The following is a 60,948-nucleotide window of genomic DNA, read 5'->3' on the forward strand; positions in this document are numbered from 1 at the left end:
TAATTTTTTAAATTTTGTTTATGGTGAATTGTTCACTTCTGTATGTATGTTTGAAAATGGATTAATAAAAGCTATTTGATGATTTTAAAAAAAGGTCTTCCCAAAATGCATTCATCTCCACAACAATTTTGTCTATCCACCTTCCTGCTATGCATCCTCTTCTTCTCCTTATTTCATCTTTCCCGGAACAATAGACTTCCCCAGAGAGCTAGGCCTTCACATAATATGTCCAAAGTATGATAATCTGAGTTTAACAGTGAATGAGACCTGAATGAAAATTTTGGGGTGGTTGGTTTGATTATCTATTTGTTTTCTCAGTTATATCATTATACCAATAGCACTTAAGACTCACATACTATCCCACAGTGCTTTACAGCATTCTGGGCAGTTTACAGAGTCAGCATATTGCCCCCAACCATCTGGGTCCTCATTTTACCAATCTCAGAAGGATGGAAGGCTGAATCAACCTTGAGCTGGTCAGGATCGAACTCCTGGCAGTGGACAGAATCAACCACTGCATGAATGTAATACTGCATTCTAACCACTGTACCACCAGGGCTCCTTTTCTCAAGAATTGATATTTTTTTTCTATCTTGTTCCTTCAAAGTCCAACTTTCACTTCTATAGAGAAAACTAATTGCCTGCATGATTCTGATCTTTGTAAGTATAACAACGTCCTAGCATCTCAGTACATTTTCCAAGGCATTCATTGTTATCAAGTGCTAGTTTGCAGTATATTTGTTATTGGTGATGGTTGATCCTAAAAGCCAGAAGCTGTCCAACACTTCAATATTTTAATTCTCAATTTTAAGGCTGGTTGCTGTGCCTGGTCCATCCATGTGGTTTTCTTGATAAGAAAATAGTTCACCATTACCCTTCCTATGCAGTATGAAACAATGTCTTGCTGTTTACACACAAAAAAGTAGATGCTTCTATCTCCAGCAACTTGCTCAGTGTAGGTCCTTCTTGTTTTATCTAGGCAACTTCAATGACCTACAATGACCCTGGGTGAATTCTGGTAGTTTACTCATGGCATATACTCCTGGTATTCTTCATCCATCCCAGAATCACACATCTTGCCACAATAAGGTTGCATAGCAGGGCTTAGAAGAGTATTGACCAATAGACATTCTTACTGATCTTTGACAAGTAGTCATACTTCACAGAAAGGCCATAAAATTTCATATGTGCGGGTGGAAAATATGAATTACATCATACATATGTGGAAAAAAACTAGAAGGGGGAAGTAATTTTATGGAGATTTGTCCAAATCTTTCAATTAATCATTTTAAAGGAATTAGTGTTAACAGCCTAAAACCAGATCAGAAAATTAGATTGAAACAGAGCTCATGTTAGATAACTATTTGGCCTCTTTGACAACACACAAAGAATAATTAGTACCAGGTGTTTACAGCATGTGCTTCGTTCCTCAGTGCAAACTTTCCTATTTTATAATTTTACCAAAGTATTTCTTTTTATACTACATGTCAGATATATTTTTATGGTGGGATTATTCTTTTTATTTGCTTAATCTCAAATATTGGTATAAAGATCTGAATCATTGTTTCATAAGATCCCATTTGTTCTTTCTCTTCCAGCATAAGAACTTTCAATGCTGTATTTTGACTGTGCGTTGGAATCAATATGTGTGGGTGGAAAATAATTTAATTTAATTTAATTTATTAATATTTCTATACCGCCCTTCTCCCGAAGGACTCAGGGCGGTGTACAGGGCAAGAATAAACACAAAGCTACAAAAATTAAAAAGTAATTAAATACATGCCCATAAAAAACAATAAATACATTAATAAAACCCCAATAAAATGATAGTAAAAACCCCACCAATCCCCCCTCAGGCCAGGCCGGCTTGTTCGAACAGGTATGTTTTCAGATCGCAGCGAAAGGAGCGAAGATCGGGCGCCGTCCGGAGCTCAACCGGTAACTGGTTCCATAGCTCCGGGGCGCCCACAGAGAAAGACCTCCCCCTGGGGGCCACCAATCTACATTCTCTGACCGGTGGCACCCTGAGGAGGCCCTCTCTGTGGGAACGCACAGGGCGGAGGGAAGTTGACGCCGGCAGCAGGTGTTCCCTGAGGTACTCCGGACCCCTGCCATGTAGGGCTTTAAACACCATGACTAGTACCTTGAATCTCACCCGGAAGACAACTGGCAACCAATGCAGCTCACGGAGCAGAGGTGTGACATGGGAGTATCGGGAAACTCCCAACACAACTCTCGCGGCTGCATTCTGTGCCAGTTGGAGCTTCCGGGTGGTCCTCAAGGGCAGCCCCATGTAGAGAGCGTTGCAGTAGTCTAGTCAAGAGGTCACGAGCGCGTGAGTGACTGTGCATAGATCATCCTGGCTTAGATAGGGCCGCAACTGGCGCACCAGGCGAACCTGGGCGAAAGCCCCCCTAGTCACAGCTCCTATGTGGTCTTCCAGGGTGAGCCGTGAATCTAGGAGGACTCCCAAGTTGCGAGCCCTATCTACGGGGGGTAATAATTCGCCCCCCATAGCAAGAGGTGGAATGTCCGAATAAACCCGGGATGAAGGTATGCAAAGCCACTCGGTCTTGTCGGGGTTGAGTTGAAGTCTGTTCCTCCCCATCCAGACCCGAACCGCCTCCAGGCAACGGGACATCACGGTGAGGGCATCACTGGGGTGGTTTGGGGTCGAAAAGAAAAGCTGGGTATCATCAGCATACTGATGATACCCAACTCCAAAACCACGAATGATCTCACCCAGCGGTTTCATATAGATGTTGAACAGGAGAGGCGAGAGGACCGACCCCTGAGGAACTCCACAAATGAGAGACCTCGCGGTCGACCTCTGCCCTCCTGCCAACACCGACTGCGAGCGTCCCTGGAGATAGGAGGAGAACCACTGTAAAACCGTGCCTCCCACTCCCAATCCCCCAAGACGCTGCAGCAAGATACCATGGTCAATGGTATCGAAAGCCGCTGAGAGGTCTAATAGGACCAGAACAGAGGAATGCCCCCTGTCCCGGGCCCTCCAGAGATCATTCACCAGCGCGACCAATGCCGTCTCCGTGCTGTACCCGGGCCTGAAACCCGATTGGTACGGGTCTAGATAATCCGCTTCATCCAGGACCAGAGGGAGCTGATGTGCCACCACACTCTCAACAACCTTCGCAAGAAAGCGAAGGTTGGAGACAGGACGAAAGTTGTTCAATACAGCTGGGTCCAAGGCAGGCTTCTTGAGGAGAGGCCTCACCACCGCCTCTTTCAAGACGGCGGGGAAGCTACCCTCACTCAAAGAAGCCGATATAACTGCCTGGAACCAGCTGCGTGTCCTCTCCCGGGCTGCATAGACCAGCCAGGAAGGGCACGGGTCCAATAAACATAGGAAGAAAGGAAGGAAGGAAGGAAGGAAGGAAGGAAGGAAGGAAGGAAGGAAGGAAGGAAGGAAGGAAGGAAGGAAGGAAGGAAGGAAGGAAGGAAGGGAGGGAGGGAGGGAGGCTTCTCAACATTTACACTACAGTATGTTCACAAATACATGAATGGCATGTGTACTCTAGCTAGCTAGCTAGCTATCATATATCTAAAAAGCCATGGTGACACAGCTGTGGTTAGAATGCAATATTGCAGGCTAATTCTGCCATCTGCAAGCATTTCCATTCTGACTGGCTCACAGTTGACTTCCATCCTTCCAGGGTCAGTAAAATGAGGGCCCAGATTGTTGGGGGCAATATGCTGACTCTGTAAACTGCTTAGAGAGGGCTATAAAGCACTGTGAAGCAGTATATAAGTCTTAAGTGCTATTGCTATCTATCTACCACTTTCTTTCACTGGCAGCAGGTTGATCATTCATATGCCTTCCATATATTGCATTCTTAGGTGCAGGGCTTTTTTTGTAATAGAACGCTCAGAACAGAGTTCCGGCACCTTTTTTGGATGGAACCTTGTAGGATAGGCAAGGCAGGTTGTATGACATGTGTGAGTTCCGGCACCTTTTTCTTTTACAAAAAAAGCACGGCTTAGTTGGAAAGGAAACAGATGACATCTCCTAATTCCCCATCAATAAACAAAACCCGAAAAGTCCACTGCAATGATACATTTAACAGTGAGTCCAACACATAAAAACATGAAATGAAATGCTAAAATGCTCAGAGTCTTGGTGTCTCCAACTATTCCTCATAAGTCTTTTTTTCCCTTCAAGGAAATTTAGTATCTTAATTGTTCTCCTCTGAATTTCATCATTCTGGTTTCAGCTCACCATTCTAGACTGTCAAGATTCTCCTGAATTTTGATATTGTCATCTCAGGTATTTGTGATCCCTTAAATTGTGTTATTTACATACTTTGGAATGGTATTTTTTAATCCCTTATCCAAATGTATAAGTACAGGTAGTCCTTGACTTATGATCACAATTGAGCCCAAAATTTATCTTGCTAGGTGAGACATTTGTTAATGAAATTTGCCCCATTTTATGACTTTTCTTGCCATAGTTGTTAAGTGAATCACTGCAGTTGTTAAGTTAGTGACACAGTTATTAGGTGAATATGGCTTCCCCACTGACTTTGCTTGTCAGAAGGACACAAAAGATGACCACATGTCCCTGGGACACTGCAACCATCATTAAATATGAACCAGTTGCCAAGCATCTGAATCTTGATGAGGACGCTGCAACGGTCATCAGTATGAAAAATGGTCTGAAACCTTTAAGAGAATTGTTTAAGACAATTCAAATGGGAGGAGGGGTGCCCCCATCCTGGAAGACTGCTTTTATTTCCTTGATTCCGAAGGAAGATCAGGATACCACTCAAGCAAAAAATTACAGGCCAATATCACTTTTGAATACTGATTGCAGTGTATGCCATTCAGCATACACAATGAACAGCACAGCAGGAGGCTGGACAGCTCCGGGCTATAACCGTTTACGCGGGAAAAGCCTGAATGGCTCAAGCAGTTGACAGCCCCAGGCATGGTCAGCCCTGGCGGGAAGCCAGGGTTTAAAGCTATTGGCCACCTGCACTGGCGGGAAGCCCAGGTTTGAATCAATTGGTTGCAATTCACCTGGGCAGGTATAAATAGATGCCAGGTATCCCCTTTGCCCCAGTTCCATCCTGTTCCTGAATAAACGCATCGTTACCCAGCTCATGTGTCCGTCTCTCTGTGAAGCACGCGACTTTGCACTGATTATAAGATATTTGCAAAAATTCTAGCTAATAGATTAATGAGGGTAATACAACAAGTGATTCATGGTGATCAAACTGGATTTATAAGTGGTAGAAAAAATGAAGAATAATGTGAGACATATTGTAGATTTATTGGAATTTTTGGAAAGAAACAACCAGATCCCTGCAGCGTTGATCTTTTTGGATGCTGAAAAAGCCTTTGATCAATTGGATTGGCAATTTTTGATGAAAGTACTAGAGAAAATGGAATTTGGGGACAAATTTTTACAACCAATTAGGGCGATATATCAAAAGCAAACAGCCTGTATAATAGTTAACAATATCTTGACTGAACCATGTAATATTGAAAAGGGCACAAGGCAGGGGTGCCCATTGTCACCTCTGTTATTTGTTTTAACATTGGAAATATTACTGATTAAAATACGTGATTCGGAAAAAATTAGGGGAGTTCAAATAAGAGATCAGGACTATAAACTGAGGGCATTTGCAGATGATCTGGTTGTTACAGTAACCCAGCCGGATGGAGATAATAATGCAATATGGGAAAGTTTCTGGATTTAAGATCAATATACAAAAAACTAAAATATTGTCTAAAAATATGACAGCATCACAAAAGGCTGTTTTAGAAGAGTTAATGGGATTAACTAATTAAATAGTTAAAAGGATTAAATATCTGGGGATATATTTGTCAGCCTCAAATGTGAAGTTATATCAAAATAATTATGAAATGTTATGGGGACAAATACAAAAAGAATTAGATAGTTGGAAAAACTACAATTGTCTTTTTTTTTTTATTGAAAAGTTTTAAAAATACAGTTTTCCTTTAAAAAAACCCCTTCCCCCTCCCTCCTCCCCTCCCTACCTCCCCCCTTCCCCCCCTCCCCCCCTCCCCCCCTCCCTCCTCCCCCCCCACCTCCCCCCAACCCCCCTCCCCCCCCCCGGACTTCCCAGAGCTAAATACAAGGTATATATATATAAAAAAGCAATCATAAACAACCATATACTAACAACTATAAATTCTAAAATCCATCACTCTCTAACTTATATAGGATCAAACAAAACTTAGCATTATTAAATATATATAGAAGACAAAATAAAAAAAGAAAAAAGAAAACGAAAGAAGACTTATTCAAATGCTAGATAAAACTTCTTAACCCTCAATCAATTGAACTGGCAATTTTTGTTGAAAGTTTTAGACAAAATGGATTTTGGGGAAAATTTTTTACAACCGATTAGGGCATTATACCAAAAACAAACTGCCCGAATTATAGTTAACAATAGTTTGACAACAGTATGTAATATTGAGAAGGGCACAAGGCAAGGGTGTCCGCTATCGCCCTTGTTATTTATATTAACATTAGAGATATTATTGGTTAAGATTCGGAATTCGGAAAAAATTAAGGGGATACAAGTTGGAGATCAGGATTACAGATTGAGAGCATTTGCAGATGATCTGGTTGTTACAGTGACCCAGCCAGAGAACTCTGTTGTGGACCTGATGGAGATAATAACACAATATGGGAAGGTTTCTGGATTTAAAGTAAATATACAGAAAACTAAAATTTTGGCTAGAAATATGACAGTTTCGCAGAAGGCTCTCCTAGAAGGATTAACTGGATTTGAGATTGTTAAAAGGGTTAAATATTTGGGGGTGATTTTGTCGCCCTCTAATACAAAGCTATATAAAAATAATTATGAAAAGTTATGGGGGAAAATTCAAAAAGAACTGGAGAGTTGGGAAAAATTGCAATTGTCTTTGTTGGGACGGATTGCAGCAGTGAAAATGAATGTCCTGCCCAAATTTTTATTCTTATTTCAAATGATACCGATTCTTAAGAAAGACTCTAACTTGGAGGAATGGCAGTGTGGTATCAATAAATTTGTGTGGGCAGGGAAAAAGCCACGAGTTAAACTTAAGATTATGCAGGATACTCGTGAGAGAGGTGGCCTTAAAATGCCTAATTTTAAATTATATTATGAAGCTGCTGCACTAGTAGGAATAAGTGATTGGATTAATTTGACACAATCGAGGTTATTAAATCTTGAGGGCCATGATTTGTTGTTTGGCTGGCATGCATATTTGTTGTATGATAAGAAGGTAGATACTGTGTTTAGGATGCATATTTTAAGACAGGCATTGCTGAGAGTTTGGAAGAAGTATAGACATAAGTTAAGCAGCAAGATACCATTGTGGGCAATCCCAAAACACGCAATAGAAAATATACATGCTGGTTTCAAACATGATGAGACTACTTACAAGGAAATTTTAAGTTTGGAAAGGAATATTTGGTGCTTGAAATCATATAGTTTCTTGCGAGAAGAGAAGGTTGTTCAGACTTGGTTTCAATATATTCAGTTACAGGCCAGGTGGAAAGAAGACCAAAAAAATGGATTTGCAACGACTGATGAAAATTTGATAAAGCAAATTAGAAATCAAGGACCAGCACATATTAAACGGATATATCTTGCATTGATAGAGATCGATTCAGAAACAGAGCTTGTTAAGGATTGTATGATAAAATGGGCCCAAAACATTCAGGAAGTTATTACAATGGACACGTGGGAAAAGATCTGGGTGAGGAATGTAAAATTCACTCAAGCTCAAAGTTTAAGAGAGAACTTTTACAAAATGTTTTATAGATGGCATCTAGATCCTAAAAAGCTTGCAAGTATGTATCCGAATTATCAGCCTAAATGTTGGAGGTGTGGTGATGAAGAGGCAACATATTTTCACATATGGTGGACATGTAAAAAGGTCAAGGCTTTTTGGATAAAAGTCTGGTGGAATATGCAGAAGATTTTTAAACGGAGGATAAAGTTTTGTCCGCAATTTTTTTTGTTGGGAACAATTGTTGACGCTACAGTTGTGGACTCTAAGTTGATGTTGAATTTAGTTACGGCAGCAAGACTTTTGATAGGTCAATATTGGAAGAAAGAGGAACTGCCGACTATACAAGAGTGGATTTTAAAGGTTTCCGACTTGGCAGAGATGGCGAAGATTTCGGCCTATTTGAAAGATTACTCGCAAGAACATTATATTATGGAATGGAGAAAATGGATTGAGTTTATCCAGAATAAGTATAGGGTTAAAACTACAATTGTCTTTATTGGGGAGAATAGTGGCAGTGAAAATGAATGTTTTGCCAAAAAATTTATTTTTATTTCAAATGATACCTATACTTAAAAAGGATTTAAATTTGGAGGAATGGCAAAAAGGGATTAATAAATTTGTTTGGGCAGGAAAAAAACCACGAGTTAAGTTTAAGATAATGCAAGATACGCGTGAAAGAGGTGGTCTTAAAATGCCGAATTTCAAATTATATTATGAGGCTGCTGCTTTGTCAGCGATAAGTGACTGGTTTAATTTAACACAAGGGAGATTATTAAATCTTGAGGGTCATGATTTGTTATTTGGTTGGCATGCATATTTATTGTATGATAAGAAGGTGGATAGTGTGTTTAAGACACATATTTTAAGGTGTGCTCTGTTGCGAGTTTGGAAAAAGTATAGACATAAAGTTAAGTTACAAGATACCCATTTGGGCAATACCTAAACACGCAATAGAAAATATAAATGTGGGATTTAAACATGATGAGACTACATATAAGGAAATTCTAAGTTTAGAAAGGAATGCATGGCAATTAAAGCCATATAACATTTTAAAAGAAGAAAAGATTGTACAAACTTGGTTCCAGTATGGGCAATTACAGGCTAGATGGAAAGAGGACCAGAAAACTGGTTTTTCGATGACTGACGAGAACTTGGTAAAGCAAATTAGAGATCAAGGACAAGCACATATAAAAAGGATATATAATGCATTGATAGAAATTGATTCAGAAACGGAACTCGTTAAAGACTGTATGATAAAGTGGGCTCAAAATTTTCAAGAAGTTATAACAATGGATACTTGGGAAAAGATCTGGGTTAGAAATGTAAAATTTACACAGGCCCAAAACTTAAGAGAGAATTTTTATAAAATGTTTTATAGATGGCATTTAGATCCTAAAAAATTAGCAAGTATGTATCCGAATTGTCAGCCCAAATGTTGGAGGTGTGGTTGTGAGGACGCAACGTATTTTCATATATGGTGGACATGTAAAAAGGTTAAAGCTTTTTGGATTAAAATTTGGTGGAATATGCAAAAGATATTTAAGAAAAGGATAAAGTTCTCTCCGCAATTGTTTCTATTGGGTATTATTACAGATACTACTGTTATAGATATTAAGTTGATGTTGAATTTAATTACAGCAGCGAGACTTTTAGTAGCGCAATATTGGAAGAAGGAAGAACTGCCGACTATAGAAGAGTGGACTTTAAAAGTTTCTAATTTGGCAGAAATGGCGAAGATCTCAGCGTATTTGAAAGACCAATCGCAACAGAGATATATTGTGGAATGGAAGAGATGGATTGATTATATCCAGAACAAATATGGGACCAAAAAGTTTCATTTAGCATTCGAATAAGTAGTGGAGTTATATGATGTATAATTAGCTAGTAGTTATTTTGTTATTATTTTGACGATGGAGAGTTAAAATGCGATAGACTTTAATGTTTTATTGTTGTTAGCATATTTTAGATTATGTTTGTTCGTATTTTTATACCCTGTATTCAGCTCTGGGAAGTCGGGGAAGGGGAGGGGAGGGGAGGGTTGGGGAGAGGGGGGGAGGGTTTTTTTTCTTTTTTGTTTTTCCTTTTTTTGTATTCTAAAATGTATTTCAAAACTTTTCAATAAAAAAATGGTCATAAATCACTTTTTTCAGTGCTGCTGTAACTTTCAACGATCACTAAAAGAATTATTGTAAGTCGAGGATTACCTGTATCCTGGACAGTACAGAGGCCTACAAGAGAGCCCTGTATAACATTCAATGCTTCCTTGCAGTTTGATTCAACCTACTCTTTGTCCATCTAATGGTCCAAACACTATTTTGTAATCTTCTCTACTAGAAACTCATGGCAGACTGTAACATTCTTTGCTGAAGCTAAGCTACCCTATGACACTGCATTGCCATGATCAACCAGACTGACCCTGACACAGTATGAGATCAGATTGGCTTGGCCTGATCCAACCATCTTGGCTTCCTCCAAACAACACATTATTTTCTCAATGCTCACAAACTGACTGCTAGAGTTTTGCCTGATACTGACCTCAAACATTATATTTTGGATCTTTTCTTTTATCTGGGTTCTTTCTTTTCCTATGCTGAAGATAGGAACAACCGTCCTGTAGTCCTCTGGTTCTATATACTCAAAAGATAAACTTCAAGGCTTTGAAATGTAACTGATCCGCTGCTGGACTCTTAATCCCATTCAGTTAGTTAACTCTGTAATTGTTCATTCTGTAACGATTTTTACTTATTTTACTTACTCCCTCTTTATGTCAATTGTTATGGTTAGATCCAAATTCTAAATTCTTAGGGAGAAGATGGAAGCAAAGAACCAGTTGAGGAAAATGCCTTGTCTCCATCATATGTTAGCAAGCAATGGATTTCTTCCCCTCCTTTTTTTTCTTTTTTATACTTTCCCTTCCATTCCTAAATCCCTTTTGTCCTTTAGTGTTTCTGATTTTTTTTCTGCAGATATTACCTGCTTCCTTGATGATTACATCTATTTTATTTTCTGTTCAGGTCTTATTTAAGTCTTAAATTACTCAGAAGCTGCATATGAATCCACAACCATTTCTTAAACCACCCTAGTCCCTATCCCATCAGCATGAGAACTGGAAGAAGAATATACCACTGTACATTCAGTATCTTATTTTGAGATTCTCAACTCTATTGTGAATCCCTTTGACATATTTCTGTCCATGAAATCCCAACTAATACTTTTCTAAGCCTGTTTAAATGGAGCCTCTTGAAATCTAGTTTGCATGTAACCTATTGGGAGATATGCAGAAAATCAAACACAGTTTTGGACTTCAGATTTAAACTCATAAAACATATTAAAATACTTCTGTCTTCCTTGAGCCATGCACCATTTAGGCATGGATATGTCGGGATTCAACCACTGTTGTAGAAATATGAAGAAAAATAAATTCAGACCTGTATCCATCACTGTATCCATTCCTATGCTGACACTTGTTTGTGATGCTTAGAGCCTAGGGTAGCAAAAGGTTGAAAACTGTCAGTGCAAAGGATACAACAGCTGACAACATCCCAGGCCAAAGACAAAGAAAAACCTTTCAAGAACTCTTCTCTTCATAGCTTTGTTATAGAACTGTGATGGATTATCCATTGCTGGTGTTGCTAAGTGACCAATGAAATTCATTCTTCTCAGGCTGCAGTGGTGTCACAGAGGGGGTTATGATGTCATGAATTTGTCTCCATGTAGTGCTCTCCTATATGGTCCAGAGTACATATAGCTTTTTATATGACTGGAAATTTTGAGTTGAATCATTATCTGGGCAACTTTGTTTACCAAGATGGTAACAACATTTGTGAATTAAATTCTTCCCCTGTTTCTAAAGCAAAAGGTTTTAGTAATTATTAGGACAAGCAGGGGAGGGAAATGGAAGGGAGAAAACTGGACACTGAGAGATTTATTCATGTATTCATTCATTTATTTACACCACCCAATTCCCAATGATTTGGGGCAGTTCACAGATAAAACATGCCAAACAGTAAAATGATACAATAATAAAAACAAAGAACAGAAGATGGCAAAAGATGTAATAGATAGCAAAAACCAGGCAACAGAAGAAGCAAACATACACTGCCCAGAAGCTGGAGCACAAGCCACATTAGTTTGTGTTGTGCATTATTTATAATCTGACAAAGACAATTAAGAAAAATATAAATAAATCTATGAAAATAACAATTCATATAATATAAATCAAATACAAACCTTTCATAGGCAGGTTTTAATTCAGGAGACTTTCTCAATTGTTTAAGTTGTGGGAAAATATTTATTTGATCTATTCATATGCAGCAGTCCCTCAAATCTCCCCAGATCTATGACAATAGATTGGAAGATATTCTAGATCACCTTAAGGTAGATATGTGGACTGTTTTACACTAGCAGGTACAGAGCAGAAAATGTAGGCAAAAAATATAGACTGCCACACAGACAGGAATAAAGCACAAATAATATCCTTACAAAATTAACCTCAGACATTTCCATTTTTCTTCATATTCAGATTATTACTATTTCAGTTGCACCTCCCACACACCCCTTCTTTTCTCTCTCATAGTCCTTCTAGCCTTCTGCCTATCTTTTTTGATTTAGATCAGTAACAACTGAGCAAACAACGTCTTAGTCATGAGGGTCACTGACCTTGTCTCATCTCTGTTTTTTTTTTCCTGGATTATGTTGCTCTGTTGTTTTGCAAATGTGGAAGACAAAAATGAAAGCATGCATCAAAATAAGCTAGACAGAGTGGACCTTGTAGATCGTACACATATACTAGAAATAAATCTAAGAAACTTAAAGTTACATCATCTCCCAATAGGTTACGTTGTAAATAGAGCGTGGAGAACAATTTTGGAAACAGCAAGAATTTACTGTGATTGAACTGTGGGTGAATGATCCACCTTTCAAAATATTGCTACAAATGTGTGAGGTAAGAACAATAAATATATTTAAACACTACTCCGCACTGCATGTGTTTTCTAAGAATTTCCATGTGTATGATTAACAAAAGTAATGCTGGATAAAAAAACACTTTGCTGGTGGAAGAATAACAGTATTCTAGGCTTTTGATTAATAGCTATAACTTACACTATTCTAAGAAAAGAGTATCAGATGAACTCTGTTACATGAGACTAACAACCGAACACATCATGCATTATGTCTCGTATACAGCCAACCAGATACCTACAAAATGTTCTCCTATTTTATTATTCCAAATCTGCCATATTCTAAAGGATGTGATACAGGAAACCAGCGGATTGGTCCATCTAGTCTGGCTCCATGCACTCAAAATGATAGTGGTTTTCCAAGACTTAATGTGGAGATCTTCCACTAGACCAGGGGTGTCAAACTCAATTTCATTGAGGGCCGCATCAGCATTGCGGTTGCCCTCAGGGGGCCAGGTGGGTATGGCCTGGGTGGGCGTGGCCTACTGGGTGGGCATGGCTAGAGTGTGTATGGCCTACTGGGTGGGCATGGCCAGCTCTACATCAAGGGTGCCTATGGGGGCCTGGGCAGGAGTGGAACAGATCTGAGGGTGTCTGGCAGAAGGAGGGTCTCTGGGCCAGGGCCAAGGCAGTGGGGGCCATTCCCTCACTGTTTCCAGGATGGCTTCGCGGGCCGCATGAAACCACTTCGCGGGCCGGATCTGGCCCCTGGGCCTTGTGTTTGACATGTCTGCACTAGACCTTCTACCAGCTCTTTCTTCTGAAAGTTAAGGTGCTGTGAAGGACTGAACTTAAACTTTTTAAACTGTATGGCAATGAGTATCCTAGGACAGGAGTCCCCAACCCCTGGTCCGTGGACCAGCACCGAGCTGCAGCATGCCAGAAACTGGTCCGCACAAACAAGCAAAGCCCCACCCACCGGATGCAGGCAGTACATGAAACCACGCCCCCTCTGGTCCGTGGAAAAACCTCTCTCCATGGAACCGGTCCCTGGTGCTCAAAAGATTGGGGACTTCTGTCCTAGGAGATTTGAACTAGAAGAGTTCTAATTCTTCTAAACAGAAATTTAAATTTAAAAATTTAATTGACAACCATTTGTCTGAAATAGTATAGATTCTCCTGCTTGAGCTCCAAGGTCAAGGTCCCTTCCAATTCTATTATTCTATGTGCTATCTGATTGGGATGGTTCTTAAGTGCATAAATAAATAAAACTGGAAAGCTGATTCTATGGTTTGAAATGTTTATTCATAAAATTATAAGACAGGCATTGTCAGACAAAAATAGTATAATTTGAGTTTAAATGCCTCCACCCCCTTTCAGGAAGGTTATACTGGACCATTTAGCATCCTTCAAGATGAGTAAAGCTTTCTTCTGAAGCAATAAATACATTTAGAAGTAAGCAATAAGATTTGTACTACTGTATAATTGCAATGGTTTCAGTTTTTATTATTACAGCTATGTACAATATTACTGCTTCCCCTTGTCTAACATAATGTTGACCAAATCAAAATCAAAATCGTAAATCTGAAGAGGTATTGCCAAAAATTATGCAGTACTGTGCTATGTGGATAAGTCTAACTTCATATAAGGCAGTTTACCACATTCCTATAAAAAAAATCTGTTTCATTTGGGAATGTTGTGTTTTCTGCTATTGTCAGTGGTGTCCAACCAATAAAACAATTTCTCAGCAAGAACAATACATTTGTTATGCTGAATTCATTTTAGCTGCTTCCAAAGGTCTACTCTTAATCTTTTCAAAGTCAGATTAAATTTACTCAAGATGAATCTGAAATCGTTTGATAATTTTCAGAACTATTAAAATACTAGGATGCAAAGAACATAGGCACATTTGCATGTTTGCACATTTATATATTGGTAGAGAACTGCTAGATCAGAATGGTTGTTCAGTGAGATCTATCAGCCAGACAGTGCTTTCCTGCTACCAATAACTGAAGTTTTCATCCCAACATCTCAAGATCACATGCCACACATCCTTTCTTACATTTCCCAAAGTAGAAGAATATATTACTTTGTTGCCCATGTTAGGAAAGCTCTGTTGCTTCAAATCTCCAAACGCTGGGATGCTGGCACTTCTCATCATGCCAGTAAGATGCTAAAACAAAATAGGAGGAGGAGGAGGAGGAGGAGGAGGAGGAGGAGGAGGAGGAGGAGGAGGAGGAGGAGGAGAAAAGTCCTCCATCTCCCAATGTCAGCACAAAGGACTCCTTCAAGTACAAAGCAATGATATGTTCCATTTCTGAAGTGATGTTTATTGTTCTGAAATGGCATTTTCCAGTTCATAATTTCAGTGTTGCTCACACAGGGATATATACTAATTGCTTACATTTGGAATTCTCTGGTTACAACATCATATGATCATCAGGGAGCAAATTTCCCACAAGTATTATGGCTGCACCTTTGCCTGGAAGAATCCAATGACTTCAGAGGAGATATTTGAAATAGTGAATGTTTTTACATGATGACATTGCCTCCACTTCAAGTAATCATTATAATAACTGTACATACTTGTAATAATAAAAAGCAGATATTTGAAACAATGTGTTTTTCAAATGTTGCATTACAAACCTATGCACTACCAACAGATCTCTGTTCAAAGACCATAAATAAGTGTTGAACTATTTAATGGCCCAAGATTTGACCCAAAATGGTAAAGAGCTCACAGGGTAAAGGAATATGCCATAATTATATTTATTTAAAATATTTATAGCTTATGCAGACAAACCTGTGGGGAGTGCAATCCACAAAAGACAAAACAATAAAAACAAGTAAATAAATTAATAACACATATGATAATAAACAAAGATTTCTAACAGAGAGAAATCGAAAAGATAAACAGTATGGTCGAGCTGTAGATGCTAAGTCCCAAATGCAAAAGCACAAAGGCAGATAATATCAGCATTAGCTTGGCTTCCTGAAAAATAACATTGCTATGCAAGAGAACCACAACAGAAATGACTTTCTCCTATATCATTACCAAATGTACCTTTCCCAGCTGTGGTTAATCTTAACTTTTGGAAAGGTCCATACTAGGAGCCTATGGAGATTCTCAGTCATCCAGACCATAGTTGTCCCAAAGATGCTTTTTCATGAGGCAACTGGACTTTCTTGTTTTTCTTTAAAGACATTTTGCTTCTCACCCAAGAAGCTTCTTGGATGAGAAGCGAAATGCCTTCAAAGGAAAACCAGAAAGTCCAGTTGCTTTGTGAAAAAGCATCTTTGGGACTTCCATATTAGGAGAGCTGTTCTCTATAGCAAGGATTCCCAATCTTGGCAATTTTAAAATGTATGGACTTCAACTCCCAGAATTCCCCAGCCAGCATAGGTCTTAAAGTTGGCAAGATTGGGAAACCTTGCTCTTTGGTATCAGGATGTTCAACTACTAAGGGTTTTAAACAACATTAGTAATATGTTGCAGTTAAACTGGTAATGTATATGGATCTACAGGAGGCAGTTCTTTTAAGACCAGAGTTCAGTGATTTCCAAAAGGTATTTCAGCCTTGCTACCAAGTTCTACCTCTGCTGAATTCCAAGTCACCTTAAGGGGCAGACTCACATGGAGTATTTTGCAGGATCCAAATGGATAGTTAACAGAGAGTGAACTACTGGAGCCAAGATATTGCTATTCAGAAAAGGTTGCAGACACCAGGAAAGACCAAGTTGGCCAAATGAACTGTGGCTTTCTGATGCCCCCCACCCCAGGCTTACAAAGTCAACGATAAATCCAGCACTGCTCTGAGGCTGAAAACCTGCATCTTCAGATGTATTGCTATCCCAAGCATAATTAGAGTGTAATCTACTTTGTGGATCCATGACCTTCCAGGCCAAACAGTCTTATTTGCCTTCATCTAACCCAGGGCTTTTCAACCTTTTCACTCATTGTACCACTTTTAGGATATGGCAACATCCAAGTACCACCAGTCGCCTAGCAAGGTGACAAAAACCTGATGACCAAAAACAAAAAAAGGAAAAAAGTGATGAAGTACAGGTAGTCCTCAACTTACAACAGTTCGCTTAGTGACTGTTCAAAGTTACAATGGCACTGAAAAAAGTGCCCCCCAAGCCACAGCCGAGCAAGACACCTGCCTGCCCGGCGGTGCTCTTCCTCCTGTCCGAGGTTTTCATTGTTGTGAGCTTTTCTGTTGAGGATTGGCAGCGGGGGTGGGGGTGGGGGAGTTTGGTTTTTATTCCCCCATCCCCCGACTGCTGGGTGGTTGCAGCAGGTTTTGGTCACTTCACATAACCCTGGGACACTGGGACCGTCATAAATATGAATCAGTTGCCAAGCATCTGAATGTAAATCACAAGATCCTGGAGATGCTGCAACATTCCAGCTTCTTCTGGGCTCAGCAGAAGAGCCATGATCAGCGCTGAGCTCCAGCTGGAGCCTGGCACTGATCCTGGCACTCTCACTGAGCTCTGACAGCCCCGAAGAAGTGCTGATCCTGGCGCTTCCGCTGAGCCCTGACAGCCCTGCAGCTCCAGTCATCTCTTGCTCAGGCTTGTGCGGTGCTGCCACCGGTTCAACTCATTCCCCTCCCCCGCTACAACTTTTCTAGGATGGCTGCGTACCACCGGCCAGGTGCCAACATACCTATACCACTGGTTGAAAAGCCCTGATCTAACCCATCACAACAGAGAGAACTAGGCCAACAGCATCTCTTCTGACTATGATGATTTAAGAAAAAGAGCTAAATGTAATAAACATGTCAGAGGCACCCAGTCACAAACTATTGGAAGATCATTAGATGATATGAACCCAGTAGCTTAATATGTCTAAATGTTAAATCACAAGTTTAAACTGCAGCCTAACAACTATGGGGTCGTGAAGTCAACCCCAAAGGCTGCATTCTGAAATTGATCATAAAGGAAGGAACAAAAACCCTGAAGAACAATTTTGCTCCCTCAGAAAATCAGTTCAGCAGGAATTCGATGATATAAAAAGCTCCTGAGAAATCCAGTAGAATCAACAGACTCACAATGTCTTACTCTGAGTAACAAAATTATCACATTGCCATAACTAGCCAATTAGAATGGCTATAGCTAATCCATGTCCATCAAGAAGTTCTGAAACTGATTATCTACTGTCTTCTTGAGCACCTTGTCTTAAAGAAAGGTATTTACAAAAGTAAGGTCTCAAGTAACACTGACTAGGCCCAAGAGATTTTAGTTTCAAGATAATGAGGAATCACCCTTAATATAATGAGGCATATACCACTTTCTGGATTAATCTACCCCTGTTAGATTTTAGACACCTAAGATCTCACTTAAAGAGAATATATATGTAGCTCAGAATTGAACTGTGGAGTCCTTGGTGCTCTCTGAGTTGGCTTGCTTGCTTGCAGAGGTTTCATTACCAAACTACTGTACGTAACACTGAACAGCTGCAAGCAAACAACCAACTCAGAAAGCACCAATGACTCCACAGGAAGAATCCTAACAGCATCTCACAAGCTGATCTTAAAGCTGCAGTCTGCAACCAGGTATATGACAATACAGGTAGTCCTTGATTTACAACCATTTCTTTAGTGACCGTTCAAAGTTAAAGCAGCACTGAAAAAGTGACTTATGACTGTTTTTCACACTTACAACCATTGTAGCATCGCCATGACCAGGGGCTTGGCAACTGGCATGTACTATGACAGTTGCACTGTCCCGGGAACATGTGATTGCCATTTTTTGACTTTCTAGATGGTTTCCAATAAACAAAGTCAATGAGGGAAGCAGATTTGTTTAACAACTACATGATTCACTTAACAACTGCAGTGATTTGGTTAACATCTGTGGTAAAAATGAGGTGCAACTCACTTAACAATTGTCTTGTGTAGTAATGGAAATTTTGGATTCAAAATTGTGGTCGTAGGTCAAGGACTACCTGTATGTTAATAGTTCCATGATTTCTTTGTTTGTTTCTACTACGATTCTGTTGAGAAGTTCCAGGCTTTTAAACCTAATAGGTAACAGAACAAACATCTGGGAAAAACCTCTAACATTGCTATTTTAAAAAATTATGTTTAAGTGCTGTTTTACACAACAATTCTATTTCTTTCATGTTTTTTCTTTTATTTGGCTTTGTTCTAGTGCTGTTTTCCTCATTTGTTCACATAGTTTGGCTTTCAAATTATCCTGAAAATGTGATTGCCTCACAACCCTCTGTGAATGTTAAATTATTTAGCACAGTTAAAAACAATCTAAACAAGTCTGAGTAAAATTCAGTTTGGGCATCTTGGAAAAATAGATCCGTACTAGGAAAATCTATCGTGTACATACTAAATCAAACTTATTTCTAAAGCAGTAAGAGATGTGAGAGATGAATCCATTAAAATGTAAGCTTACTAGAAACTATTCGACATATAACTGGGCTAAGAAGATCAAAGTGAACATTCCATTAAACAATGTGGCAACCTTCTTAGGCAGATGATGCTGGGAGAAGTAGCTGAAGGGAACACACACTGTTTCCACCATTTTTCCAGAATATCCTAACTAATTATCTGGGTGAATGTTATGCACTCTGCATTCCCTAGTAACTATTAGAAATGATGGAGAAAAATGTCCTATCCCAGAGGTAGGCAACCTTGGCTCTTTTATGACTCGTGGACTTCAACTCCCAGAATTCCTGAGCCAGCATGGCTCAGCTTGGAAACTTCTCCCTTTCCCCTCAGCATGGCTGGCTCAGGAATTCTGGGAGTTGAAGTCCACGAGTCATAAATGAGCCAAGGTTGCCTACCCCTGTCCTATCCCCAATATTGAAGTAACAGTGTAATGCCAGGTTTTTGTTTCTGAGCAAAGGTATTGGACTAAAAGTTATTCTTCAAAAAAGATAAACTGCTTAAAATATATATACATCTGATGGATTTGCAAGGGCTATGCAAGAACTTTGGCCTTTTATTTTCATCAGCATAATTCCCCATTCTTTAAATTCTGGATTTCACATCAAAAACTTAATAATTGCTGATTCTCAGTGCAAATTCCTGACCTCAAAAATATTTAATTTAGAGTGTATGTTGTTTAATGCCACTGCTCTGTCTTTTTGTCACAGGATTTGTCTAAGAGAGACTCCAGGCTCTGAACATGCAAGTTGAAATGGAAACATAAGCTTGTGATTTCAATACTTGACATTTTACAGAACAAACTGGTGAATGTGTGTGTCACAAATCTTTCCAAACCAAATGTTTGCTCTCCTCATCCTATAAACTCACACATCCACGTACAGCAAGGAAATAATAACAATAACAATAACAATAATAATAATTTGGAAGGGACCTTGGAGGTCATCTAGTCCAACCCCCTGCTCAGGCAGGAAACCCTATACCATTTCAGGCAAATGGCTGTCCAGTCTCTTCTTAAAAACTTCCAGTGTTGGAGCATTCACCACTTCTGGAGCATTCACCACATCATTGTAACAACAGAGAAATGCATGAATAGGAAGTATTTATATATATAAAAAATTCAATTAGCATGCCCCATGAATCCTCATTCTTTCCCCATATTCTGTTATATAGCTGATGGATGGATAAATTATTACAAGGTTTATATATGGCTAGAAGCAAAAAAATAAATCAAAACAGAGAGACAAGTTGGAATTTTCAAAATATGAAAAGGACAAGTGGAATTTATTTTATAGAGTAAAATGTTATAACAGAGGTAATGATAATAATATATGTGAGTTTAGAATAGACAATAGAATGACTGTAGTAGAGTACACATATGGAGACAGTGTAGTGGTACAAGGTAACAACTTTTTAACTACATTTTTAAAAGCTTCATACCTATATTTTTCTTCTCATGTGTGTAAATATTTGCTATAACAGGAGCTATCAACTAAACCATAAGACCGAATTTGGAACATCAACAATATCCAGAAATTGTTTTCATAAATAAAATAAAATAAAAATTCAGTGTTACCATGATGGAGCAACTGCCACATTAATAAAATAGCCATACAGATTTTGGTAGATGGCTCATGAATACTCTGAAATTATTTACAAAAACTTACCACAAAATTGTGGGCTTTGCAATCTGAAAAACCCTTATCCATCTATGACATTTTTCTACAAACAATCCACTTAATAGTATGAGTGAATGAAAGAGCTAATCATGACTTTTTTCTTGCTCTAAATGGCGACCTCAAAGTTCAACCACAAGTAACGCTCTTTGTCTAATTACACTTACCTTTAACAGAAACAGGCTGTGCTCCTTGACCTAGCAGGAAAAACACATTATTTCCAGTGGGATTTATACCACTGAAATTCTTGGAGAATCAGACTGTCAGGAAAAAGGGAGAATTGTGACAACTTATTGTGAACAATCAGCAGACTATCTCTGTGTATCTTTCAAATGTGAATATAATTGCCATTTAATTTTTAAAAAAATAGGTGACAGTATATACACCAACAGCAAGAAACTAAAGTATATGTCTCTTTGGCACTCAGGAGCCAAGCCATAGAAAGAAATCTATGTTGTTGATGAAAAGATTTTTGTTGAGGCTTCCATTTCTATTGGTATGATTCAACCAAAGAAAAAAATGGTTCATTGTGTCTAATGACCTTTATGCTATGCCTATTAATTAGATGATACAAAACAAAGGGATGGTTTTACTGGAAGCCACAATTCATATCACTAAAAATCAGAACATAATCAAGCCATTTTCAGAATGTACATGGAAAGTATTGGTTAGATAGGCCCATGTTTAATGAATTGTCTGGGCCCATTCTCTAGCTGAGTAACTTGAAATCTTAGTCTCCCTCCAAAAAGAACCATAAGCTTTCATTACTATCACCCATCTCAAGGTTTCTCTTTAACAACATTACTTGAGCGTTACTTGTGGTACAAGTCAGAAATAGCCAGCCTTTCAGTAAACACATGTTCTGCAGGAGAAAATTATAATTAGTAACCCTGGAAGACTTGGGCCATTTCTTGTTCAAAAGTTAACTCCTAGATTCAAAGAAGTTGTTCATTCAGAGACTTTCCTCTCATAGGAAAGCAAAGGGGAATTATAATGAAAGAGTTGACAGAATGAACAGAAATCTTAGATAGTGTATGCATAAAATAATCTACATATATTTTTCAGACATAAGTTCAATTTATCTTTGAATTTGTTTAAAAAAAATCAGGTGCCAAAACCCACTATATGGAAGAAATGAAAGTTAATCCTGTAATAATGCATTGCCTTGATCTTGCAATTAGTTTCATAATCATTGCACCCAAGTTCAAGTTTTAAAGTCCTATGACCACAGTGGGGATGGTTCCCCCAAAACAAGATTATGATAAATCCTTTCTCAGCCACAACTTCTTGCTGGCTCTTCTGATATCTGTGAAGATGTCTAAATTGAACAATGTGAACTTGCTTTGCTGATAAGGAGCTGAGAATAGGCTTTAGCTTAGATTTTGATTATGAAGTAATTCTCATACAAGAAGGAAGGGAGCAAATATGGAGTGGAAAAGAGGAAAGCCTTTAAAAAAAGCACCCGGGAGAACTCTGGAAATAAAACCCTGGAAATGAATGTGTCTGATATTTATGAAGCATTTTGGGGCACAATACAGGGAGAATGCTGAAAAGGGCTATAGGATAAGATGTGGGACCTTATCTACTCATTGCAGCAGACGGTGGTGGAATAGAAGATGGCAGAAAAGATTTACCTGTCAGAGGAACACCATCTAAATCAAGGCCAGGTTCTAGTGCATCTGACTGAACCACAAAACAGGAAATCTTGCCACTAATAACAGCAAATCCTTTCTTGACTCTACAATTAGGAAATGTAAGAAGGGTAGAATTAGAATAGTCCATACATTGGTTAGGCTTAGATCTTAATTTACATATATATTCAACTTTAGAGTTGGCTAGAGCAGAAAGTTGAAATTCAGGGGGAAAACACCATCTCTTCTACTTTTGAAACATTCTCTTATCAGCTAAGGAGAGAAAATTCTTTGGTCTGCAGAAGGAAGAACAGCATCTTTTGTTACACTTAAGAAAGCTTTTTCAGTTTTTCCCCTCTACTCACCCTCATCTCCACTCTAAGTATCCCTAAATTTGTTATGCATCTCTCTACTGTGAACTTGTTAAGCATACCAAACCTTAGTCAAGAAAACCTACCACTGTAAAGATTTCCCTGCCCTGCGGAACACATTCCCAGTGCAGCAAACAAACTGGCTTGGCTTTCCATCAGTGGAACTAATGTTTATTTATTTGAGTTCCATCAGTGGAAGAAAAAAAATTAGACAGGAAAAGATAAAAGTTGACCTAAACAAAATGTCAAGTGTTGAATTTGATAAGTTTGATACAAGATCACAGTTCTACAGCTATTTAGACAGTAATTGGGATTTCCCCATGAAATTTAGAAAATTTGGCACAGCAGAAATATAACACAAACAGAATAAATATATTATGCCTTCCAGTGCTTTTTTTGTTAAAAAAAAAGTGCCGGAAGTCACACATGTCATACAACCAGCCTTGCCTACCCTACAAGGTTCCATCCAAAAAAGGTGCCAGAACTCTGTTCTGGGCGTTCTATGACCAAAAAAGCCCTGATGCCTTCCCACACTTGTCTAGTTGGACATTTTATGATGAACATGAAACCTCTCTCTTCTTTTCCTTACTTGCAATGATTTCAAGTACAATTATCAGCATGAAATAGAAGCAATCCCAGACTCTCTTCTTTTTCCTTCCTTCCAAACATGAAATGAATGTTTGCTTCTTCCACAAACATGTCTGCAGCTAAAACACTTGCTTAGACTGTGCCTTTACTACTGGCTTGAATTGTTCCTGATATAATTATGACTGAAAACTATTTGCATCCAACTAGTTCTCAGCTTGATTGTTCTTGTTCTGCAGCTTGGAAAAATAGGATCCAATGCTTCTCACCACCATTGAAATCCTCTTCTTTGTCCTTCATTCAAGAGCTCTTAGAAAAGTTTAGAGGACACCGTAAAGGCAACAGAGTATTAAGAGAGAGACTGCTTGCCATTTACCCAGCTAAACACTAAAGGGAACAAAATAGCTATTATATTTATTTTATTTATTTATTTATTATTTAAACTTGTATACCGCCCTATTCCCGTAGGACTCAGGGCGGTTTACAGGGAAAAATTAAAAATACATACATACAAAGTTAAAATCGATTAAAACTAAAATTAAATTAAGTCCCTGAATTTAAACTAAAACTCCATTAATAAATAATTAAAACCCCTCAGTCTGGGCCAGACAGCTCAAAAAGCCAAGTTTTCAAATCCCTGCGAAATGAGCGAAGGTCGGGGGCAGTCCTAAGCTCCGTGGGAAGATGGTTCCATAGGGCCGGTGCGCCCACAGAGAACGCCCTTCCCCTGGGGATAACCCGCCGGCATTCCTTGACCGGCGGTACCCTAAGAAGGCCCTCCCTGTGGGAGCGCACGGGACGATGGGAAGTTGATGCCGGCAGCAGGTGTTCCCTTAGATACCATTTAAGGGATACAATGGAGAGAGAAATAAAGAATGGTAGGGAAAGAGAAAATGTAGGGACCAAAACATTAGTTTTGTGACATAATACAGGTATGTAAGGACCAGATGGAGTAGTCAGTGATGGTTCTGGAAAACCAGTTGGGCCCAGTTTGCTCTATACTCCCTTCTCTCCCTAGGGTACTGTTGGGATGGATGGAGGATCATGAAGTCTGTGAAGGAAGAGAGAAGTCGCTGGCCTAAATGGATTCTCCCTTCTCTGTCTGAACTCGCCAAATGCCCTTAGCTAGAGAAATTGATTAATAAATGTGCAAATGATATATTTATATAGTGCTCTTAGTGTTGCTAGAGATACACTGGTAAATTTATATCCTTATAGGGCATTCCAACTTTGAAAGTATCAAAATGGACTGTGTTGTGTAGCAGGTTCTTTGGCACAGGAATGAAGACGAGGCAAGTGAGTTCAGGAAAACTCACGGTTTATTGCTTGCAAGATCTGAACTGAGAATTGGGCTGTAACTAGCTGCAATATATAGTCTAGCCCCTAGGCGGCAACCAATAGGTTTGCAGCAACCATTGCCGCCTAGGGACAGCCAATAGCAGCACTGGAGACTTGTACTCTGGGTTGCTGGAGAGCCGTTAGCTGCTCCAGCAACCCACATGGTATTACCATTGAGCCCAATACATAACAGACTGACTTCCTGGTTCTCACACATTATGAAGCATTTTACAAATGTCCATGAAACTCTGAAAGAGGTGTGGCCATAATTATTGCTATTGTGCTACTTCTGAATGAAACTCATTGATAAAATGGGATTTTATATAATTCATGCCAAAGAGAATAAACATTTTCACTAATTAACTCAATTTTGTTGCAAACGAGTAATTTTTCTCGTGTTCTATTTGTTACTAGATTATATTAAGGTTTATATTAAGATTTCTCCTGCATTTTCTGGAGTTTGCAGCATCATATGGTAACCAGAGATTCTGATGTGAAGGAGAGCCATTATTTTAGCACTTTTGTTATTTAATGTACACATTACCACTTATATAACTATAGTAATATATGGTGGGTTAGGCAATATTTTAGATGCTGTGAATCATATTTAACCTGAGGGTAAGAGGAACCAAAGGCCACATTCGAAAGGACACGGTGATGAAAACAGTGCAGAACTATGGCTATATATGCATAGAAAAGAGGCTGAGATTTCCCCTTTGTGGTGAAGGGGGTTGAGTGGTTCTTTCAATATTTAACTATGGGCGCAGCCAGATGTTTGCATTAAAGGACTACCCATAAGGCTTGGGCCAGCAAATATATACTGTATGGCAGCACTACATTTGTGTCCCCATTTGCCAATTCCTGCCTTGCCACAATAACAAGGACACCAGTTTTTGCTATCCTTTAAAGTGGGACAAACATAGATTACATACATTCCTCTGGCTCTTTTTCCTCTTCTTCTACCAAACACCATCTGCTAGCAGGAAAATCACCGGTCATTCTCCATAATGTGAGTAGAGAAAAATTTGGTACAGTCAGTAGGGCATGGAATGACATGTTTAGATGTATGTCAAGTAGTCCATTTAATATTCACTTGAGCACTAGTCCTCTTTAGTAAACACAGGTCTAGAATGCTCCACTTGAGCTTTAAAAACTAGGCAGTGACTTTATACAGCAGGAGTCTTCAAACTTGGCCCTTTTATGACTTGTGGACTTCAACTCCCAGAATTCCTCAGCCAGGAATGCTGGCTGAGGAATTCTGGGATTTGAAGTCCACAAGTCATAAAAGGGCCAGGTTTGAAGACCCCTGTTATACAGTAAGATGACTACTTAACACCTGACAAGTGCTTCAGAAAGCCTCAGTCAGGTGTTAGGTCTCTGAGGAAGCCAAAGGTCATGTCACTCCTGTATCTTAGCCAAAATGGCCATGAATGGCAGAGGGAAGGGGGCCTGCTCACAGGAGCCTTAAGTGATCAATCGCATCTCAGGAAATCCTAACCCCTGACTACATCAGCAACCACAGCTTCAATACAACAGACTAGATCATATCCACAGCAAAACTATGTTGGGCATTAAGGGAAACATTATTTGGAAACTATAACCATTACAGGCAAATCTTTGTGCCCATTATTTATCACTCCTATCTGTAGAGTCCTGTTATGATTTCAGTTGCTCACTTATGAAAAAGCTAGATATGCTTTTGTGTATTGATTTATTTTATTTGAATTCACGGACACATTTTACAGTTTTTAATTAAAATAATTACATGTCTGTTTCAGAATGAGGTGTACTTAAAGTGATTATGAAAGAGAATTTAGCAAACAGTAAAACCTATCCAGTAACAAAATTAACTATTATGACTACGCTAAATGAAATATTTGTTTCCAAATATTGTCTTTTGCTCAAATTACAATATTGAAGATACATCAAAACAAAATATTATATTCCACATTCCTATATTTATTTAGTTATCCCTGTGCAGAATGTATATTTTGTAGCTTTTTGCATTCTTTCCCCTAGGAAAATAGCAAATACAGTAGTACAAAATTTGGAATGCAACCCCATAAATGTCTGCTTAGAAGAAAATTTCACCATGTTCAACTGAATTCTGCCCCAAAAGTGTGTAAGGCAGCAATAGGAAACCTGATGCCCTGCAGGTATTTTAGACTTGGCAGCAATTAAATTATCTATATTTGGTGACAATGGAATCCCACACACTGGAAGAGCACCAAATTGTCAACTCTCAATGTTTAGGTTTGCAGCTTTGCTGAAATATTCAGTATTCAATTATCACTGTGCATCTATTCCAGGGGTCTTCAAACTTGGCTTTTTTATGACTTCTGGTCTTCAACTCACAGAATTTCTCAGCTAGTGTGCCTGGGAGTCATAAAAAGGCCAAGTTTGAAGACCCCTGATCTATTCCCTTAAATTGCCCATCATTACTGGAGAGTTTATCAATGCCATGGTTAGATGTATTATGATGAAAGTAGTGAATGGAGAGAGGGCTCATTCCCAAAGCCTTAGATATATAAGAGTCATAGGGAAGCCAAAATCTAGCCTTAAGGAGGCAGTGGCCAGAGACAATCAAACTGAGGAAAATCAAACCAAACCACAGAATTGAAGATGCTCTCTCAGGCATGCTTTTAAAAATTGGAAAAGCAGATTCATTTCTTTCTTTCTTCCATGATTGACTCTCACTGGTGGATGAAGTATCTCTCTCGCGTGCACGTGCACGGCTGTCTCAAAGCCATGTAAAAACTCCAGTTCCACAAACACCCAGGTGTGGAACTGCAGGTCCAGATGTTCTATAGAAACTGAGAAATCTTTTGTATGGTGGGAAATGACTGGAATTGTGGTGCCATTATTTTGCGGGCTCACTCTGTGTATTTCTAGCTAAAAGAGTCGTCACAGATTAGCCCTGCAGACATCAATTGTTATTGCTTTTAATTCTTGTTCTTTTTTTGGCTCCATCTCTTGTTTAGTTCCTGTAACCTTATGGGCGTAGGATCTAGAGGACTTACTCATGGAGCTCACAGCCTTGTGTGTGTTTCTGCACAATCGTACTCCCTTGTGCTCAATAATTAGCTATACTACTAATTATTCATGATTTCGTATTTGTTTTTAATCATATGAAACAGGTATTTTTAACAATGTCAGCATTTTGTAGATAATTACAAGTCTAAACAAACAAACATAAAAGAACATTAGCTTATAATATTGGATTCAGCAGAGCAAAACAACTAGCAACCGAGCTTACAACAATGCTAAAAAAAATCATTTAGGTTAAAAATCAAGAGAGTCATTTGGTGTAGTAGTAGTTAAGGTGCTGGTCTAGAAATCGGGAGACTGTGAGTTCTAGTCCTACCTTAGGCATGAAAGCCAGCTGGGTGACCTTTGGTCAATCACTCTCTCTCTCTCTCTCTCAACCTAACCCATCTCACAGAACTGTGGACAAATTAGGAAGGAATATTATGGATGTTTGGTGCTTTGAGTTAATTAAAAATAATAAACAAAAAAGTTAAAAATCTAAATGTTCAATAGTGTTGGAAATGTCCAATAAATTATTGATAAGGCAACCTATATAGTCCTATTTCAAAGTAACCTCACTGAATTTGATGTAACTTCCTCCCAAGGAAGTGTGCTTATGTCTTGAGAGTTTAAAATTGAACATGTAATTGCCAAGCCAAAATACTGATCCCAGTCAGCCTCCTGAGGAATAACAATCTTTAATTGGCTGGAGATCAAGTCATGGCAACTAGACTTTTCTTTTCTTGTTGCTTCTGAATGTTTCACTGCTTACTCAAGTAGCTTCCTCAGCTACTTCTATGTGGATAAGCAGTGAAACATTTAAAACCACCAAGAAAGAAAAGAAGTCCATTTGCCAGCTCCCAGACAACCCTACCAGGATGACTGAGAATCTTCATAAACCCATAATTGAAAAGGCCTTCCCAATAAAATGATCAAACTTTGCACTTTGTAGGGGAAAGACATCTAGACATCTAAGGGCATCAAAGGATTATCTTAAAAGTTCTAGTTTGAAGGCTAATTTAGCCCTATTCATTTGGGATCTTTGGTATTAACCAGCACTTTGAACAGATTTGGAAAAACGATGTGACGTCCTTAGGAATGACAAAGCAGTGGCACCCCATTGTTTTTGAAGTCAGCCCCAATTATTTATTGCTATCCCACTTATACTGCACTGCAATGGGGCAATTAGTGTTAAATAATTTGTAGTATAGAAAGTATATATTGCAGTTGGTATATCAGTATAATCTAAGAGGTGCTCTGAGCCACCAAAATCACTTAAATCTCTAATGACAATGGTGGGTAAAGAATATCCGCAAATGACAAAGCATTCTGCCCAGTGGTGGGATTCAAATAAGTGAACAACCGGTTCTCTGTGTGGAGGCTGCTTCCAAAAGCCCATTCTGGTCCTGGGCAACAAAAAATTAGCTACCGGTTCTGCCAAAGTGTTAAGAGTTTAGAAAAAAATCAGAGAAGAACAACTAAGATGATCAAAGGCCTGGAGGCTAAAACATACGAAGAACGGCTGCGGGACTTGGGTTTGGCTAGTGTCTAAAGAAAAGAAGAAATAGGGGAGACATGATAGCAGTGTTTCAGTATCTGAGGGGCTGCCACAAGGCAGAAGGGGTCAGGTTGTTCACCAGAGCACCAGAGGGAAGGACAAGAAACAATGGTTGGAAACTGATCAAGGAGAGAAGCAACCTGGATTTAAGGAGAAACTTCCTGACAGTGAGGACAACCAGTGGAACAGCCTACCCCCAGAAATCATAGGAGCCCCATCACTGGAGATCTTTAAGAAGAGACTAGACAATCACCTGTCTGAGATAATGAAGGTTCTCCTGCTTAAGCAGGGGGGTGGACTAGAAGACCTCCAAGGTCCCTTCCAGCTCTATTCTATTTTTTTAATCCCACCACTGATTACGCCCCAAAACAAACCAAGCACCACTCAAGTCCATTGTCAGAATTAATCATGGGTCTGATTAAATATATTCTCCACTTAGGCCTCTCTGTATAGATAATCCTTTAGGGGACACTTGGTATTGTTAAGAGGCTACAAATCTCTAATGCCTTAGGTTCCATTGCTCTCATTCTTCAATGTAAGGCTTGAAATCTGTGAAGTGCCAATACAATGATGAAAATCTTGCTTCTTTGGCTTCAGTCCAAATTCAATTGTCTCTGAGAAATTTATTTTTTTCCCCCGATTCCTCATATTGGATGAGAAGCTTTCTTTAAAAAAAAAGACAACAATTTGTCTTCATTACCTCTGAAAGCTTCCCTTTGTATGCATGTGCTTATACTAGGATAGACTACTTAATTTAGATAGATAGATAGATAGATAGATAGATAGATAGATAGATAGATAGATAGACCTTCCTTTTATTACTTTAAATAACTCAAGGTAGCAAACATACCTAATTCCTCTTCCTCCTTCAATTTCCCCCACAAGAGCAACCTTCTGAAGTGAGTTGGGCTGACTGACTGGCCCAAAGGCACCTAGCCAGCATTTATGTCTAAAGCGGGACTAGAACTCACAATCACCTGGTTTCTAGTCTGGGGCCCTAACCACTAAACCAAACCGTCTTGTGCTTATGAATCACACAATCCATGAAAACAAAAAAAAAACCCCACAACCTAGCTAAAGGGGCTATAGCTTCTGCAGACTTACAAAGACCCAAAGTTTAACAGGTGCCCCCCCCCCCGCTAATATAATTTGTCCTGAGCTCTAACACTGTTTTCCAGAGAAAAAGCTCCAGTCCCTGATTGATTCGACGCCGTGGGATTAATCGAATAATCGTTGCAATGAGCCAGCGGGGCTTTCGGGCGTAATAAACAATGGTCTTTTCTAAGAGCTGGACCCCCTGCTTGCTTCTCAGGAAGGATGGCTCCGTTTTTGAAGCGGGACAGCCCAGAGAAGCGGTCAGGCAACGGAAGGTATTCCCCGTTCCCTTCCTGCTTGGAGGGGAACCAGGATTACCTGGGTATTTGTTTACCAAAACAGTCAGAAAGCAACAAAAGCGCAAAGGGCAGCTTCGCCCAGGCCAGGAGTAAGGCAGCCTTGGCTCTTTTATGACTCGTGGACTTCAACTCCCAGAAGTCCACGAGTCATAAAAGAGCCAAGGTTGCCTTACCCCCTGGGCCCAGACATTCGAGGTCAGCCTCCCGCTCACCCCGGGCTGCCTGCGGGTTCCAGGTTAGAGGCGGAGGCCGTGAATGGGATTCCGGGCTGGCGGAGTCACGCTGGCAGCCAAGGGCGAGCTGGTGCCGCCAACCTGCGCTACGCAAAGCCGCGGCAGGCACGGCCGCGCCTCCCTCCGCGAAATCTCCGCGTCGGAGATCTCGCAGCAAAGGCAAGATCGGGGATGGGGAGGCGAGACCGGGGCCGGCCAAGCCTCATTCCTTCCGACCCAGAAGCTAGACCAGGGGTCGGCAACCTCGGCTCTTTTATGACTCGTGGACTTCAATTCCCAGAATTCCTGAGCCAGCTATGCTGGCTCAGGAATTCTGGGAGTTGAAGTCCACGAGTCATAAAAGAGCCGAGGTTGCCGACCCCTGAGCTAGACGGAGACAGCCAGCTTCCCCTGGGTGGTTTCTTCCCGCTCGCGTCCAAACGGGAGCAAGTGCTACGGAAATGCGCACGGGGGGAAAAGGCATTGGGTTTGGGAAGGTTGGGGGAGGGGGAGGGGGGGGCAAGAGAGACGTTTGACGTTTCTCTTCCCGATTTTCTATAAAAGGGAAAAAGGCAGCCGCCCGGCCGCCCTCCCCAGCCGAGGAATGCCGATCTTGAACGGGAACCCTTTTCCCTCGCTTGACCCACGAGGTAAAAGAATTCACCCGGCGCCCCCTAGCGGACATTTCAGCGCCAATCAGAACAAAATGTGACTATCAAAAAAAAAAACAAAAAAAAAAAACTCCGTCGCTATTCGAAATGTCGGGGTCCTGGTTGGCTCGAGGGCCTCAGCGTTGTGTCCACAAGCAGGTCGAAAAGAGCAAGCTGCCTTGGCTTGCTCACAGGATATACTTTAATAAACAAAATAAACTGGACGGTTTGTAATGTAGTGGGGTCACGGTTTGTTTCCAGACACTTTTGATAAATCTGCTTCACAACACGCTCGTGAGAACACCTGGTCAGCTTCAAGTTAGAGCCTCCTAATTGGGGGGCGTCAGAAACCCTTGTGTTTCACACACACACACACACACACACACACACTTCTCTTTTGTGGCTCTGGGCAGAAATAACGGGACTAGTGTCTGGTTCCAAGCTGGAAGAGAAGGAGGAGGAGGACGAAGCACGCAAAGGAGCAGGAGGCTGTCAACAAACTTTCTCTGACCACTGACGTTCTTGAGATGGACGGTAGCAAAGCTGAACTTTGGGGCTGGGACAAGGTCTGAGCATAGATGAGGGGAGAAGAGGCAGGCAAGGTGCTGGAAGAAGCAAGCCTATATTTGCTCTCTCTGGCGAGTGTTCCTTGTTTCGGCAGCTGCGGGGATGGGGAACCCGTCCTTCGGGCATTAGCTGCACAGAACCCACAGAACACATTACTTCCCTGGTGAATCGGGGTTGAGAGGAATTTCCCCGCACATTGTACACCCAGGAATTCACAACTGCTTGGAATGCAGACAATATCCCTTCCTTTGCCCAATGGGAAAACTTCAAGGACAACACAGTCTAACCTTGGGGGGGGGAAAGAGGGGGAGCCCCACTGATCGGAAGTAATCTGTCCGCCCCCGCGCATCACTGTCTTCCCCCGGACTGCATTTTGGTGGAAGGGGGGGGCTGGGTGCGCGCATGCCTGTGTTGTGCCTCTTTGTGGGTTAACTGGCACCGTTCCAGCCCGCTTCCTGTCGGCCCGCTGCTGATTGGCTCGCGGAGTTTCGGGGGTGCGAGCAACCGACCTCCTTAAAGGAGAGGGAACTCCTGCCGCCGCTCAGTGCAAAGAGCAAGGGTGATCATCGCCAGGGGAGACCAGGGGGAGGGGCAAGCTCCTCTTGATCCGTTTCGGTCCCCGGCAGCAAAGATCCCTCGCGCTCTCGGACTGCTCCAGGATCGCAAAGGACACTACTCGCCCGGACGTGGACTGAATCAAGGTGCTAAACCCACGCGGGGGTAACTTCTCAGAGCCCAAGAACTCCAAGAAGGATTTTTGTACTGAATTCTGTTTGCTCTCAGAGGATCTGATTCTTGAGGATTCTTCGCCGCCTCCTATAAAAAGTAAGTCCTGAAAATATTTTTCCTCTTACCAACTTCAATTTAATACCTGGAGCTGGAAAAGACAATCAAGATAAATAGAAAAAAGCTACAGCGCTCCTTCCTTCCTTCCTTCCTTCCTTCCTTCCTTCCTTCCTTCCTTCCTTCCTTTTCTCTCCCTTCCTTCTTCTACCTTGTTCACTCGAACCTTTTGGTCTGTAGTTACGATCTCTCTCTCTCTCTCTCTCTCTCTCTCTCTCTCTCTCTCTCTCTCTCTCTCTCTCTCTCTCTCTCTCTCTCTCTCTCTCTCTCTCTTTCTCTCTCTCGCTCGCTCGCTCTCTCTCGCTCTCTCTCTCTCTCTCTCTCTATCTATCTATCTCTCTATCTCTCTCTATCTCACCACTCCTTCCTTGCTTGCGCGCTTCTTCAAGAGGGCTGCTTGCGGTTAGAAGGTGCGAGGGCAATAATCCGAGATGGTCGAATGACCGGTGACGGTTTGTTTCTTGCTTAAAGGTTATCCCTTGAAGCGAGATTCCTGCCATGGAGCTATCCGCTGGTCTCTTCCTCCTTCTGATGCTTGGAGTCTGCACAACAAACCGGATTCCAGGTAAAGATTGTGAGATCGCGGAGGGGGAGAAGTGGGTCGTGGGTGAATAGGGAGACTTTCCGTTCAAATTTGGGGTTAGGTTTCGAGGGAGAGAAGGCAGAGAGAGAGAGAGAGAGAGAGAGAGAGAGAGAGAGAGAGAGAGAGAGAGAGAGAGAGAGAGAGAGGGAGGGAGGGGAGAGAGAGAGAGAGAGAGACCTCGTCCAACTGGGGCTGGCAGCAACTGTTTAAAACGGAGCAATAGCGTCGCTACTCGCCACGGCTCTCTCCAACCTGGCGCCTGCCAGCTGGACTTTATACCTCTGGGGTAAGGCAAAGGCGAGAGCGCCTTTACAGAGCCGAGAGCGCCAGCTTGAAAAGACGGTCTCCGCTCCCTAGTAGTTCTTTCTGAAAGGATGGAAAGCGGGTGGCCGCTACGACCAGCCAGGGGTGGTGGGAAGCCGCCTGTGCCAGAGGATTGTGCCCCCGATGTGGACGGTTGATTGTCCCGCTTGAGCGGCTCTTCTGCTCTCGGCTTGGCGGGCTCGACCGACTTTGGGGGCTTGATACGTGAGAAGGGATGGTGGGCGCGAGGCGTTTGCCTTCGGGCTTCTGGCTCCGAGCGGACTGTTGACCTTGTCATCGGCCTCGCTTTGGGGTCTGGGCGCCGCGCCAGGGACGCTCCGAGCCCGACCAGGCGCACGGCGAAGGGGCGGGGCGGGGGAGCATCATCGCTCTGTGTGGACGTTTATTTATAAAAGAGGTGGCGGGAGGGAAAGCCCAGCTGCCCATTCCGCCGCGGGAGGTCCGGTGTGGGGGGGAATTGGTGGTCGTTACTTTCAAGCCAAGGGACGCGGTGGCTCAGTGGGTTAGGACGCTGAGCTTGTCGATCAGAAGGTCGGCAGTTTGGCGGGTCGAATCCCGAGTGCCGCATAACAGAGTGAGCGCCTGTTACTCGTCCCAGCTTCTGCCAACCTAGCAGTTCGAAAGCACGTAAAAATGCAAGTAGAAAAATAGGGACCACTACGGTGGGAAGGTAACAGCGTTCCGTGCGCCTTTGGCGTCTACTCGTGCCAGACACATGACCACGGAGACGTCCTCGGACAAGCAGTGCTGGTTCTTCGGCTTTGAAACGGAGATGAGCACCGGCACCTAGAGTCGGAAGACTGGCACGCATGTGCGGGGGAACCTTTTACCTTTACCCTCAAGCCAGATCCCTGATGCTTCAAGTGCTCCGAGGCGTTGCTTCAGCGTTGTGCCCAGCTTCTAGGCTGAGCCAGGCGGCTAGCAGCTCCATTTATTTATCTCTCCCTCCTAGCTGGCCCCAAAGCTTTATTGAACCCCTGCTGTTTGGCTCTGCATCTTTTAGAGCAGAGCTGGTTTTCCATCCTTCTCTCTTGCTTTGGGCTCCCTCTTTTGGGTTTGTACCTCACACAGCTTGGATCATAACTCGGGGAGTCTCCGCTTTGTGTCTTTGCCTTGCCCTCCACTTTGCAACTTCAGAGTCCCTGGAGGAGGGGAAAGGGGAAAGGCAAGAAGAATTCTGGACTTGGGATTTCTGTTGCCATTTGGTCAATCGCTCCTCTTGGCTCATCCAACCAGGAAAAACTGGAAAACGTGTATGGGAAGCCAAGTATTTTGCAGCTTGCCTCTATCGCTTTGCTGCAGCAGCACCCAAGCTGTAACGATGGGAAACTGTTGCGTGACCAGAAGACTATACAATCCAAATAGTTTCTTCTATAACATTTGACAGTGTATATTTCCTGGGACTTATCAACAAAAGAGGGAGTCCAAAAACAACAACAATGCAGCTATTTAGACCTATCCCCGCCCAAGATAACCATCTTTCTGTCTCTCCCTTCCTCTCCCTTATCTTGACAGAGACTAGTGATGACAACAGTGTTTATGATCTCTTTGAGTTAATTGGCTTGGGCCGCAAGGGAGCCCACAAAGGATTGGGGGTGCATCCGGTAAAAGGACTAGAGCTTTCCAGCCCTGCCTATCGCATAGATGACGCCACCCGTATCCCTGCTGTTCCTGATCACAATTTTCAAGACATTCTTTATTCCATCCAAGCCGAGAAGGGCTTCATCTTGTTAGCCAATCTTCGTCCGATAAAGAAGGATGCTGGCACCATATTGGCTGTGGAGCACAAGGACAACTCTGGCTACATTTTTAAGTTGGTGCTAAATGGCAAGGCGAAAACTTTGGACCTGAGTGTCTTTCCCAAGGAAGGCAATCAAAGTTTGATGTCAGTGGAGGAGGTGAAGTTGCCCATTGCGCGATGGAGTAGCATCACCCTCTTTGTGCAAGAGGACCAGGCTCAGCTCTATGTGGGCTGTGATAAAATGACAAATATTGAGCTGGAAATTCCTATTCAAGACATCTTCCCTCGGGATCTGTCCAACAGCGCCAGACTCCGCATTGCTAAAGGAGGAGTTAATGACAACTTCCAGGTAAGATACCTTTTTATAGCAGGTTCAGGAGTCCATTTCAAGGAAGCCAACTTGATTTGCCACTTTGAAAAATAGTTTCGAGGAAGTGAAATTTTTGCCCCTAACTACTCCTTATTGGCTACTATCCACAGCAGTGGGGATTTAACTGACACTTTGAATATAAATATGTACAGTTAAATGCATCCAATGATGTAAAGTTTAAAATTGAATTTGGATCCACTATTAAAAATTAATAGTTGATATTAATTTTGGTAATTGTTGATATGAAGAGAAAGTGAAAGACTGACTTATTATCAACTAATGAGAATTCTGGCCAGTATAGTTTACACTTGCATTACAAATTGAAACAAGAACATCTTTAACATCTATATATATAAAGAATTTCCTTGGCAATAGAGATAGACTCTTTCAATCTTTATGCTTTCAGGGAATGCTGCAGAATGTGCGGTTTGTGTTTGGAACTACACTGGAAACCATCCTGAGGAATAAAGGCTGTCAGAGCTGTACGTTAGAAACCTTTTTTTTTTCAAATGTATTGGCCCTTTGATTATAAGATATGCTGTTTATGAGAGGTGAATGAGCTTAGACATGTGGAACACAAAATGAAATGCAAACCACTGTGTTTTAAGGAAATATTGCCTTACAAACTGTCACATTTATTTAAGCTGAATTCTGTCACTTTTGACAGTGTTTCCGTATGTAATCTCTATGTGTTTTAATTGTTTCTTTAGCTACTGGAACACTTATTAAATTAGACAATCCCATGAATGGCTCCCGTCCAGCCATTCGCACCAACTACATTGGCCAGAAAACCAAGGACATCTGTGGCTTTTCTTGTGACGATCTAACCAAAATGTTTGTAGAACTGCAAAGGCTGCGTGCCCTGGTTACAAAAGTTGAAAATTCTGTCAACCATATGGTAAGTGGATATTAAATACCCAGTAAAGAATCAAAAGCCTCTTAAGGACTCCTTGACTCATAAACGCTAACTATTTTCCATTCCAAAATGATGGGAAACAGACATTCACCTACAGTACTTACTGGAAGAAAGAAATATTTTTAGCTGACCAGCTTGGGCAATGTTTGTGCATAAGAAGAAAGTTATTCATTTCTTCTTAGCCACCAAGATCAATACCTAAGGTGGTTCATACATGTTAAGCCATGATTAGATCTGTTTTGTAGTGTGCTGAATGAAATACAATGATTAGCTTCACCTTATTATGTTAAATCAAAGCCAATATAGCATTATGTCAAATTTAGTCAGTGTCTAATATGAATAGTTTTTGCAACTGACCTAAAATTAGATATATCCTGCAGTACAGGTAGTCCTGTACTTGCAATCAGTTGCTCAGCAACCATTCAAAGTTACAAGGAAAAAGCCATTTACAACCCAGATTTGAAGCTCCAATGGCCGGCTGGCACCGCATGGTCATGTAATCCCATTTTGGGTATCTGGCAATTGGCCGGCATGTATGATTTTTTTTTTATTTAAAAAGTTTTACAATACATTTTGACTTTAATCCCCCCCTCCCCCACCCCCACCCAACCCTCCCTATCCCTTCCCCCCATTCCCTCCTCCCCCCCCCCCCCGACTTCCCAGAGCTAAATACAGGGTATAAAATCAAAAAACAAACATAAGCACCCCTATGTTATCAACAATAAACTATTAATTCTATCTCCCTCTAGCTCATGTAAAATGAATACAAACAATATTAATATTACAAATAAAGTAAAAAAGAAAAATAGAAAAACAGAAAGGAGCTTTACTCAGAATAGATTTTCTTAATCCCAGTCCTTATATTAATTTCAAAGAAAAAAAAATAAACAAATTCTCAGTTACGCGCCAAAAGCGCCTATCTATTAGCCTTAATAATCTCCAACCAAACTAAACCATAATCAAAAATAATTCTTGCATGTATCGCACCAAATGTCTCGCAGTTCCAAGTCATCCTTGAGTTCAAATAAAAAGAGTTAAAAAAAAAAGGTTTAAGCAGTCTGTAAGGCAACTTATTGTTAATTAGGAGCTTGCATACCCATTCTTAGTTCAACACATACTTTTAGTCCATAACCCTAATATACTTTTCTAACAAGCAAATAACATGTATGATTGTATGGTCACATGATTGCAGTGTATCATGTTTTTTTGCTAGAAAGTGGCATTTGCTTCCACTTTCCACCAAAAATCATCACAGAGTGTGGCCACCAAAAAACAAATTGAGTGTGGTCACAAGATGACCCACTTAGCTATCACAATTATTACCACAATTGTGGACTCAATTATGGTCATAAATTGAGGTCTATAGCCATTTGCAGTATTTTTTATTAAACTTTGTCTAGCAACTATGGTCCTAGAAATCTGGCTAAAACTTGCATCTGTATATAGCCTAGTTTCCCCTGAAGCTTCTCCATATGATCTAACATGGGTGAGCAATCAAATGGAGAAAATAAATGTGTTACTTTAGTTATACCATTCAAATACTGTGTAAATATTTAGAACTAGAGCATTTAACATGGTAGCAGAGCCTTTAGCACTTATTTCTAAGTAATCAGTGTAAAAGCAATATTTTTGCTCGGTCAGATTCAGACTGATTTATAAATCTTTATTATTATCTATTCCTTTTATGTTTGATATAAAGGAACTTATCGCCCCCCCTTATAAACAGAAAGGAATATGCTTCCACAATAATGTTACGTATGAAAATGCAGCTGAGTGGACCACTGACACCTGTACCACATGTACCTGCCAGGTAAGATTCTTTGCAGCTAACCCGTCAGTAAAGGATTTATCATGCATCTAGTAGTTGGTACATTATGCAAAAGGTAACCTATGCAGAGAAATTGGTGACCCAAATATCTATTACTGTCTTTATAAGAAAGTCTGAATGCATTCTTTTCAGCTTAAACCTGCCACCATCTATATGTTGTGAATGGATATTTGCAGCAAGAAAAGTTCTACTAAACCTGCTTCCTAATCAGAGCTGCCTTTTTGACAGCTTAAGACAGTTGGGTTTGGCTAATGCTTCTGTGATTTTCTTTGCACTACTGGCATCTAATTCAGTCTTTGTTTGTGTTATCCCCTAAAGCTACAAAACATGTTGTCTGTTATCCTTTAAAGAGCAGAATTGGCAAAAGTTATCATTCCTTCTTTTGCACAGTCATTTGTTTTGTTTTTTTGGCATAAGATGAAAATACACATCAAGCTACAACATGGACTGTTTGAATGTGGAGCCAACTTTCCTAAATCCATTCTACCAATCATTCTAGTGATCAAATAAAATTCAGACACATAACCAAAACGGCAACCCTTCAAATTTTTATTAGCTTAATGAGACAAGACCTGGAAAGCTACTCAGCAAGATATGGTTTTCCCATTTAATAGTAGCTTTTGATTAAATGAAGAAAGGGATACAAAAATACATAAGGGTTGCACAACGATTGATGTGCTTCAGATTCCTGGCTTTGTTTTGACTTCAAAAAACCTCAGTATACTCCAGCAAAAGCCAAATTACCCATTATTTAGATTCCAGGCAACAGTCATCTGCACACTTATTAAAATTATTAATGGGACTGAAAGTCAGAAATAGACTTCAAGAGTTAGAATCGGGACTAAAAATCTGTCCTTATTGTAACTTTTGAAGCCTATTTCTGACTTTCAGTCCCATTAAGCTGAATGCAGTTTTAATAAGTGTGCAGATGACTGCTGCCTGGAATGGTTACTAACCTGATGACATAAGTTGTTTTGAAGTCAATTCCTAAAGTATCCTTACCACTTCCAATTGGAAAGAAGATGAGTTTATTTTCTCTCTATTCTCCCATACTAATTATAGCCTCTCCTTTCTAAATGTTAAACAGCTGCTGGGAAAATACTTTGCACAATGGAGTGTGACTGGTTGTAGTAGAGCATTAAGGCACTGGGAAACAAAATGTCAGATTTATGTTTTTTTTTAATATAAGGGTTTCTTTTTCCTGTTTAGAATTCTGCTGTAATGTGCCATAAAGTATCTTGTCCTCTCATGCCTTGTTCCAACGCCACAGTTCCTGATGGTGAATGCTGCCCAAGGTGTTGGCGTAAGTAACTACATCGCCTTAACTTATTTGATAGGATTTGGGGTTTTGTTTTTTGTTTGTTTGTATGTTTGCATTTTCAATGCCCATAAAGGTTCCCCCGCACGTGCGTGCTAGTCGTTTCCGACTCTAGGGGCCGGTGCTCATCTCCGTTTCAAAGCTGAAGAGCCAGCGCTTGTCCGAGGACGTCTCCGTGGTCATGTGTCCGGCATGACTAGACGCCAAAGGCGCACAGAACGCTGTTACCTTCCCACCGTAGTGGTCCCTATTTCTCTACTTGCATTTTTACATGCTTTCGAACTGCTAGGTTGGCAGAAGCTGGGACGAGTAACAGGCGCTCACTCTGTTACGCGGCAGTCGGGATTCGACCCGCCAAACTGCCGACCTTCTGATCGACAAGCTCAGCGTCCTAACACACTGAGCCACCGCGTCCCTTTCAATGCCCGTACCTTGAAGGTATAATTTACCTGGAAAAATGCATATGTGAGAAGGCACAGATTCTAGCCTGAGATTCTGAAATTAATGTAGATATCTTTGAAATTGCCACTACATTTAGGATCAGCTATGAATATTAGATTTGACCTAAGCACACAATAAGCAACCTTTTTTTTTAGTTTGCAGATGGCTTGTGTCAAGTTAGGTAAAAATTAAAAGGCCAATAAAATCAAGAAAGAGTTACAAATCCAGTCAGGACAAAATAGAAATTTCTAAGAATGGTGAATCTCCCATGAGTTTATTCTGAGTTGTGTTTCATAGTTTGAGAAAATCAAAGCAAAATCTTAATAAGAGTTTTCTATATGCCTTGGAAGATTTCAGGAACTGGTAGCATGAATATCTGTGTTTATTTTCTTTCCCTGGTTGAGCACAAGGAGTCCCATAAATCTCCAAAATATGTTACATGAGACCTTGGTTGTCTGGTTCTGAGCATTTCTTACAAATATTCATACGTAATTTGGATAGTTCAGTTATCAAAGGTCAGAGTAAATGGAAATTTGCAGGGCAATATAGAATCTGTCCCAATATTATTTTGGCAATCTCTGCTTCCTAGGGAGGTAACTTTTTAAAAAATGGTGATTGTTTTTTTATTTATGTTTATGTTATTATATATTTATTATATTTATTTTTCTTCTTTTTTCAGCAAGCGATTCTGCTGATGATGCTTGGTCTCCCTGGTCTGAATGGACCACTTGCTCTACCACCTGTGGCAACGGGATTCAGCAAAGAGGCCGCTCTTGTGACAGAATCAACCATCTTTGTGAAGGCTCCTCAGTGCAAACACGGATATGTAATATGCAAGAATGTGATAAGAGATGTGAGCATTCAAATTCTTTACATTGTAGATAGATGCTATCTATTCTTACTCTGTCCTTCCGTACTTAATACTAGGAAACTCTGATTTACTTCAGATTAGTGTAAAACATTCAGCTGTAGTAGGATTTATCTGATAGGATGATTAAAACAAAAATATTTCATATAAAAGTTATTTTCTGATTCGAGTGATAGCAATATTTAAATATTTTTGCCGTGTGGTAATTTATAGAAGACAATATTTGTAGCTCAGGTTGAACTGGGTGTTCATTGATGCTCTCTGAATTCGGTTCTTTTCTTGTAGACATTTCATTACCCAACTAGGTAATATCATCAGTGTTAGCATAACCAAACTCAGAGAGTTCCAAGGACCCCACAGTATGGTAATTTCCTAACCTACTAATACAAGATTTTGCAATTCACTATGCCACATTTTACTACTTACAGTCAGACAGAATGGTGCTTGGAGCCATTGGTCCCCTTGGTCTTCCTGCTCTGTTACTTGTGGAACTGGGTTAATCACTCGAATCCGTCTGTGCAATTCTCCACTTCCTCAGATGGGAGGCAAAACGTGTGAAGGAGAGGCACGAGAAAACATGCCTTGCCAGAAAAGCCCATGCCCAAGTAAGTTCACCATTTAAAATGGTTTTGTATGAGAAACATGATAGTATTTTAGCATTCATCACCGGAGACTGAGAACAGAAGTTATTAAAACATTTTCAAAAAAAAAACCCACCCAAATCAACCTGAATTTCTAATACCAGTGACATTTTCCCCTTTAATTTAAAGATACAGGAATATTCCCTTTTTTGGTTTTGTTTTCAGTTAATGGGAACTGGGGGCCATGGTCGCCTTGGGATGCCTGTCCAATTACGTGTGGCGGAGGCATTCAGAAACGCAGCCGTCTCTGCAACAATCCAGAGCCCAAATTTGAAGGGAAGGATTGCATTGGTGATGCAACAGCCACACAGATGTGCAACAAGCAGGATTGCCCAATCGGTGAGTAATGGCTCATCGTGAACTAGCAAGCCGCATATGTTAAGAGTGCTGTGTCATTTTCAGAAGAGAAGGTAGAGAATGCAACAACTTAAATTTCGTAACAAAGAAATGTGAAATTTAATCACATTTTGGCAAAATAACTGCATTATGACTTCCATCACCTTGTTGCCACTCTTGATACTCTGTCAGGTATTTTTAAGGTGGCTACCTCATTCTTATTTATTTTATTTATTTATTTTATTTTATTACATTTATATACCGCCCTTTCCCTGAGGACTCAGGGCAGTTTACAGGGAGTTTAAAAACCAGCAATACAAAAGTTAAAACCAATTTAAAAAGATTAAACTAACCCTGTGCAATTAAAACCCCGATTAAAATAAATTACTCCTCAGCCTGGGCCCGAGAGCTCGAAGAGCCAGGTCTTCAGGCCCCGGCGGAATGAGCGGAGGTCGGGGGCAGTCCTCAGCTCCACTGGCAGCTGGTTCCAAAGGGCAGGCGCCCCCACTGAGAAGGCCCTATCCCTGGGTGTCACCCGCCGGCAATCTCTTACCGGTGGGACCCTGAGCAGACCCTCCCTGTGGGAGCGCACTGGGCGAAGGGCATTTGATGCCGGCAGCAGGTGTTCCCTCAAATACCCCGGACCCAGGCCATGTAGGGCCATGTATTCTGTCTAAAGGCGAGAACAGCCAAGAAAATAAAACTAGATTTGAGCAAATTTTCTTGTCGTTCTAGATGGATGCCTGTCTAATCCTTGTTTTGCGGGAACTAAATGCACTAGTTTCCCTGATGGTTCCTGGAAATGTGGTCCGTGCCCTGTTGGCTATCGAGGAAATGGAATTAGATGCAAAGATATTGATGAAGTAAGATAATTTGCATTCATTCATATGTTCAATGTTCAAGACGTTTGCAAATGAATCTATGGCCAAAATTGTCTCCCACGTTTTCGTATTTCAGTGCCAAGAGGTTCCAGATGCTTGCTTTGTACTTGGTGGAGTACACAGATGTGTGAATACTGCACCTGGTTATCACTGCAAGCCTTGTCCCTCCCGCTTTACAGGAACACAGCCCTTTGGTCAGGGTGTGGAAGATGCAATGGCAAAGAAACAGGTACTGTCAAAATAGAGATGTTTCCTGTTTATGAAACCTCAGTCCCTTTTGAATCTAGGGCCCCCTAAGCTGACCCATGTGACCCAAGAATTAAAGAAGATACCAGATATCTTTGTTACATTCAGCCATGTGATTTTGCTCAGAGGCACCCAATGGCATATAAGAAATTCAGTTTGAATCAAGCTGGAAACCCATAAAATAAGCAAGTGGGGAGCCACAAACGATAGGTGGAATTCACTAGGTGATCCTTTCTTTCATGTAAAGAGAGTGACAATTGAGAATTGAAGCCTCAATCAGTATCTAAGATATGATAGAGATAACCATATACCTAATTTAAAGCATTCACACAAAATCACAGTCAACGGCTGCTTGCTTTTAAAACATAGCAGAAATGTCAGGCATCGGTTTTCCATTGATATATTAAAAGAAGAATGAGGTAAAGACTGCTTTGGAAGTAAGTGTGTTCTTAATTCTGCCTTAGGTGTGCACGCCACGTAACCCATGTGCTGATGGAACTCACACCTGCAACAAATATGCCAAGTGCATCTACCTTGGACACTTCAGTGATCCGATGTATCGCTGTGAATGTAAACCAGGGTATGCTGGTAATGGGATTATCTGTGGAGAAGACACTGACTTAGATGGATGGCCAAATGAGAACCTTCACTGTGTTGCCAATGCTACTTATCACTGCACTAAAGTAAGCCTATTTCTTCATTATATGCCATTCCATCCTTTAATACTAGGGGAGAATGGTTTGATTAGTATTTTAATATGAGCTAATTGAATTAATATTTCTTAAATGCACTCATGAAATGAAATACAGTGGCCCTTTAGTTTTCCCATTTTTCCAAATTTTGTGATGCAACCTTCTGGGCAAAATAATTATATAAATACAACAGGAGATAGTGTACAAAAGGGCACAATATTATGAAGATCTGATAGTGGACATATTAACTATGCAGTGTAGTACATTTAAATAAATTAATTGCCATGGACACAACACAAATTTATTGAAATACATTGATCATAAGTCACATGTATTTTTTTAAAAAAAAACCTACTTATTTTGGCTAAGCATAAGTGTTTCAGAATAATTTCTTCTTATTAAAGGTAAAGGTAAAGGTTCCCCCGCACATGCATGCTAGTCATTTCCATCTCTAGGGGCCGGTGCTCATCTCTGTTTCAAAGCTGAAGAGCCAGCATTTGTCCGAGGACGTCTCCGTGGTCATGTGGCCAGCATGACTAGACGCCAAAGGTGCACGGAACACTGTTACCTTCCCACCTTAGTGGTCCCTATTTTTCTACTTGCATTTTTACGTGCTTTCAAACTGCTAGGTTGGCAGAAGCTGGGACGAGTAACAGGCGCTCACTGTGTTACGCGGCACTCAGGATTTGACCCGCCAAACTGCCGACCTTCTGATCGACAAGCTCAGCGTCCTAACCCACTGAGCCACCGCGTCCCTTAATTCTTCTTATTACTGTTGTTCAAAAATCATGATTTTAGTGATGCTGACAGTGCTCTAAATATATACTATTTTTAAAGAATCACAAAGTCATGGTCTTCCTTTGTAATCTGAGCACTATTTTGTGTGAAATTAAGGACAGATGCATCATAATGTTCTATATTTTTTCTGCAGGATAATTGTCCTAATCTTCCCAATTCTGGACAGGAAGACTATGACGATGATGGAATTGGTGATGCCTGTGATGATGATGATGACAATGACAAGATTCCAGATGATAGGGCAAGTTTAATAAATAAAAAAAACACCAAACGTTCATGTTCCTCTGTAGTATAGGCAAAGTCCATCGCAGTGATAGCCAAAGACCAAAAGAAAATTGTATGTACATCCAGTGAAATCTTGAGATGGATTAGTAGATTTTTTCCCACTGCATCAGTGGAAGAAAAAGTAAAATATGAAATAAAAATCCTTACCCATTTCCTTCTCTGTTCATAGTAAAATGACAAGTCATAGGTTTGCCCACCAATATACTGTTCCTTCCCACCACTAATGTAAAATGCATAAAGAGTAGGAGACTGAATCCATGGTACAAGATTGAAAAGTAGCTAGTCTTCAGCAACAATTTGAAATAGTTATCTAATTTGCAGCTAAAAATCCATTTTAAAAAAAAAGATGTTTTGCAATAAAATACGGATGCTGCATCACACATCGCTTTTGTTACTGCTCAACTTTCATTTACATGGGAAAGAAATAATCCTCGCAACATGCCTTTACTACCCTTCTTACTCTGGTAAATCTACTCAATAGGTTACTAATGAGACTGCCTGTGCTAATATCTGAGCATATTTTAACAAGGCTTTTAAATTTTCCTTCTGCAGGATAACTGTCCATTCAATTACAATCCACAACAGTATGACTACGATAGGGATGATGTTGGTGATCGCTGTGATAATTGCCCATACAATCACAATCCTCTTCAGATAGACACAGACCAAAATGGAGAAGGCGATGCTTGTGCTGTGGATATCGATGGAGATGGTAAAGTTTGGCTACTTCTTCTTGTCTTCTATTATGGCATGACTTTCGAAGTCATCTCAAGGGAGAGAGTGTCTGCCCTTGAACAAGCTCTACTCTTAATGATGACCTAGACCAGGGGTAGGCAACCTTGGCTCTTTGATGACTCGTGGACTTCAACTCCCAGATTTCCTGAGCTAGCATGCGCATTTCAAATAAATACCTTAAAAAAGGAGAAACTGAATTATACACTTGCCATTTTCGGAGGCACTTTTATCATTGTATATTCTAATATCATCCCATTTTTCATCTGCTTACTTTTATGTCATATAAGGCGGCTTCCATAGAAGCAGGTTTTATTTTTATACTGCATCCTATTTGGTTTGTAGATACAGTTGAAAATGTGCTGCCATTGAACATTTAACTGAAATAGTGTTAGATGCCTAAAGAGATAGGCTATTAGTTTGGCTTCTATGAACCATTTTCTCTCAATTACTTTTATGCAATAATTTATGATCTACATGTATTTACCATTAAAGATACCTGAATGGGTTCCTCTACATTTCTAGGCATTCTTAATGAAAGAGACAACTGCCAATATGTGTACAATGTGGATCAGATGGATTCAGACTTGGATGGTGTTGGAGATCAGTGTGACAACTGTCCATTGGCACATAATCCAGATCAGGTCAGCTTAACTGCCTTTGGGCAATCAAATATTTATTTACTCTTCTAATTTACAGAATGTCATGTACAGTTCTGCAACATATGTCAACTAATCAAGAAAGGATACAATTGTTCTTAACTGGGACGTATACAGAACATGTTTTAAAAATAAAAATGAGGGATCCCTGGTGCTCTCTGAGTTTGCTTGTTTTCTTGCAGACGTTTCATTACCCAAACTAGGTAACATCATGATGTTACCTAGTTTGAGTAATGAAACATCTGCAAGAAAACAAGCAAGCTCAGGGACCACTAAGGACCCCTCATGTCAATCCTGAGCTACAAATATTCTCCTTTACTAAAAAATAAAAATTTTAAATTAGATTTTTCAGAACACAACATCCGAACATAAATCTTGTTAATTGAAGTACATAGTGCTGATAACGGGGGAAAATCATCTGGTAATCATTTTTTCACTAAATCTATATTCCATCATTCATTAAAGAAAGGTTGAGGATAAACCTCAACCTGGGTCTCCTCAGCCCTGATCTAACATCTTAACCACTGCACTGTACTTGGGTGAAAATTTTTATTTTGTACTGCAACAACATCAGCCAGCAATATAGTAAAAACTAATAATTGAAAAGAAGGCCTAAGTAGAGGTTATAAGTTTATTAAATGCAGATTAAATAAAATAACCCCTCCCCCAAATTATTGTTTTTCATCCTAAGTATTTCAGGAATTTAGCAATGCAAATACTGTTAATGTGTCAAGCAATATATAATCAGCAAAAAAAATTCTGTGTGTATATGTATCATGACTTATGATGCCCTGAGGCTAGGAATTTAGTTTTCCAAAAATGCACCCATAAAGGGTTAAAGGAGAATGTAGTAGAGAACACTTACATCACCAATGGGGTTTTTTTAATTAAAAAAAAGCTCAAAGTAAATTTTACTTGATTAAGGACTAAAAACATGGAGAGATCTAGCCCCTCCCATTTAATTCACTCAAGTCTAAAATAGCAGTGGGAGAAGGCAGCACAGTCCTATCATGTATAAGAAGTAGGATTAATAGTCTCAGTAGCATAATTGAAATGCTTGAACAGTCCTTGCCAACTTTTAGTAAATAGCTGGAATCTAGATTTATCCTGCAAGTTATACTCAGCTGTTTAAAAGGATATGTACAGTCTCAAAACCCTACTGGTTTCCAAAATAATGTACAACACTAAGCAGTACAATGAATTATGTTTATATTTAAGATGAAAATCTGTTTCAGAGAATTTATTTTATATTGTGGCTAAAGCTGAAGACCAATTGTTTTTATATGATTTATTTCATAATGAACAGGCTGAGGTTGTTCAGCTGTGCTTGCAGCAGAACAAACCCAGACAATTTAGGATTATTTAATATAGCCTTCAACTTCTAAACATTGTTTGATTATATTTTAGAAAGGCAGAAATATTACAGTTGCTACCAATGCCATAGCAAAGTTTGACTTTTCCAATATGCCAAAATAAACTGGATAGGTGTTAAGAGGTTATCTTTAACTGAAGGTGAATCCTACAGAAAGCTAAAGTTCCTAATAATTCCAAACTTTGAGTGCACATTATTATCCTCCTATCCATATTTCTAAAGTGAAAGCTCCATGGGTGCAAAAACTGCTTCTCCACAAGCTACTGAAATGAAGGATTCAATCTGACCATTGGTGGGTCAGCCCAAAAAGGATTGCCTCAAGTTTCAAGGTGCTATCTTCCAGGGTTTGTAAATCTTTATCTTAATGCATTCTACATTTTGCTTTCAGATGGATTCAGATTCCGATCGCATAGGGGATAAGTGTGATGACAACCAGGATATTGATGAAGATGGTCACCAGAATAATCTTGATAACTGTCCTTATGTGCCCAATGCTAACCAAGCTGACCATGACAAAGATGGGAAAGGGGATGCCTGTGACCACGATGATGACAATGATGGTGTTCCTGATGACAGAGATAATTGCAGATTGGTTCCCAACCCAGACCAAGTTGATTCAGATGGTAAGAAAGATAATTTGCATTAAAGTAGAAGAGACTGCATAACATTTAGACGTGTAATGCAGTCTTCAATATAGTTTACTAAAAAGCATTAATATGAATGAATATGCTGTTTTTCTGCAAATGCAGGATTCCTTTACTCCTTGTAATATTTACATTTTGTTTGTTTATTAAAATGTTAGCTTACCCCAATTTGTATGACTATGAGTGGCATACTGTACATGCATACGGTAGATATATACCTACAGGCATACATACATTTTTCTACATCTAAGAAAAACAATAGAAACAAAGTCTAGAGGGGGAAAAAACAATAAATTAAACATTTGAAATATCTTCCAATGGGCATACCACCCATGGTAACCCAGGATCAGGGAACATAGCCAGGTTTTAAGGACATGTTTAAACAGGCCCTCCTGTTTAAACATTTAAAAGTTGTTGTTATTTAAAAATTACTTTAGCTACTAAGAATTCCAACCACTTAGCTAATTCTTGAACTGGTTCATGTGTGTAATTTCTCAATCTATCTGCTACTGAAAGTCTAAGATGTGCCAAATTTTTGGCTCTGATGTTCACTTCTTTCTTTCTGGATTCCTCCCCTTATTCCCCTCTTTTTTTGCCAGGTGATGGGCGTGGAGACGCATGCAAAGATGACTTTGACAATGATAAAGTCAACGACATTGATGACATCTGCCCTGAGAATGTTCATATAAGTGAGACAGACTTCCGTCGATTCCAGATGATTCCCTTGGATCCGAAGGGAACATCTCAAATTGATCCCAACTGGATTGTTCGTCACAAAGGCAAAGAACTGGTTCAGACTGTCAACTGTGATCCTGGACTTGCTATTGGTGAGCATCAAAGTTTTTGAATCTTTTGTATATGTGCACACGCATCCACTGAGAATCCTCTCCTTCTGGTCAACAAATACCATATTGTTGTATTAGGATGTAGGTATTCTTTAGTCTCACATTTACATGCCTTCACCTCACCATCATGCTTACGACTATTTTAAAGTTTTATTTTTCTTTTTTTTTTTTTAAATGTTTTCATAAAGCATTCTTCAAAATACCAGCTGCTCAATTTTTGGAACAGGCACTGAAAGAAAGAGGGCAAGAATAAAAACATTGATTTCAGGAAATTAAACAACAACAATGTTGCTTAAGCTCCTTTAAGCCTTATCAAATAGGATAGTAAGTCTGCACAACAGAACTTCTGAATATACATACAAAAGCTCTTTCTGAACACTGGATCCCTGTTCAGTATGCCTATTCACTTTTGCTTTTGCTGGAAAGGTGTGGCATTGCACAATACAATGAATGTAAATCATGATTTAAGATGCAGTTATGAACCGTAGTTCCAATTCCATTTAATTCCAATTCATTGTATGAAAATACTTTGTCCATGCAAATAGTGAGGGGAAAAACACAATCATCCAGAAAATATATTTATGTGTTTTCATTAGAAGGTTGGAACAGAAACCCCAGACCAATTTTAATTTGAGAAAGAGAACGGAGGGGGTTGTTAATGAAAACCTTACAAAGGATGGATTTTAAAGCATGAATTGACATCCATCTGAAAGCTAACAGTTACTTATTTTTCTTTTTCCCAGGTTTTGATGAATTTAATGCTGTTGACTTCAGTGGCACTTTCTTCATTAACACAGAAAGAGATGATGACTATGCTGGCTTTGTATTTGGGTATCAATCCAGCAGCCGTTTTTATGTGGTCATGTGGAAGCAAGTTACCCAAACGTATTGGGAATCAGAGCCAACCAAAGCTCAAGGATATTCAGGTCTTTCTATCAAAGTAGTGAACTCCACCACGGGTCCTGGAATGCACCTTCGTAATGCCTTGTGGCATACTGGAAATACTGCTGGGCAGGTAATTGATAATTTCCATTATCAATGAACTCATTTTTCTTTTCAAAAACCTTGGTAAATTACACTAGTGTAAGACGTAGCTATCTTAATAAGACATTTTAAGCATAACAAGCTTTTTAAAAGAAAACTCTTTTGTACCTGCTAAGAGCTTATGGTTTATCTCCAGGGCTTATATAAATGTAATTGCAATGCACAATTCATCTTTACATTTACCTTTCAGGTAAAGACTTTGTGGCATGACCCTCGTCAGATAGGCTGGAAAGATTTCACTGCGTATAGATGGCGTCTCAGTCACAGGCCAAAAACTGGCTTCATTAGGTAAGCATTACAGATATAGACTGAACGATTTACCTCTTTTGAAAAGGCTCATTCAAGGTTACGGTGTAAGCATGTGGTTTCATGCTAAAGATTAATTATCACTGCTCTTCCTTACAGAGTGGTAATGTATGAAGGAAAGAAGATCATGGCTGACTCTGGCCCCCTCTATGACAAAACCTATGCTGGTGGTCGCTTAGGATTGTTTGTCTTCTCTCAAGAAATGACATTCTTCTCTGATCTAAAATATGAGTGTAAAGGTAAGAACACACACGAATAACCTTGTTTTGTTAGATTTAATATCATAAAGTATTTCGTATATTTTTATAAACTCAATGTTTTTTTTAAAAAAAGTTGTATTAGATCACACTTAATAAATATAAATAAGAAATGTGCTTGCAAGCAATGGATTTGCTGGATAAGGAAATGATCTTAAATTTAAGGTGATTCTCCCACAAAGGAAAAGTGGACAGAAGAAAAATTGTTAGAACAGGAGGGGGGGGGAAGGTCCAGTGCACTGTCCAGATACTCCATAAATCAGCTAGGGACAGCTAATTCTGTTCTTCAGTGGAATCTATATTAGCAATGTCAGCAGCCATATGTAACTTCTGTTCTTAACTTCAAAGGTCAGACCACCTGAGGAAAAAGCCCTCGTCTTCCATGCAGTCATAGTGAACCTTAGCTGGGGAAAATGATGCTTTAGTTTTCAGATTCAAAGAGGATATAAAGATACTGAGTTGCACTTAATTGTGCTAGTCCAACATCAAAATGGCATCTGCCGGCAAAATGAACTATCTATTCCTGAGCTAATATTGAGAAGCTATATGAAACCAGATTTTTATTGCACAGTCTTGGAATCTAGCCTGTTTCTAGCAAAGGCAGTTTTGCCATTTTGCATGTAGTGAACGAAACTGAATCTTTGTTCAATCTCAGTAACTAGGAGTAGTATCATAAACTCTAGTTGTAGCACTAAAACTCTCATGATTCCTTTCTATTAAGACAGGTAAGAAAAGGCAGCATATGTCAACCATGGTATTTTTTGATATAAATTACCTTAAATAATTATCTAAATTACAGATGTCTGAGTTGGGCAACTGCTTTTTACAGAAGCAGTAGGCTTGTTACTCTGGCATATTTTCCTTTGAAATACCCCCAGCTTTTGTACAAGAACAAATGCAGTTAGGTCTTTATTTTGTATGTTGATTACTATTTTAGAAATCTACCTCTAACTGGAGTTGCTTAATTACTAATATAAACAATCAATTTTTTTGCCTCTTTTTTGCAGATTAATGATTGGAAGGCAATTAATTATAGAAATTCAAAACGCTGGTATTGCACCTTCTGAACTGTAAAATTTCTAAGAACCTTGGGGGACCATTTGTTGTGTTTCGGTTTTTTGCTCATTCCTCTCTTCCTGCCTTCATGAGACTCAGACTACATGACCTGTTTCAGGGAAATGCTTTTGAGAGAGAGAAATTAGCAGATCTTCCCATCTGACCTCTGTTAGAAGAAACATGTCTTTCAGAAACAAGAACATTCCTCCGTTTCAGAAACGAATAGTCATTTCTTTGAGAAAGTTGTTTGTGTAGCTGGGCGTTGTCACTGCCTCTTTTTAACTGGAGGTCCAATGGATCAGCACTTTTGCAACAAGGGTATCCTTATGTGGACTACTTAAAAATTAAACCAGAGGTTTCCATCTATAGAAGAAGGAAGGGAAGAAGATTTGGATTAGGTTTGAGTTTGCCTCACTTTCTAAATGAGGACTATACCTCCTGGGGTTTATATCAAGGTAAATTGGATGAATTGTTACATACTGTCCTGGACAATGCACATTTGCTCAGGAGTAAGCCCCACTTAATTCAGCTGTATGGATCTCTTTACGCTCACACCTAAGATTATACCTTAGTTCTGTTTCCACAAATTGGGCCTACTTTGCTTAATTGTGTAGGAAAATACTTGCAAGTTATACTTGCTGACTAGCCACATGCAATAGTAACAAATTTTTAAAAAATCTATAATGGGGCAAATGAAACAACTATTATGGCACATTTGATTGAAGCAGGTTTATGAAAAAATGGACAGCAAGGAACATATGGGTAAAGCAAGATTTCCCGTGCTGATGCACCCACAATCTGGTTCTCATGCAGATTCAGCAACCATATTAAAGTGTCAAAGAGCACTTTCATCTCAATTTAGCACTTGTGGTGGCCTTCAGTAACATTTTAAACATTTTTATGAAAGTTTCAAAAGCACAATGAGTGATGAATACAGTTATGTACAAAATTCTGTTCTACAAAATGCAAGGGCGAGTTTTAAAAAATGTTTCAAAAAATGATTTTTGTAGAAGATATCTGTAGATAAAATAAAATGTAAAATATTTATTTTTATCTATCTTGCCTGTTCTGAAAAGCAAAGGACTATAGATTGAAACGGAAACAATGCGTCAAGACTATCCATTTTGCTACATGTTTTCTATGACAGAAAGATTGTAAATAAAGGTTATTTATTGTTCTAAATGAATTTTGATAAGTTACTTGTAAGACTATTTTAGATTGCAAAGAGTAAGTTTCCCCTAAGCAATGTGGAACACTAGGGTAGGAATTGTTCTCAGTGTGTTTTCTTCCTCTGTGCAAAACAGCTGACAAAGTAACCAAGCAGGTTACTTATTGTTGTATTGCCAAAGCAGAAAATGTATACATGCTGACTGTCCCTGTCAGTCAAGAAAAGAAAGAAAGAAAGAAAGAAATAGCTTCAAATTACCATAGGCCACAATCCTTTGACCTATGTTATTTGCACAGGAGGTATTCATGTGTTGGCCTTATCACCTTTGTAATACTTCTGGGTAAGATTATGGTACATTCCTATTGGTCAGTATGCCAAATAAAGAAGAAAAAAATCTGAAGGATGCTGAGGACCAAGGGCATCATTTCATTCCAACAAAATACCCAATTTTTTTCAGCAATGTGGACTGCAGAAGACACATTGCATGGGTGGTGGGGGGAATGTTTGGGGCATCATTTGAAGACTGCTTGTAGTGTAAGACTAGCTTCACTTTCTCTACAACTCTGTTCCTAGAAAAGAAAGAATGTCAAAGGCAAATTTTTTATATACAAATATTACCTCATTGTTGTTTGACTGAAAAATGAAAAAAAAATCTTTGGATCAAGCAGAGTTTAAAGATCTAACAAAATTTAAAGCTACTGTAGTATTAAGGAGGGTTTTTTTAAAAAAAATATTGTAAGTTGTATATAGTCAAAATTCATATTCCCAGTAAGAAAACAGCATTGGAACAGTGCTAAGAACAATTTCTTATATTGTGTTAGATTTTTTTCTCTCTGACATCTTGTATTCCATTCCTTGAACTTGTATAAATTATTTTTTTTCATAACTGTTGGAATAGTTACTCTCCTGTTTGTGTAGATGTTCTATTTAAATAAATTATAAGGAAAGGCTATTTGTAGGGCTGTAGTGTTTCTATTTTTATATTTCATTTGCACACTGAACTGAAGAATAATTTGATTTTCCTCCCCAGTAGTGTTGCTATTAGTAAATACTTTTTTTCAAATAATGAGCATATTTTGTACACATTTTAACCATTTTACAGTTTTAAAACATGTAAATTGTGTGATAAAATTTCCCATGTACATGAAATAAAAACTTCAAAGTTTATATTTACAACTTTTAGCTGTGGCTCCATATTTTTCTTCCTATTTTCATAAAAACAAAAAAGGGAGTTATTCCAATTCAATATTTCTTTCATCTACATACTATTAAAGCTATCCTCTCTATTTGTCTGTTTGTAACCTTCAATTAGCTGAAACAATTCAACACAGGGCAACAATTTTGGAATCGAGGTATCTCAAGTGCACTAATTTAAAGAATGCATAGAAAACCCAGGACCCATTGATTTCCACTGAATTGAAATTTCAAGGATCCTCATACCAGTTGTATTCACACATTTGTGACCACTGCAGTGCCATTGCAATCAGCTGATGTCATGTGATCATGATTTCTGACACTGCCTGCCAGTTTCCCACAAACAAAGGGTCATTTCCAGCCTCACTGCTTTTTTGCCTGCCTGGGGTCATTCTATGTTATCTCTTCAGGTAAGTAAATACTGACAAAAGAAGACTGAACTGGTCATAGGTTGTCTAGATGCTATATATAAGCAATTCACATCAATGGTAAAATATTAGTAAAGAAACATCATGTAAAATAGTAATAATTAGAGATGTGCAAAATATTTTGTGTGTAGAATATATGGGTTTGGGTGATCCATCACCAAAATAAAACTTATCTTTGGAATAGTTTAGTCTTTATCTGGAACAACAATGAGCTGTTTTGAGGGGAATGGGGTTGCAAGGTACGGAAAGAAATATGGTTGTTCTGGGCAGAAGTGGGAGTTTGGGACAGAGCAATGAAAAAGCCAATGATATCACTGAGGAGATGAGGAGAACCAGGAAGGGAGGAGGGAAAGCAGGTTGGTAGGATAAACCATGCTAGGAGCTGTTCAGAGATGGGAGAATGGAGTAAGTAGAACCCATTTTGTTCAACCCAGTGGAACCTGTTTCAGCAAAAAAACAGAACAAGCAAAGCATTCTGGGTTGCATTTTGGCAAATTGCAGCTAATCCAAAACAATTTTGCGAGACTTTGGTAACATGATCATTTGTTCTGGACAAAATACATTTTCTTTTTATGCTGAATCATTATTGGGCCAGCCATGGTTTAGTCTGATCAAAGACTGGAATACTTTTGTTGTTCTGCAGTTCAGGTGAACACAGCAAGGCTGGTGAGAGTTGGCCCCTCTCTTCCCTTTGCAGCTTCCAGCAGCTGATATCCCAGTTAGGTTTCCATCCCTCTCTCTCATCAACTGCTGCCGCTACCATTGATATCCAACACTGCATATCCCACTGGATTGCCTGCCCAATATCTTTCAAGTGCCTTTCCATTCCTCCCCTCAGCTGCTGCTATTCAACACCCATTCATCCAATTTCTAAGAGCAAAATCAGCTCCAAAGACCATAGAGACCCATGTGAAGCATCCAAGATATGAGCAATTGTGAAAATGACCTTTCCAATCACTGGTTCTCCTGGCCTACAATTTTCCTAGTCTTCTCCTCCCTCCCTTAAGCCATCTCTAGTGCTGCATTTTGGGCTTTTTCCATACCTGTCCACACTCCAATATGTTAGCCTGGAACAAGTGTATTTCAGTCCAGGCCCGGAGCACAATTGTCCACTTCTGTTCTGTGAATGGAAGAAAGCTTTTTAAATGTGAGTTTCAATTCTGCAGGATACCACCCAAAATGAGCTGTGCAGAGAAACATGGAACAACTTGTACACATAATGCTTTGCTCATCTCTAAAAAATTTTCCTGTTGATTCCTACTGTTTGTACAGATTCATTAATGTTCTGATCTTCAATCTTTTCTGATTACTTATTAGCAAGAGCAAGAGCACTTAGACATATACTGCTTCATAGTGCTTTACAGACCTTTCTAAGTGGTTTACAGAGTTAGCATATTGCTCCCAAAAATCTGGGCTCTCATTTTACTGACCTCGGAAGAAGAGAAGGCTGAGTCAACCTTGAGCCACTGAGATTCAAACTGCCGAACTGCTGGCAGCTGGCAGTCAGTAGAAGTAGCCTGCAGTAATGCATTCTAACCACTGCAGCACCTCAGCTCATACTTATTCCAAGCACTTAAATCACAATTTTTTTAAAAAAATGAAAAAAATGGTTAGAAAATAGAAAATTGATTTTAGTAAGAAATTACCAAAGGAAAATTTTTTTATTAACAACAAAGGAAATATATTGAGATTTTTTTGATTGGCAAGATGAATGATCTATATTTAATTTATGCTAGAATTCATGTTTTCTATATATCAGGGTAAAGGTGAGGAATCTATATAGAAGTGTTTGTTATTTCATAGCTAAAGGTGGGCTTGAACCTGTGTCTCCCTGTTACAAGGCCACATAGGATCTGTTTTTATACCTGTGAATATTTATACCTGTGAACCTGCTTTCCACAAAGTGAGGAAACTCTATCACTGTATGAGTACTAAATGTTACAGCAGAAACAGCAAAAGCTTCCTATTTGGATGATATTTTGCATACACTTTTCTATGATAAGGCCTTAATGGTGTGCAAAATACCACCTAAATAGTAAGCTTTTTCCTGTTTCAGCTGTAACATTTAGTAGTCATGTAGTGATAGATCTTCATCATGCTAATGTTGCCAATCAGTTAATCAGAGGTGAGATTAGCCCCAACCCTTCTGGAAAACTATCAAAGCATTTTTTTACAATTAGGCCTGGAAATTCTGACAGCAGAGAGCCTATATATGGTGATGACACCACACGTAACTTTCTGATATAGCAGGCCAGTTAAATTAAGTACCCACTGTCTAGGCAAAGTTATATATAGCTATGGGCCTCCTCTTCATACATGCAGGGCTTTTTTTCTCATAGAACGCTCAGAATGGAGTTCCAGCACTTTTTTGGGATGGAACCTTGCAGGGTAGGCAAGGCGGGTTGTACGACATGTGTGAGTTCCGGCACCTTTTTCTTTTACAAAAAAAGCACTGCATACATGTATAGGTATGCCTTAGTAACAAATATCATGTAAGATAAAAATATGCTTTATATACCTAATAAAAAGACATTTCACTGTTGACAGCTTTGAAATAGGTTACATAAATAAAAATATGATTGCAGAACTTCTGTCTAATACATGATGAAATCAGATGTACATAATGCCCTGTTTCATGGAGTTTGTTTGATGTCAGTGAGGAACCGGACCAGTTTCACCTGGATAACAGCCAATGTCTTTGTAAAGTGGGTAATTGTAGTTCACAGTTTTAAACATTTAAAATGGTTATACTTAAACCAGCCATTTGAAAATGGCATACATAAATCATCCAGAAATAGTATGCACTTGAAACAAAAAGAACTGCATGAAAGTAAAGCCATGGGCTTTCTTTTTAGGAAAACTTCACAGCATTATTCGAAGCTGCACTAATACTTTTTGTTGTAAAAATCTGTTAGTTAGGCCACATTGGCGTTTTTCAAATATAGATTTCTAATCAACCAAAGTAACTGGATAAGAGTCATCCTACAACAGCTTTACAGCCCCCTCTAGTAGCTGCTGTAGCAGGGGACTGCAGATTTAGGAAACATTTCTGAAATAAATCTTCTTTCAAACAGATTTTGATACCAATAATTTGAAATTTTCTCTCCATATTTCTAATAAGATACATTAGTGCTCTTAGGGAATCTGAGAATTGTCCCTTTGTTGTTTTCCTACCAGCATGTTATACCCATGTTAATACCAGTCTTATGCTTTTAATTGAGGCCAACTCCTCTCAAAACAAAGCCCCATGTTTGTAACAATGGTATTGTGTATATATAAGATCACTGTTTGTTCCATATACTAATTACAGCTATTGTATCAGTGCAGGACCTTCTGTGGTGTAGAATTTGTACATAAACCAATAACAACAAAATATAACATAAGAGCCTTGGTGGAGCAGTGGGCTAACGCCTCCTTAAGTAACACCAGCTGCCTGCAATTAGTGCAGGTTCGCATCCCACCAGGCTCAAGGTTGACTCAGCCTTCCATCCTTCCGAGGTAGGTAAAATGAGGACACAGATTTTTGGGGGCAATAAGCTGACTTTGTAATAATGCCGCTTGGGGGGCGGGGCGAAAGCCCTAATAAGCAGGCATATACATAGAATGAAGGCTATTGCTAAGCACATTGGTTTGTGCTTAAATTGTAAGCCGCCCTGAGTCTTCGGAGAAGGGCGGGATATAAATGGGATTAAAATAAAAAATAAATAAATAACGTAGCGTAGCGTAGCATCAGTATTGTTTCATTATGTTTACCTACCTTACTCTGTACACCGCCCCGAGTCCCTCGGGAGAAGGGCGGTTTATAAAAACAAACAAATAAATAAATAAATAAATAAATAAATAAATAAATAAATAAATAAATAAATAAATAAAGTAACGTAACACAAGATAACATAACATAACTGTAGCAAGGCAATGACCCAAACACATAAATTGTACAAAGAACGGTTATAACGGAAGAAAGTTAATGTTTTGGAATGGCCAAGTCAAAGTCTTGATCTTAACCCTATAGAAATGTTGGGGAAGAAACTGAAGTGGGCAGTACATGCAAAGAAGTTCACCAAAACCTTAGCTGAAACTGTTCTGTAAGGAGGAATGCGCTAAAACTTCCTCTAAGCCAATGTGAAGGATTGATTAAGTTATTGGAAATGTTTACGTGCAGTTATCATTGCCACGTGCAGTACACCATTTATACTGACAGCAAAGGTTCCCATACTTCAGCCACACCCAAATATGTAACTTTGGATCATTTTCTTCAGTACAGGTGGTCCTCGACGTATGACCACAATTTAGCCCAAAATTTCTGTGCTAAGCAAGACAGTGGTTAAATGAGTTTTGACCCATTTTACAACCTTTTTTGCCACAGTTGTTTACTGCAGTGGTTAAATTAGTAACATGATTGTTAAATGAAACTAGCTTCCCCATTGACTTTGCTTGTCAGATGGTCACAAAAGGGGATCATATGCGACTCTGCAACTATCATAAATATATGCCAGTTGTTAAAAGTGTCTGAATTTTGATCACATGACCATGGGGATGCTGCAACGGTGATAAGAGTGAAAAACAGTCATAAATCACATTTTTCAGTGCCGTTATATCAATACCAATAGCACTTAGACTTATATACCGCTTCATAATGCTTTACTGCCCTCTCTAAGCGGTTTACAGAATCGGCAGGTTGCCCCCAACAATCTGGGTCTTCATTTTACTAATCTTGGAAGGATGGAAGGCTGAGTCAACCTTGAGCCAGTGAGAATCGAACTGCCGAACTGCTGGCAGCAGGCAGTCAGCAGAAGTAGCCTGCAGTGCCACCTTCTAACCACTGCGCCACCACGGCACTTAACTTTGAATGGTCACTAAATGAATGGTTGTAAGTCAGAAACTACCAGTATATACATGTTTTAGGTCATATTTATGCAGAAATATTGAAAATTCAAGAAGGTTCTCAAACTTTTAAGCATCATTGTAAATGTTCAGGATTTTATTTTCTTTTGAACATTATTGGGTAAACCTTCGCAAACTTTCCACACGTCATAACCATCATAACTTTATCTCTCATGTGATTTATCCACAGAAAATAAGAACAGAATGCATAAAAGAAAAGGGTGAGAAGGGTTATGCAGACATTACAAAACACCTTTAATGTTACATTTGCTGTTACACAATCTGGGAAGGTAGAGTACATCAGACGGGAAAAAGCATTCCTCTAATGTGATTTTGTCAGCATAATTTCAAATTTGCACACTTTCTATAACTGTGTTACAGTGTGACAGAGTTCATTTCTTTGCCAGGGTGATAATGGACAAAGAAATATACAACAGTGGATGCTTTTTACACTAATATACAATTATTTTCAGCAGGGATTTATAAGAGGCTAAACAACAGAGTGCTGGTGTTGAATTTCCTCCCAGATCTGCCTTTCCCCTCTACCTCTATTTCCCTCCTCCTTTTTCTTCATCTTCCTCCCGTTTCTGATTTTGACAAAAAACGAGAAAAGAAAGGAATGGACTGGGATTACTGGAATGTGTTCAGCATTGCTTGACCTTTTTCCAATTCAGCCAAAGCACCATCTGCTTCTGCATGGGGGCAGGGGTCTTCTGCCCATTCTTCCCACCAAAACCAGAGCTTCTCTACCAAAAACCAATCCTCTCCATCCCCTCAAAGGCTTGGAGTGAATCTGGCACCTGCAACTAGTTGGATCTCCCAATAAAGGAGAATATTTGTAGTTCAGGATTGAAATGAGGAGTCCCTGGTGTTCTCTGAACATGGTTGTTTTCTTTTCTTTTCTTTTTTTTAAAGAAAATTTTATTAAATGTACATTTAAAAACAAAAGTGGACATGATTCAACTTCCCTAGCTACAACACTACTATTAGTATTACCTTATGTTACAGAAAGAACAAAAAATTAAAATACATTCTATGACAGGACAGAGTATAACAAACTGTACATATAACATCTGTAAATTTTTAATAAACTGTCTTTCAATCATCAGCGTTATATTTACATATATTTCAGTTGTGTCCTGATATAGGTGCTAATAAGAA

General features: G+C 39.6%; 1 protein-coding gene across 1 annotated transcript; it reads left to right on the forward strand.

The window, feature by feature from the left end:
- The first annotated feature begins 32,656 nt into the window (after window positions 1-32,656).
- On the forward strand, window positions 32,657-54,457 carry THBS1 (thrombospondin 1). The gene is made up of 22 exons (XM_081334933.1): window positions 32,657-32,912; window positions 33,402-33,495; window positions 35,353-35,927; window positions 36,355-36,430; window positions 36,659-36,846; window positions 38,564-38,674; window positions 39,902-39,995; window positions 41,131-41,304; window positions 41,748-41,924; window positions 42,126-42,299; window positions 43,032-43,159; window positions 43,254-43,406; window positions 43,888-44,106; window positions 45,047-45,154; window positions 45,751-45,910; window positions 46,456-46,574; window positions 48,350-48,584; window positions 49,205-49,432; window positions 50,194-50,465; window positions 50,685-50,782; window positions 50,900-51,039; window positions 52,065-54,457. The coding sequence occupies exons 2-22, from the start codon at window positions 33,429-33,431 to the stop codon at window positions 52,067-52,069; spliced, it is 3,501 nt and encodes a 1,166-aa protein (XP_081191059.1). The 5' UTR covers window positions 32,657-32,912; window positions 33,402-33,428; the 3' UTR covers window positions 52,070-54,457.
- The last annotated feature ends 6,491 nt before the right edge of the window (window positions 54,458-60,948 follow it).

The sequence above is a fragment of the Vipera berus genome, assembly GCF_964194415.1.
Source record: "Vipera berus genome assembly, chromosome: 1".
In the NCBI taxonomy this organism is placed as follows: Eukaryota; Metazoa; Chordata; class Lepidosauria; order Squamata; family Viperidae; genus Vipera; species Vipera berus.

Excerpts from the sequence above, each read along its gene's own strand:
- THBS1 (XM_081334933.1), top strand. The coding sequence starts at position 33,429 with ATGGAGCTATCCGCTGGTCTCTTCCTCCTTCTGATGCTTGGAGTCTGC. Across the intron at positions 36,431-36,658 it reads GAATAAAGGCTGTCAGAGCT|CTACTGGAACACTTATTAAA; the intron begins GTACGTTAGAAA and ends TTGTTTCTTTAG. Across the intron at positions 50,783-50,899 it reads CCAAAAACTGGCTTCATTAG|AGTGGTAATGTATGAAGGAA; the intron begins GTAAGCATTACA and ends TCTTCCTTACAG.